The sequence below is a fragment of the Lonchura striata genome, chromosome 6 (assembly GCF_046129695.1).
Source record: "Lonchura striata isolate bLonStr1 chromosome 6, bLonStr1.mat, whole genome shotgun sequence".
In the NCBI taxonomy this organism is placed as follows: domain Eukaryota; kingdom Metazoa; phylum Chordata; class Aves; order Passeriformes; family Estrildidae; genus Lonchura; species Lonchura striata.
The window spans coordinates 15,442,590-15,513,975 of NC_134608.1; the positions used below are offsets into that span (position 1 = coordinate 15,442,590).

General features: G+C 42.5%; 1 protein-coding gene across 3 annotated transcripts; it reads left to right on the forward strand.

Annotated features, from left to right (window-relative positions):
- Positions 1-12,062: 12,062 nt before the first annotated feature.
- PRIMA1 (proline rich membrane anchor 1) lies at positions 12,063-60,741 on the forward strand. Of its 3 annotated transcripts, XR_002466406.2 has the most exons (5): positions 12,063-12,155; positions 18,260-18,410; positions 39,002-39,131; positions 53,359-53,577; positions 56,336-56,378. XR_002466406.2 is itself a non-coding variant. In XM_021541306.3 (4 exons), exons 1-4 carry the CDS (start codon positions 12,063-12,065, stop codon positions 56,433-56,435), a joined length of 474 nt encoding a protein of 157 aa, XP_021396981.1. In that variant the 3' UTR covers positions 56,436-60,741. The 3 variants fall into 3 exon arrangements, 2 of the variants coding, with proteins under 2 accessions (XP_021396981.1, XP_077640104.1); XM_021541306.3 differs by lacking the exon at positions 53,359-53,577 and having other exon boundaries at positions 56,336-60,741; XM_077783978.1 differs by lacking the exon at positions 56,336-56,378 and having other exon boundaries at positions 53,359-56,070.
- The last annotated feature ends 10,645 nt before the right edge of the window (positions 60,742-71,386 follow it).

The window sequence follows — 71,386 nt, forward strand, 5'->3', positions numbered from 1 at the left end:
ATCACATTAAAAATATATTACATTATATTACATTAAAATACACTGTTATATAGCTTTGTAAATAAATATATAAATTACTTTATTCTATTTAAGAGAGAGCTGTGGGCATGTTATATTTGTCTCCACTGACCACTGAATAAAAGCTTAAGAGCCTGTGGAAAGAAGTAAGGGTTGAGTACTTCTGAAAGGTGGAAGCAGGCATTTCCTGTCCTGTGTGCTGCTTACTATTGTTGTACTGCTCAGTCATAGTTCCACAGGCCTTAACCCCAGACAGAGATTAAATGGCAACTTCTAATGAGTTTAGACAAACTTACTGAGCCGACTGCATGCAAGAGGACAATCTTTTTCTAAGGTGATTTATCTCCTCTATGTGGCTGGAGCAATAAATACTCTGAAAATTAACGCCATGCTCGCTTGTAAAATAAAATCCACATTAATCTCAACTATCAGAGACAACTATAAATCAAATGAAAGAGAAACAGGGTAAAGAGGGGTTGGAAACAAAGCCCCATCCCTGGCAACACAGTCCTAGGCAGATATTATAGCAGTGTTGGCTGAGACCAGCTGTCAAGAGACCCCAGAGCACTGGCTCTTGGGGCACCTGCCACAACATTAAATATGAATCTTCAGGTCTCTCTGAGCCACATGCAGGTCCTGGAGACCACTGTGGGGAATAATCACCTCTGCTCCAGGAAGGAGACCAGTAGGAAAGCTGAATCTTTTGTCAACAGGAGAAGGAATGAGTAACTGGAGAGCAGAAATACAGAATGTAAAATGCAGCAGTCTTTACATTTTAACGCAAGGTACCATTGGTCCTCATGGGTCAACAGAACTGAGCAACTTCACCTTGTCCAGATGATGTGTCTGAGTCACGTGTGTGTTCCCAATGTGTGAGTTATCTTGGCTCTGTCTTCTGCAGCCTGTCTTCTGGATGAATTACTGAACTCTTCTATAAAAATTGCTTCTAAATTATCTTTCTTGGGTTAAAATCCAATGCTGTTCTTTTTGAGCTAGCTCTGAAAAACCTCCCCCATAACTAAACATACAGGATTCCCTACAAGCAGTACCTCTAGCTGATGTCAATTGAGGGAGCAGGAGTTGTTTCATATTTGAAAGATAAAGGTAAGGAGATGAAGGAAAGAAGGATACATAGCCATTTCACAATGTGTGGGCAGTTATTTCTACTGGATTCTGAAATATAGTGAATTCCTATAGTTTTCTTAACCTGCATAAACACAGTCATCAGGGCACCCTTTCATCAAAGAATGCAGATGTATGCAGATATCTGTAGGTACATAGACACTACATCCCATAGATGATATACAGATTCATTGTTAAATATACACGTATAAAGCCTCCTGATCTGCAATCTAAACAAGCATCATTTGCTATCAGATTTGCAGCACTCTGATATTCTGTGCTCTGAATTAGTCCTGGGTGAATTCCATCCCTGCAGCTCACCCATTTTTCTATTACAGCTAATCCAATTACTTCAGACTCTTGTCTTCCAGTGTGCATATCTGCCATCTTCCTCATGGAAGTCACTCTGTAGAAAAGTTAATAAGCATATTTATGTTAGAGAAGTTATGGACCAAAGAGTTTATGGGCACAGGAATTTATTAACTTTGTGGTAAGTGAAGAAACATATTGATGGACAGGGTGGATGAGCGAATTGAACAAATGAAAAGGAAGCATGAATGGATAACTGAAAAGGGCTACACCTCACCCCCAGTTCATTGAAATGGCACAAAGAGAAATGTTCTTGAAAGCAGATGGTTGGCACTGTAGAAAGCTTTTGAACACAAATTTTCTCCCTTTCCAAAATTAAGATATGCAGTGTGCCCATTGCTGATGGAGTTTCCCACTCTGTGGATGCCAGTAGGGTCTGAAAGTCAAACAAGTCAGAGCTAAAATTTTACTTTGTTCTAACTAAAACTTGTTGTAAAGAGAGGAATCAGTGTCTTCTTGCACTTGAAGTTTCTAGTTTGCTAGTTACAGAAATAAGTTTGAGCTGTAAGAGACAGATGTTACCAGAGTCGAAAATGCCTAGAGGCCTCTGCACACAGAGGACCCCACTGAATCCTGGGTGTGAAAATGCACCCACAGAGTTCATAAGCTTACCCCAAGTAATTCCAGCAAAATCCTTCCAGTGCAATTATTCTCTTTCTGCATCTGTATGGTGACATATTTTCCAAACTGCCAGTGGTGAGCTCAGCTTCCAGATTCAAACACCAAAATGGGATCCAAAAAGTGCTTACCTGTGCTGCCTGGGAAGAAGCCTGATGACTCAGGCACATTTTGAAAGATGAAGGGGCAAGACCTCTACTAGCTAAGAGCTAATCCTGCTCCAGCACCACAAATTTGGAGAGAAGAAGTCTAATGCACACCCTGAACAGTGCTGCCATCCTCACCAAGGGGGCTAGGAGTAAATGTCCTGGGACCCTGAAGTTGCACCTCAGAGAGTTCTTCTGTCCTGTCCACCCCTCCCCAACCAACAGGGCTGGGAAGAAGGGGTGATCAGCACCAGGTTAACCTGTAGAAGGAAAAAGGAGAGAAAAAGGGGAAAGGGAGCCAGACTGTTTGCTCTGGGACTCAAATCATCCTTTAGCTGTTCTAATTATCTTGTGAGGGTCTGTCAGCATAGGAGATGCTGGATTATTACAGCAAAAATAAGCATTATGAAAATATATTCAAGTGCAGGAGAGATATGGGGCAAACCAGTATCTGGTAAAACAGCTTTGTTGTGAGGCAATTCTTTATCCCAAGAGTAAACATTTAATCCCCCAGGCAAGAAATCATCACTGTTAAAATCCTCCATAATTAAAGGAAGATTATATTATACATAATATATATATAGGATCCTATATTATATATAGGATATACCATCTTCAGGACCTATTTCCTCTCCTGGTGGGAGGAGACACTGCAAAAACATTCAAACATTCAAACATTCAAAAGGACAGTAGGGGATTGTTGTCGAAAGCAGCGTGGCTGGCCCAGGGAGTTCCTAACTCCAGCTCTTCCTGAAGACAGCAAAGACAATGGGCTTCTGCCTTCAATATCCAGTATACAGTGGCAGAATTACACTTCTAGATGTCTAGGACAAGTGTATGGAGCTGTACTGTGGATTTCCAGTTCACTGGACACTGCTTTACAGACATGGTACACATAGGCTGCTGCAGGCATGTCAGCTTCTCTCCCACAGCTGGGACTTAGCAGCACTGCTGCTGTCACCTGGCCAATTTTTGTAGAGGACACCAGAAAAAGGCAGCTAAGAAAGTGATTGGATAAACAGCAGGGTGTTCACAAGAAATATTAAGCCACCCTTTGCAAACAAAATAATGCTTGCATTTTATACTTCTCACTGTTCTTCTCTTTAAGACTGTAAGTGCACTGGGGTATCCCTGCCTATTCCTCAGAATTTGACTAGGGCCTTATTAAGTGAAGGCCTAATATTAGCTTGTCCCTTGGCACTGCAGCAATAAGCAGAAGAAAATAATATCCACATTAGACAGCCACTATAGCTTTGGATGCAAAGAGAGTAAAATGGATGCACCTGTTCATAAATAGAGAAATGTTTCCTTTGATTATAGGTTTCCTCCTTGCTCATTATAAAAATTTGTCAATTATTCCTGCCTATAGGTACAGCAAGATTACTCATCACCAAGTTAACAGCAATGCACTCCAAAATTGCTTCTGTAATTCAGGTTTAAAGTCACTAGAGCAGCACAAGTCAGAAGGATCAAATGAGAAGGAGGGGATGCTGAATATAGGAAAATACTGTATGCAAATTGTGATAATTCATGACTGAGTCACAAAAAATATGAATTCAAAATCTGTCATGATTTAAGCATTTAAGAATACAATGCTATGCATTTATGTAATGACTTTCATCAGAGGATCTCAAAATGCTTAGGAGGCACTGAGATGAATGCATGATGATGTCAGTCTTGAAGGATGGCTCTAGGTGCATTTCTTTTCAAATCAGTAGCTAGTGGCTCCCAGGGATTTCCAACTCAACAGACTAATACTTGATGGTCTGGGAGAAGAGAAAGGGCTGACAAAGATGAATCTGATAACTCCTTTAGTCCTCAGATGGGTTCAGGCTCTGTTGATCCTTACAGATGCATTTTTAATATCCTTTAAAATATCCAGTGATAGAGCAATTAAAAATATATCTAGCCTCTTTCTTCTCTCTGATTATACCACAGTGTCTTCATGTAAGCAGCAAACAAATATATTGCAATAAGCAACAGGAAAATACATTGCATACAATAATTCCCCAAATTTTCTCACTAGCCAAGAATTCTTCGTACCAGCAAAACCATGATGTGGCTCATCACTCATCACAATAAAGAAAGCACTGGAATTTTTTTAGCACATTCCTTCATCTGTTTTCAGTAGGCTGAGCAGAATGGAAATTTGAAGTGAGAGAGAGCACACCTCAGGCTGTGTGGAACAAAGTGTGGGCACTCATGTTAGGAGCCATAGAGATGGAAACCTAAATCAGTCTCTTCCTGGGACCTCCTGAGAGCTCTCTCACTGTTTGGTGAGTCAAAGAAGACTGCAAGATAAAGAATACTCCAAGGTGTAAGTGCTTCAGCTGGAGGAACTATGGACTGCCAGACCCTACTGAGAGTTCTCTTCCTAGTGCATATATTTGTTAAGATGAAAAGGGAAAGGAAGAGATCAAGGATTTGGATGTTTCCAAAAAGACAGAACACTAATTTTAGAAACATGAAGATAATAATTGGGATTTTATTATTAGGATATATTTTCTTTTTTAGAATGCAATAAGATCTAAATCCACTGACTGATTTAATGCAAAAAAGGAGTGTTGAAACTGCTGATACTTGCCTGCTGATGTTGGTGGCCTTAGTAAGAGACGTCCCCACATTTTGCATAAGATTCTGCCAGGGAAGCAATTTGGCATTTCAGTGACAACTTGTGACATAAAAGAAGTTACAAGCAGGGTAATCTCTGTTTGATTTCATCAAAACATCCATAGCACAGGCTCAAGGTAAAGTATTTCAGAATTTATACCTTTTTCTTAGAATTGTTGCCTAAACATGTTGTTGCCCGTCTCTTATGTCTAGCTGAGAAAATTCTTTGCACTGTGTACATCTCCAGGTCTACCCCTGCAGAGTGCTGCTGATGCCTTCTGACCCTACAAAATACTTAGAGGGACAGCAGAACCCCACAGGCACAGCCTGGTAGGACTGCTTTAGGAACACATGGTTGCTGCAAGAGATATGAAAACATACTTCGCCGTACCTCAGTGTTGGAAATGTTTTATGATGCAGATTTATGAACTTTCACAGCAGCATTTATCTATGTTCTCCAAAGGCTAAGCCAGGATTAGTGCAGTTGTCAGTGCTGTTAGACCCCTGTGGCTGTCTTCTGCACAGGGAAGGTAACGTGGTCTGTCAGGCAGTCCCTCTGGCACCCAGTCTAAGCCACAAGGAGCCAAGCTCCCAGCTACTGCCCTAATCTAACAAAATCCTAGCAATATCTCACTGAACATTAACCTACAACCTACTGTCAGCAGGCAGATCCCAGGGTATCTTCTGCATACCAGAAAGCATAGCCATCACTTCAGGTATTTTTCTTCTCCTTCTTCAGATATTACAGAGCACACAGGATCTAAGAAATTGCAGCAGTGGCCAACTGGATTGGTGTACCTCAAGATGACTTCAGACACAGGTAATGCAAAAGATTTAGAAGGATTTAACAAGCTGTAAAAGTCTAGAAACCACTGACAAATCACTGACAAATTTTCCTTTCCATCTGCAAATAGAACCACAGTTTACTGACAGAAGGCTACAAACGTGTTGGACAGTTCTGAATTAATATATAAAACAAACTCCTGTATTACATATTGCTGGAAGAACTGGGACCTTCTACCAGTAACACCACTGGGGCCTGCCAGTGTTTGTCCCAGAGCAGGGTTTGGTGCCCAGCACCCAGGCTGCTGAAGGAAAGTCTCCCCACTGACCCCAGTGCTCTACGACAGCAGCGGAGGTCGGTGGTGAGCTGGTGTTGTCTTTGTGATAGTCCCCCACTAGCTGGGACTGACAAGCGATCAATAGCTCTTGTTGTGAGACAGATGGATCCATTATAATCCGACCTGCTCAGTCTGGCTCTTAACCCTTGACCTTAGCTGATGTAAAATATTCACCAAAAATCTCTGCGAGACATCGGCACAACCTCATATTTCTTTCCCTGCCATTAACAAATGTCACATATTTGTCAGCAGCACAGATTATCTCATCCACCTCGCCCCAGTGTATGCCACATTTGTTGAATGTGTTGTTAAAGAAACAATAGAATGGCTTTTTACCAAAATCCACTGCTGTGGAATTTATGAGTAAGTGAAGAAAAACAAAAATAAAGTTGGGGTGTGTTTCTACTAGTATTTTCTTACAACACTTAATAACACATTTGTGATTTCCTCCCAGCACCCCCCACATCTTGGAACCCAGATATGAACCCAGATGGTCTGTGTGCTTGCAGTTACACAGACAGGCTGGACAGCCCACACCTGAGATCTGCAGACTGACAGCTTTCTAAAATCTAGTTCCTAATTTTTCAGACTAGGTATCATATCAACTAAAGGAGATAAAAAGTGATAGAGAGGGGAAAGAAAGAGAAAACAGTGTTCTGTGAAACTGATCATTTTTCATGCATTTTTTAATGGAACATTGTCAAATATCCAGACCTGCACACAGTAGTTTTAGTCACATATTTTCACTAGGCATAGCAACTCTCAGACTTGTAGTTAGTTTAAAGCAGTATTCTGATGCTTGGGATTGATTAAACTGGCAACCAAAATTAGATCAGTCGGACCAAATATGTGCAGGTTTCTCCTTGAAGGGTGAGTTAAAAAAAAAGAAGCAATACTGACAATTTTGTATTAGAAGCAGTGACTCTCCATCCTTGCCCTTCATCTGGAACTACTTAGACTCTCATACATTTACTCAGCCCTGTCCTTGCCAAAGAGTCCTAGAGTAAATGTGAAGGAAATGCTTTCTTACCATCTTTAACACATTCAAATAACAATTACTTAATCTTTGAGACCAGAGCAGCAATATATAATGAGTGAAAAAGTGATATAGCACTTAAGTGATTGCTGCAACCTGCAGTTCACTCAGCATGTAGAGATTTCATTCTAAAGTCACAAGTGATTGAAAATGTAATATATGCAAAGAGTAAGTAATGTGTTGTGTGAACAATTGATAAAGCTGAAAAAAGGACATTATTTGGGGCATACAATCTCTTCCTTACATCTCGAATTTTTTCTGAACAGTTTAATAACTAATCCCATACATTTTACCTTTATATTTATAAACAAAGAGCAAGGATACTGCTGACAAAATGTATTTTTGAAGAGAACAAAATGTGAGAAACTACTGCAAGTTAGTAAGCAGGAGGCCTGTTTATTACTGAAAGCAGCATCTCAGAGCCAGAAAACTGAAAATACAAGAACAGGCTTGTATGAGGTATAGCCACACCTTTTTTGACCATGAATAAAAATCTACCATGTCCTGTAATTTCAGGTGAGGGAACACAAGCTAAAGGTTGCATAAAACTTTCCATGTTGGTCCTATTCACTCCTCACCTAAACTGACATGGAAATATTGATTTTGTTTACAGTATTCCTGACCTATAGCAAGGAAAAGGAGGCACACTGCCATTGTTTTCCAGATGCAGTGCAATAGCCTGAATTTATCCGAGAGAAAACTTTAAGAGCACTTATTGAAATTTAGTTACTTATGAAACTTAAAACTCATTTCCAAAATGATAATATCATGAAAATCAAAGAATTATTTGTTATCCAAATGTATTCTACATATCCTCAAAGTTCAGAATCTTTTCCCACAAGCTGGAAATATTGAACAATAGAATAATTGAATCTTCCAAAAATCAAATCTGTTATTTGTATGGTTCTCAGTTTTATTAAATAATTGGGATCATCAAGAAGAATTCTCTCCCCTCCCTGGGAAGAGATTATGGTATTTGAAGAAATGCAATTTCCTTCACTGTTTCTGTTGCTGTGACCTTTATTAATCCCTGATCTTCTAAAAATATCCCAATAAATTGTGAATTGCTAGGTAGAAACTTGAAATCCAAAACGAGTAAATTTTCTTTCCATGTGTTGAAAGCACTGATTTAGATATATGGAGTAATAAAAATATCTTTTTAAAATAGCAGCAAAAATATTTTCAGTGCAAGCAAAAGGGATGCTGCACATTTACCTGCTTGCTGATGTTTTATTAGACTCAAACCCAAAAATTAATCTGGGACAGACCATGCCAGGCTAAAGAAGACTTTAAAAAGTCAGTGCTAAAATGTTTTCTAGCATATTTATGTTTTCTAGCATTTCACCAGGTTGCACACTCGAGTTGACTTGCATCCAGAAATGTCATTAGTGAAACAAAGCTTAAGTGGATTCTTTCTAGGCCTGACTGACCACAGAGTCTGAGGAGAGGTTGCCTTTGCTTCCTCTGCTACTGTCTTCAGCTAAAACCCCTCTGATGTCTTCAAAGACATAGGGATAAAATTTGCCTAAAGTCAGACTGGGGAATATCTATTGATTTTAATAAAGTTTTGATAAGTCAACATCAAAGAGAACCTTCTCCTGTCCTCTCTGAACATTTTAATTTATGTTGTAAACTCCACCAATATTGACAAAATAAATAGCCTCTTAAAGGCTATTATGGCTACTTAGATTAAAGAAATACAATAATATTTTTTAGTACAGCTAATCAGTGTTGCAATCCTTACTAATGTTTCTGGAGTAGTTGCTGCATCGGAGTGTTAATCACGATTTCTCTTGTTTAAAAAATAAAAACATGAAGCAAACAAGATATTCTTCCTTGGTAATCAGATCAAAGATGAAAGGCAAAATGATCAATGGTCATCATTCCATTGAGTATTAATATTTGACTTAGATTTTTCAAGAAACCACTTGAATCACTTGAATGATGTTGTTTGTGTAGTCTTTTTTCTGGAAACAAAAAAAAAAAAAAAAAAAAAAAAAGAGAGAGAAGACCCTTTTAAAATAGTTTAAGTTATTATTTTGAGCTGTAACACTTATAAATCACTTTTCATCTCCAGAGCCCTGAACCAGAGCATGGACCTTTGTTGACCACACCAGCAAAGGATCTGGTACTGTTCCATGTTTCTGTGATGAGCTAAACATTTTGGAGGACAGAACCTTGTTACTGTCTTTCCCACCAAACAACAGCAAGAATTTCAGGTAGCTGGATCTCATTGTGCTGCTTTGACAGGCAGGGAATCTGGTACAGGTAATTTTTAAACATGTCCAAGGTAGCAGAGGAAGTTGGCAGTAGTGGGATTATACCCCAGGAAATCCTGTTTCTGGTTCTGGGATGGTAGCCCTAGCCATTATCCTTCTCCACACTTCAGTAGTGTGACTGCTGCAGACGAATCATCGTGTTCTTCCACCTACCAGTCCTGGTGCTACAAAACACTTCATGCGTTATTAAGCAAAACATATTCCAAGCCTGTCATTGATTCAGGGCCTACAGTCTTGCAAGCATTATATCATTTATCTTCCTTATAAGTGGAAAAAGTTTCCGTACTCTATTTTCTCTCCACAGGAACTACAGAGAAGCTGAAGTAATTAATGAAAAGTACTGGTGTCATGTGGACAAGAGCAGGGCACACATTCAGCCCTTTCTGCAGCCATTCAGACTAATGGGAAATAAGCTTCTGTGTGGACCATATGACTGGGTCCAGAGGCTGGATTTAATATATTTGCAGCCCAATCATTTTCCCAAGTGAACTGTCAATTACCAGTGTGAGACAGAAAAGATGCTGATTACCTGGGCCAAACTCTGCTCTTGTTTGTGTCAGAACAATATCCCTGATTGCGCTTGCTTCCGTGCAACTGTGGGTTGAGTTTGGCTCTGTCTCCTCAGTTCCCTGGGTTGTCTGTGAACCACAGGAACAGCACTTTGAGACAGTTACTTGGGCAATCGCTAATGGCAGGAAAATCCACAGTTCTTCAGACATTAAGGCATTGTAAATACTGAAAGAAAATAAATCTGTGTTGTATTTTTTTGGCATACAATGCCTAAAGCCTTATCTCTCATTCTGTCAGGAACCAAGAACTCTGTATACAGATGGTGCAATTTATTATGTTCTGTACTGTGACCAAGTGCTGAAATACCTTCAGGAAATCACCAGAAAGCCTGAAAAGCTTTGCTTGTCTCTTGTGACTCCAGCTCACTAAAACTATAATTGAATGAGCACAATATATTAAGCCCTGCGTATTACACAGTAGGCTTACAGAAAAGGACGCCATCTTTTTCATCATCATTACAGAAGATATCTTTGCTATACAATTACTGTTTATACCCAAGATCATAACATCCCTGCCTCTCTGAATTCTCCTCTTATAAAACCACAAGACAGGGATTTACAAATAGATGCCTAGGTTCAACAACTCCACCTCAAATCAGGTGTAACACCATTAAATTCCAGTGTGATGTTCTCATTTGTAAAATGCTGCCGGGCCTGATAGTCCTGACATTTAAAACAGTGCCTGTCGGGGCTGAAATGAATGGACATGAAATGAACGTAACGGTGGTATGAAAAAAGAATTTTATCTGTGTATCAGTTCAGAGGTTAATGTATTTCCATTCCTGCTTCTCTGAGCAGATTTTTATGAAACTGATGATTAAACTTGACTCAGTGAGAGCAAGAAATACAAAGAGAAACTAAAGTCAATATCCTCAAACTCATTCATCTCTTAGTATGAAATGTAAACCTTCAAACTGGCATTTTGTTCATACCCATGTGCTTTACTGCATTTAAAACATTGAAAACAAGATCCCTGTGCCATGGACCCAACAACAAAGGCTTTATGGTCATCTTGATACCCGCAAGACCCAACTTTCAGCAATAGCCACCATTCTCAAAACAGCTGCTTTGCTTTTAGTGCTTCAGTGGAAGCAAAACCATCTTCATCCTTGATTTTCTACTGTTTCCTTCCCGTGGGGAAGCCGGACTGTGGTGCTTTGATATTGGGGGGTGGTCTATCCACTTCCCCTCCTGCGCTGTTACACATTTCCGCGTGTTTTGTTGGAACACAGAACCACAAATGCCATGAAGCGCCTTCCCTATTACATCCCAGAGACACCGGGCCGACCCACCCCATGTCCCGCCCGTCACAGGACAAACCCTTGCATCACTCATGAGAGAAGGGGTGAACACCGACAGCCACCGACCCCAAAGCCTCCTGGCCGCAGTGGGGATGGGCTCCTGCAGGGCGGGGGTGCCGCTGCATCCGCGCTTGGGGCCGGTGCCGCTGGCGGCTGCGGGGCGGGCGCGGCGCTGCCGCTCCGCGGCTCCCGAGCCGCCCGGGCCGCCCCGCCGGGCTCAGCGCAGGGCGGCTGCCGCCGGGAGGGGCCCGGGCGGGGAGGGAGAGACGAGGGGAGCCGTGCGCGGAAGGGACTGCCTCGATGGGCTTGAAAAATCACTGCAGCGGCGGCGGCGGGCTGGTGGGAGATGCAATGCCCGGGCTGCGCGGCCGCGCCGCTCTCCCCGCCTCGCCCCTCCGGCTCCGGCCCCGGCCCCGGCCCTGTCTCTTTTTTTCCGCGCCTGGCTCCAAACTTTTCCCGCTCCCCTCCCGTGTGTGCGGGAGCCCCGAGCTCAGCGGTGAGCGCCGGCTGGGAAGCCCCCGGCACGGAGAGGCTGCCGGCGGCGACAGCCGGAGCATCCCAGGGAGGGGAAGCCGGCGGGGCGGAGAGGGAGGCGGGGGGTGGAGGCGCGTCTCCCTGCTGAAGGAGCCGGGACTTGCAGGGTTCTGGGTTTTCCCGACCACTCTTTCCCCTCCCCACCCGCCCATCTCCCTGCCTCCCTCCCCCCCCCCCCCCTCCTCCTTCCCTCCCGCCTTCCCTCCCTCCCCTCCAGAATTAAAGTTGGGACAGTCGCGCTCCGGGGATGGGTGCGAGCCAACGCCTCTGCTGCCGGCTCGCTCTGCTCCCTCCCCAGGTCGCCCGGAGCCCGCGCCCCCGCCCGCCCGCCCAGGAGGGATGCTGCTCCGGCAGCTGCTGGGGCTGCTCCGCTGCTGCTGGCCCTCCCTGCTGCTGCACTGTGCCCTCCACCCGCTCTGGGGGTCCCTCCAGGTAGGGCCGGCCGAGCCCGCTCGCAGCCGCGGGGCGCGGCGGGGCCGGGGCGGGGGAAAGCGGGGGCGCGGGCAGAGCCCCTCGGGCACCCCCGGCTCTGCGGGGAGGGAAGGAGGCCGTGGCGGGGCGGTGGTCGCGCAGGCGGCCCCGAAGCCGGGAGAGCTGCCGCTGTGGCCGGCGAGGGCCCCCCTGGCCGGGTGTGCGGGACGGGCGGCCGGTGCCCGCTCGGAGCGCTGAACTCGGCCCGAGTGCTCGCTCCCGGCAGGATGGAGTTGACTTTCTTCGGCGCGCCGGCGGTCGGAGGGCTGGGAGGCGCGTTTCGCTGTAGGTGGCAAGATGCACGGGAAGAGGCAGCGGCGGAGCGGAGCCCCGGCGGTCGTGCCTTGCCGTGGGTTTTCGGGATTGCTTGCGAATGAATTGGGGGTTCTCTGGGTAAAAGGCTGAATCAGCTTTTACCAACTACGACGCCGTGGTGTTGCATGACCTTGATTGTAATGTGGGTGGGCAGCAAGAGAGACTGGGAGACATTGGTGTACAGTGAGGGAGAGCGCCCATCCAGTTTGGAGAATCAGAACGGCAGCAAAGCTCATCTCAAATGCGTCACTTCGATATTTTAAAGTTTATTTATAATATAAGTCTTCAGAGAAGTGATTGATGAGCCAGCCAAGTGCCGTTCAAGAACAAACTAATTACACTTTCTTTCTTGGAAAAACAAAGTGGAGACTCCACATCTTTTACTCCCTGATCTAAACTTAGTGACTCCCAAGAGATTAGAGAGATGTTGTTTGTTTTAGCATCTTGTCTCTTGCCATGAATGACAAAGAGGATTTGTGCTCCTTGTGGATTAAAATTAACAGAAATAAAACAAAAACAACATTTAAACCAATGTCCTGTCATAAATATTTCTGCCAGAGCTACCTTCCTGCTGTCCTACTCAAGTATTTAGGTAGCCAATCTTAAACTATAACTGAATTTCTCACGGAAACATAGTTGGGTGAAAAGAGATGCCTCCTGCAACCTCTCCCCTATCAGTCAATTGAGCAGAGGAAAAAAACCTCATATAAACATCCTTCTGGGAAATTACTCACATGATCTGAAGCAATTTTTTTAAAAACAATTACATTTATAAAAATTGAAACAGGCTCTGAGAAATAAAAAAGCCAAGGAGCTCACCAGCCTTTCCTTGCAATAATTTGGAATTTGGATTAATGACCCATTCATCAACTGTGCTTGTGCTATTGCTTGCTGTTCTATGGAAGAACAGTCAGCCTACTCATACTCAAGCTTTTTTTCCCGTTTTCCCAAAACTGGGCTCCCATCAGCAGGTTCCAATAGGAAGGGCAGGTATGGAATGCTCACTGGCATGCCAGCCTTCCATCCTTCCTGTGACTGAAATTCCTTCATGGTTGAACCCGTCCCATGATTCTCTTCCCCATGTTGAGTCATAATCCTTGCTCTTATCTTCAGTCTCACAAGCCATTCTCTCCTTGACTAATTCTGTAATGTTGCTCCCCTGCCCCTGCTCCATCTATAGCAGCAGGCATGTTTTCTCACATCCCCCAGCCCCTCTGCACGCATTTGTCCCCTCAATGACTTAGTGTGCCATAGCCTTCCCTCCCACCTCAGCAATTCCTCCTAAGGCCCTGCCTTGAGATACTTAACAGATTCAGTCAGATGCTAATCAAAGGAGAAACATTTATCTTACTAAAAACAAAACCAAAACAAAACCCACAATATTTTCTTATTAGCATGGTTGCCAGTTCCGTGACACAAGGGAAGGGATGATTCTGTCAGAGGCTTTTGACATAATTTGAAAAAGAGCAAAAAGGGTCAAGATAAATAGCAGGGACTCGTTTTATTTTCTGGTTTTGTAAACATGTATCTGGATTAACTGATGTGAATTGCACAGAGCTGTCCTGGGATTTATGCAGCAGTGTTGAGATCTCATCTCATCTCTGTAGACTGCTTCCAAGAGACAAAGCTGTTGCTACATCAGCAGGCTTTTAGAGGTCTCTGTGCCTTCAGTCAACTGCACTTCTCTGTTAAAGCTTTCCTCCTTTTACCTGATTAAAAAAAGTCACAAGAAGGCCACCCTCCAGGGACTGTATTAATCCTCTTTTCCCATCCCACTCTGTAGAACATGCTTGTGAACTGCTGCAACCCCATGGGACTCTACTGAAATACTAAACAGTTCTGACCACATGCAGATTTATTCTTCCATGGTATGCAAAACAGGACTAGGATCACTGTTTCTAAAAGAAATCTTGGATTAAAAAGAAAGATTCCACAGGCACAAACTTCAGAGACAGAGGCTGCAAAAGGAAACCACCAGTTACCACTTTCTTTTTGTTCTTCTCTGGACATTTGTGGATCAGATTTTCATTTCCATGAGTATTTTAAAACATTTGTCCTTTTTGCAAAACATGTTCGCATCAAATGCACAAATCCATAAAGTCAACTCTACATATTTACAGAGCTAGGAAAAAAATGCATCAGCTTGAAGTCCAGGCAGCATATGCCTGGACTGGCCAACTGCTCAGTGTGTTAAGCAAGCCTCGTGCCAAACAAGCAACCAAGTTTCAGATAGGCCAAGAAAATGTGTTCATGGCACCTCCAGCAGCTGGAGGAATGGCTGGAAGAGCCCTGTGGATCTGTCTCCGAAGGTGATCCCTCATCAAGGTAACCTCTGTGCCACAAACTGCCTGGCAGCCTGGTGGGCTTACAGTTACCCCTCCCAAAGGTCTTCCAAAGCCATTCTGGGGCTATGGAAGAGTCTGCCAGAGCAAATAAGCAGTGAAGTTTGAGGCCAGATTCATTTAGGTGACCTGGCCATAGAAAGGTGTGGCTCTTTCAAAATGCTTTTCGTTTCCTGCCACATACTCTAAAGGCAGCTTACCTTGAATTGCAGGCAGTAAGAAAGAAACAATGGAGTATTATTTCATCATCTCCTGCCAGAGCAAGATTGTTCCCTAAAGCATATTTTCTAGTGATTTTTTTCTGCTTACCTTTAGAAGACGCAAGTAATAGCCTTCATTTCTTTCATAAGAAGACTAATAGACATCAACAAGGGGATTTTTTTTCCTTGAAAAGGAGCCAAATGCTTTCCTTTTTTTCCTGATTCTGTCTTGCTACTGTTATCTGCTGCTTTATATTACTGTTACTGTTCTGTCCTCTTGCTGCAGTCCTTGGCTATTTCTCTCCTCCCCGAGGCCTTCAACTTCAATTTGGGTCTTTCCTTTTCTTGGCGGATTTCAGCTAACTTAAAATATCTTTGTTTTTAAAACAAAGCCTTTAAGATAAACCCATCAAACCCATCAAGGTAATATTTATGTTCCTACTTCTATCTTCTAACAACCACACATTTCACTCAGTGACAGGAGAAGGGAAACAAATAGGTGATAAAGCCCATGCTTTTAAATGTCAGTTCTTTCCCGACTATTTAAAAATGATCATGGGAAATTGTTATAGAGTTTCAGGCTAAAGTATTGAGATGCAAAGTAACTTTTCGGTTTTTTTTTTACTTTCCTTTTTTTTTTATTTTCCTGAAATAATATTTTTAAAGTAGACAGGAGCAGGAGCAGCAAGTGACTGGCCATGATAGTGTTACTCTTGTCTGCAAAGTAATTGAGAAAAATTATCTACTATTTTCTGAGAACACTCTTATTACCAGCCTAAGGGAGAAGAGCCTCCAGGGATTTAAAAGCAGGCAATAACTCTAAAAAAAGACAGAGCAATCCTTTGGTTCTGGTTGATATTAAGTTAGAGCAATAAGTCAATGTAGCTTTGCCATACCAGCACTATCTTCATATGCAAAGCTGTTTCTGATCTGCAAGGGAAGATGGCTCCAAGTCTGTTCAATGTTATTTTTCCCTGTGTCCATCTTCTCCCATCACACTGCCCCCTGCAAGACCATAGTGAGCTCTCAGGATCCAATAATGGAGGGCCCAGGATGTAGCTAGGAGTTAATAGCTGCTTCCTAGTTAGCTGCCAACGCCACTGGAGAGGTGTGGGCCCAGCTCCTTCTGTCAGCAAGGTAAATCTTGTCACACCTGTTGAACAAGGAGGTACCCCAGGTATGCCCCCAACACTTCTCTCACAGGGCTCATCTTGGGAGCGTGCCTGGAACCCCAAGCCCTGATGTGAGCGGTGTTGGAAGAGCAGCATGGAGGATATTCAGCTGCCTGGGATCACTTACTTTAAAAACAAATAAACCTTCTTAGCAGACAGATTTATTACTAGTCATGAGGGATTACGCAGCCAAGTCACTTTGATTCATTAGAGTGTTCAGGGAGTTTGTGTAAGTTCCTGGAAGCTGTCTGGGATGATCTTTAACCATCCTCTTACTGTTACCTGATGGTGAAGGGGAAAGTTGGAAAGCGCTTGTGCTGAATTTGTTTTTCCCTATGTTTGGTAATAGATTTAGACAAGCTGTTTAAAAAACTGAGCCTTATGCTGTGCTGAGCCGTCCTTCCAACTTAGCTACACGTAGCCTTTTCTTTTCTTTCCTTCCTCCCTATAATATTTAATCAACAAAGCCCTACCTCCATTTCCCCGAGGCCAGAGCAATGCGTCTTTCTGCATTTAGAAACCGCCTACGCATGTGAACACGTCCTTTGTGCAGTGATGTTGTTTTAATTAGCCACATCTCTCTTTTTGGCCAGAAATATAGAAAACGACTGTGTGCAGCTTTCCTGCAGGGCAGTGCAGCCCCGTGGTGCTCAGCTGTGGGTAGTGGAAGAGGCACACTGGCCATGCTGGAAGACAGGGTTGAAAGGGGAGAGGAGACAGACTGTGTGTCTGGAGCTGGCAGGGGGAGGGAAGAAAACTTGGGCAGGAGAGAGAAGTGGGGAGAAGCCAACCCTGGGTGACCCTGCCAGAGAGGCAGAAGAAGCCTGCCTAAAACAGATCAGAAAGCATGGCATGAGACAGCTTCCTTGTAATGACTGACGTGTTTGCTGATTAAAGAAGATGATGCTAATTAAAGTAGATGATGTTAAAGTCACAACTATTAGGACAATAACCTGCCTGAGACCAAACTTTACAAGAAAATATGTTAGCATAACTGTCCTAGCTTCAGCAGGACACAAGTCTGTCCCAGGTGGTTTCCTAATACTTACATTCAAAGTACTTGTTAGATAACATGCTTATTAATCTTTTAGGCTTTGCTTTGTCTCTTCGAAATTGTATCCTGTATAAGTCATTCAAAAAGAGCTGGCTTAGAGACTTCTGAAGTTAACACCTCTCAGAAGCTTCTGTGATGCTCAGCAAATTTCCTTTTCATTGATGACTGACTCCATTTTGTAGCATTATTTTTTACTGAATTTTACTGAATATACCTTGAATCCCTAGTTATGTAAATAAGACTATGATAAGAAAAATATGCTGTTAATAAACAGTGTTTGTTGTGACTGAATATATAGTATACCAGTACTGGTTCAATCACTGCCCATGGCCAAGTGGTGCTTATGCTTGGGTTCTGCAATGCCTCATATTCACCTTTATTATTAACCAACATTGCATCTCACAGGAGGCTACACTGTGGCATTTCTGCTTAAACCATATTATTGCTGTGGTCCACAGATGATTAAATTCTGGTAGCCTCCCCTCTTTGCAGGAATTGAGACACCCTGAGAAATGCTCTCTGAACTTCCAAGTGAGGCTGGCAAAGCAGAGAAGGGATGTCCTCTGGCTCTCAGTTCTGCCATAAGGAAAAGGAACATAATCCTGACCCTAACTGTCTTGTAATTTTTATTAGCTCTCTTTGGCTTGCAGCAATGACCCTGTGAATAATGCATGCTGCTAGATGGCTCTCCTAAGGAAAGAAGGCTTATGCAATCGTATTGTCTGCCACTGCCTGCCTTCTCCTTACCCCATAATAACTCAGAAACCAGCTGCCAAATTTGACAGAGGGAAAGAATTCTTGAATATACTGTGTTAAATAAAAAAATACTAAAAATGGGGACCATGTAGGGAAGGGACATCTTAGGAACTTTAGCTCAGTTCTCACTACAGGTCTGAGGTGCCACTCAGGTACTCAAGTCTAAAAACCACATTCATAAGTTTTCATTGTTCTGCTGCTCATGCAATGACTTGTTTCTTCACAGGTCACTCAGGGTGAGCCCCAGAAGTCATGCTCCAAGCCTGTAGCAGAGAAATTTTCAGAGAGCTGCCAGGAAATTTGCCAGTGCAGGCCACCTCCACTGTTACCACCGCCTCCTCCACCTCCGCCACCCCCGAGGTTGCTAGCAGTGCCAAGTAAGTAGCTCCTGATACTGTTGTGGTGTGCTGCAGGAGGGCAAAGAGATGGGGACCCCTGGACAGACAGGAGAAAGGGCACAGCTAGCTCATTTGTCATTTTCCACTTAGCAAATGGAAGAAGAAATATTTTCAGTAGAGATGGAGATCTGTTTTCTGATCTAATGAATAATGCTTGGCTTTTGGAGGAAAGCCAGAGAAATTCCCTCCTTTTATTGTGTTCTATATGATTCCCCAGTTTTAAATGATTCCCTAATCCCCTAGCCCTGGGAAATGCTTTCCTACAGAGACATAGTGCTGTGCTGCCCCTTGAGTGGCATGACCCCCTTTTTTGCCAGGTGTGCAGCTTGAAGGTCTGGGTGCCCCAAGGCAAATTAATTTATAAGCAGACAAAAATCCAAACACTCTGTCTAGACCATTCAGTACGTTTGACTGTTGTCAAGACACTGGAGCACTACAGTTTACCATAGCAGTGACTCAGGCTCACTGGTTTTAAATTGCTTACAACTGTTACAAAAATAGGAGGCATGTCAGGAGTCAATGGCAAGGGAGCAGTTTTCCCACTAATGCACATACAGCGTAAGACTCATCTCTTTCTCTTCATACAAAGCAGAGCTCCCAAGCCTTACCCAGTGCACCCAAGCTCCTCCTTATTTCCAGCCATACATCCCCATGCCCAGCACACCTGGTGTCTTCAGCTCCTGCTGACTAGCTCTGCAGCTGCTTTCCACATCAGTGGTCCTGTGATCCCTGACATACAGATAATTTCCAGAGAGTGATCTCTGTCCCCATGGTCCCTGCACTGTGGGAGAGACCTTCCTGCTTCTATTGCACCCAGTGTGTTCAGGGACACAGACTGGGTCCCAGGAGTTTGGTATTCCAGTAAATCTCCTTAACGCTCATGCATTTTCATAAATTCTTCTCTCCCTGCACGGCTGCCTATTAATTCTTCTCCCTGCTTATATAAACTCTCCTGGGAGCAGTGTTGCAAAGTGTATCCTGTATCCTCAGCATTTCCCCCAAGGAAAAATAAATCATTAGGTATCATCATCTGGCTGTTTGTCTTTATCAGCACCATCTCCAGATGTGCAGAAGACATGAAGAAGGTTTCTGCCTAGCTTTTAGTCAGGCAGAGGACAGGCAGAATCTTTCAGTGTCTTTTCTGCCAGGAGCATGCTTTGTACTTGTGCTACACTGCAGAAAATTAAGGCAAAGGCAGAGAAAAACCAAGACTGAAACACTTGGAAAAGGAAGTACAAAGACAGCTGGGAAAGAAGAGAGGGATAATTTTTATAGCAGGAAAAATCTCTTTCAATGCTCAGGAAAATGTCATGGGCAGTAATATGGAAAATTACCTTGATCTTTGTATCACAGCCAGAAAATAAAGTACTTTGTCACTCTCTTTTCTTGTGCCTGGGGTACCCTGTTACCCTGAGGGGGATGAGATGTGGCAGTGTTGGCACAGGGACCAGCCCTGCTGACCAGCTGTACTGGGAAGGGAGCACCACTGCCAGGCTGTTTCCCCTCCATCAGGCAGCTGCTCTGAGTGCATGGATTTGTCCCCTGTCAAGTGGGAAGTAAATCATGTTAGGAAAAGAGAAGTCTGTCACACATTGCAGAAAGAAGAACAAGAAATCTAATGGGCCTGTGACTGGGATAGCCTGATGCTTTGTCATGCTGGATTGCCAGGTGCTAACACAGTTCTAAAAATGAGCTATATAAATCCAGATGACTAATATTTAAGCAAGTGACTTCATTTCAAATACAATGAAAAAAGAGGTTACACATTTCTTTCACTGGTAAGCTTTAGAGTAGCAATCAAGTGTCTCATCTTGAATGGTGCTTTCATTATCATCAGCTGTCTAGGCACTGTGATTTAGTCCATGTGTACAGCAATCCACTTCCTTGGGAGAAACAACAAGCCTTGTGGTTAAATATTGATGGTATAGACACTGCTTTTAAATGGTATTCAGAGGAGAGGGAAGTAAAGAGCAAAGTGGCTGATGCTAGATTTGCACTTTGAATTTACTAAATGAATAAAATTTAGTACTGGAAAGACATCTGCAAAAAAAACAGCAGTCCAGGACCTGCAAGATTTTTACCTTTACAAGGTATAGTCATGAGGTACTACATAAAGATGCTGGAATTGCTTTCAGAGCTTTGTGAGCCACAAAAGGCTGCAGTCTGCTAGGCACTGTCCTTAAAAGCTCTATCTGCAATCAAACTGAATGTTGCTGGAGATTTAGATCAACTCTAAAGCAGCTACCATGGTTTGGGCTGGGTGGTTAAAGCCAATGGATGCAAAAATCCTGTCTCTCCAATCACAGACACTGACAGTTCCGTTGTCTGCTATAGGAAGCATCTAGTGCTCTTTGATGTGGCCTCAAGCTGCTGTTGTGGAAAATCAGAGAACCCTCTGATGTACCTTTTCTGTTAATCCCACTTGATTGTTTTACAAACCCTACTTGGTTGTATGGGATGGCACTGCATAACTTTGTGAGCAGCTGAATAGCTCCCTGAAAGACTTTTATTGTGCTTGGAGGACTTTTAGGAACAATTATAGTACATATCTCTTTAGACACTTCAATATTGACAGGCTGATCCAGCAACAAATCTTTAGCTCTTCTTCCTGCAGATGGATTTATACAAAATCTATTAAATGCAGAGAATCCTCGAATTCACATATAATAGCTGGAAAATGCTGTGTTTACTCTGAGGGGAAATAACCTAATTCCCTCTGGAGAAAATGAGTAGAATCACACAGCTTAGCAGGCAGTCTAAAACCACAAGCAGCATGAGGAGCACCAGCTTTCCCTGATTTAGGAGACACATCCCTGTTAGAGTTGGGTACTTACATTAAGAATGTGTGGGGAGTGTTTCAGCACATCCTGAGGAGGCACTGAATAAATGAAGCTTTATGAATATGGGAAATTAAACAGACTGCTTTTGTCCTCTTTCAGGGATGAGCCCAGGTCTCCTTTCCCCACATTTCTAACTCCTTCACATGGACCACTTGCTTTTATGGTGCCCCATCCAACCCCTGATCTTGCCTTCACTGCCTCTGCCCTGCAGCCAATTCCCTCATGGCACCATAACCCTGTGCCTCCTCCTGGGGGCCCATCAGCCTTGCAGCATCTAAATGAAAGCTGCCACGCTGCTCCCTGTGCATGCTGCTCTCTCAGAATTGCTGGTTCACCTGTACCTTCTTCTGCAAAGTGGGACACATGGGCTACCTGAGCTTTGACTTTCCTGAGCTTCATTTCAGCTGCAGTTCTTTGCTGTCTGATTTGATACAGATGTGTACCTTACCAAGGGGCTCTGAGGAGAGGGACCCCAGCCCATGTTAGAGTCCCTGGCATGGTGGGGACTGTGTGATGCTGAGGGCTGTCCGGAGAATGGTCCCTGAGCCCGTGGCAGCTCCTCCAGACGGTTTGGCACATCGATGTTTCCGGAGTGACTCCCCTTATGCAAGCAGCAGCCTGCTCTTTAACCCATGCCTAGAAAACCACTCACTGATGGAGTGAAGGGAAAGCTCAGGAGGCTCTAAGGGGCCTAAGGCCAACTAAACTTAGATGCTGACAGCAAAGGAAGAAGGAACTTTCAATGAAATTGAGTGTGTTCCCTAGATATGTCTGTAATGACCTCAAGGCAGTAGAGAGGCTCAGAACCTGGCCTTTAATTAACTGTGTCTTTTTCTCTCCATCTGCTTTCCTCCTTGTCTCTGGATTTCAGCCAAGACTAAGACAAGGTGGATGGAATACTTGTTTAGGCAGCATTTCTAACCCAGCTTCACAGACCCATGAGATTGAGCTAGTTCAAGTGATGTTGACCCCTAAAAATCTGAAAAACTGCTGTTGCCAGCCCCTAAATACTCTGTGAGCATGCAGGTTTCTCCAGGGGCATTGCAAAGAAGAAAGGACTTTGTCTGGAAGTAAAAGTCAGGCTTTCAAAACAGGAAAGGGGGAAGAGGTTAGAGCTAGATATACACTGTAGTCAGTATTAGTTTAAACCTGTGTAAGGTCTTACAAAAAAATATCAGAAGTGATTTCTTTAAAATGGCACAAGGAAGAGCAAAGACGTTCTAACCTGCACACCTCACGTGTTGGTGAGCAACATTTGCTGTCTCTGCTCTACCCTTGGGTAGAGGAGTCCATAGTTTTGGGTGAGGAGACCCTGGTATTGCCGTCTGCTCTCTGGACGAAGGAAGTGTTCATTCAAACATTGCTTCAAGTCAAAATTCAGAGGAGGAGACATAAGCTGAGTCTGGATACATGAACCAGTCTCTGGTGTTTGGATGCTCACACATAGGTACACAGTGAAGTCTTTACAGCTCCTGACCTTAGTGGAAGTTTGCCCTGAGCTGTCAGCTGAGATCAAGCACAATCCTGTCAGTGCAAAGCCACGGTGAATGACATCACTGCAGAGGACTCTAATCTCCATGCAGTAATTGTATCATTTTGTTTTTCAGAGTGAAATCTTTATCTCTGGAGACAGAGCATCTAATTAACTAATTATTTAGACTGGTGAAAATGCCAATATAAAAATGACCAGCTATAAGAAGGGTGAAACCTTTTGGCAGCTATATAAGCTCAGATGTACAGCTTAATTTCAGAAAGCACACAGGGTCCCTTCAGTGCAAGTAGGAAAGCTAAGGACATCCAGATCTTTTAGGACAGATCACAGATTCATGGAATGGTTCAGGTTAAAAGGGACCATGAAGATCATCTAGTTTCACCCCCCTGCCATGGATGTTGATACCTTCCCCTAGACCAGGTTCCTAGAAGCCCCATCCAAAATGGCCTTGAACACTTCCAGGGAAGACACAGTTTCTCTGGACAATCTGTTCCAGTGCCTTACTACCCACACAGTAAAGAATTTCTTCCTAACATCTAATCTAAATTTATGTTCTTTCTGTTTAAATCCATTACCCCTTGTCCTTAGCCATACATGCCCTTGTAAAATGTTTTTTTTATAGGCTCCCTTCAGGTACTGAATGCTTCTATAAGGTCTCCCTGGAGTTTCTCCAGCTCTCTCAGCCTGTGTCATAGAAAAGGTGCTCCAGCCACCTGATCATCTTTGTGCCCCCCTCTTGGAGTGAGTCCACATCCTCCTTATATTGAGCCCAGAGCTGATCATGGTACTGAAGATGGGGTCTTATGAGAGTGGAGTAGAGGGAAGAATCCCCTACTTTGACCTGATGGTCACACTTGTGTTGATGCACCCAGGACACACTTGGCTTTCTGGGCTGTGAACACACATTGCCAGGTCATGTAAAACTTCTTGTCCATCAGCACCCCTCAGTCTTTCACCTCAGGGCTGCTCTTAATCTATTCTTGTCACAGATTTTGTTTGTACTTGGAATGGCCCCGACATGGGTGCAGGACCTTGTTGAACTTCACAATGTCTGCACAGGCCCACTGCTCAAGCCTGTCAAGGTCCCTCTGGACAGCATCTGCTCTTCTGTGGTGGCATCCGCCCCCTCCAGTGTGTTGAGTGCACAACACATCTTGGTGTCATCAGCAAACTTGCTGAGGATGTGCTCAATCCCCCTGTCTGTGTTGCTGACACAGATGTTAAACTGCACCAGTCCCAATACCATCCCCTGAGGAATGCCACTCATCTCTGGACTGTCTCAATGTGTGTATATTAGGCAGGAATCTGAAGAACAGGAATAGTATGGAACTTCTTAAACTTTGGTTCAAGTAACCAAAGTTTTCAGATATATTGCTAATTGTTAAAATAGCCTTTCAGAGCAAGAACTTGTTACAGAAATAAACATTGTATGGCTCTAGTACGTAAAAGAATAAGAAATGGGTTTTCCTTAGGATTTTCTAAATCCTGATGGTAGAAGGCAGAGGTGATCCAGTGTGGGTTCAAAGAATGAGTTTGACCTTATGCTGAATTAGTGTCTCCATGTCGCTATTCCAGCAGGAAAGCTGAGCATGGTCCTGGTGCTCACCACTACATTTCTTGTACTTGGATGCTGATGTGTTTGCCTACTCAGTGCCTGAAGAACTTCTGTCCTTGGCAGAGGTCTGATTATCCCCCAGGAGTGGAGGAGAAGCTGTGACTGCAAAATGAATTGAACTCTTTCTGGAGGCCATGATGATTCAAATATGAGATGCCCAATAATCAGCTCAGCTCAGTCTGATGTAGGCTGCTGCAGCAGGAGTTGAGCACCTCAGAGAGCTTTGAGTTTCAGTTTCCCTTTGGTTATGCATTTCATCTTGTGAGGGCTTTCTGCCCTTTTACAAGCGCCCACTGCAAAGCTGCTGGCCATAAGTGCTCAGCTGGCAGGACCACCCTTCTGCTGCCCTTCTGCCTGAAAGACTTGTTCAGAGTAGTTTTCAGATATTTGGACATATTAGAGGAATCTTGGGTGGATTTCTCCCAAGTGATGCCCAAAGGAATTGTTAACAAACATGGAGAGCTGGGTTTGTTTTATAATATGGGGAAGACATTTCCCTCCATCCTGCATACAACATAGTGACTACCAAAACTGAACAGCAGAGAATTACAGTAGCCCCAAAATGGCAGGGGACACATTGTCTCCTGCATGAAGACATTTACAGTAGTGACTGCTACTGTGAGTGCAAGTCTGGTCTAGACAGTGACTTTTTTTAAATGCAAACAAATGCTGAAAGAGGGAAGCTCTTCCAGTTTTGGTAACACAGCTGTCATACTGTGGATTGCAGTCTTGTGTGAGAGCATTGTTCTTAATTTACAAAGCAAAACCAAAATTCAATTCTTGTCGTCTCCCACATACACTTTTGTGTTACTGGAGGAATGTGACTCTCAGAACTGGCTATAGGATTTGGAGACTTTCAAATCTAAATTGAACTCCGACCCCACAGCCTGGAGCCATGGATGATGATGGCAGAAGTAGAGTCTGGTCCCACGTCCCCATCATGTTGTTTTCACATCACAGACACTACCTTCACTCTTAGCACAGTGAACCAAATCATTAAGCATCCAAGACTGAATTAAGCAGAATTCATCCATCTAAATCAGAAATGCAGTGATTGGATTTTCTGCCTCAAATTGCAGGCACTCTGATTTTGTCACCAAATATATAAAGAATTCTACTGCCGGTTTTTTTCTGTTAAGCACAGTTATTTCTGGTGTAGGAATAGAAGTTACAAGTCCTTATCTCTCAGTGAAAATGAAAAAAAATTTATGGTGAGGAGATTTCTTAAGCAGCAATCAAATACATTTGAAATAGTTTGAGCATCTAAGATGTAATATTAAGTCTGAAGAGCAGGATTAGTGATTAGAAAGCAGGTAAGACTGGAAAGGTTCATACAAATACTTTCATTATAGGATTCTGTTGTCACTCCTTCACCTAACATCTCCTCATACTGAGCTGTTGTAAATTCACTTTCTGTTTAGAACACTGGTAAGACCAGATGGTCAGTCACAGCTTTCCCATTTCAGAGTTTTTCATCACAATAAATTTTGAAATGTTTTGCCAAGTCTACTTGCTGTTTAGGCAAGTGACGAATATCTCCCCTGCTCTGGGACCTTGCATATTTGTTTTGAATTTTTCATACAGTAATAAATTGATATAATGGAAAAGTCCTTCTGTTGAAAATGCATTTTGAAGTATGTAGAAGTAAGAGCCTCAGGCCAGATTTTGCAGGGCACGATTCAGTGGGAGTTCTGTTGTCTATAGATTAAAAGCATTGTCTAATTTTTAAAAAGAACCACCACATATTAAACAGGTTCTGCAGTAGAACAGTTCTTTCTACTCTGACATGCATACTCCAACATCTTGATTTTTTTTTTTTAAGCAGAAGGAGTTGGCTAAGCTGAAGACATTAATTCCTTCTGTGGATGGCAGTCCATTTGTACATGCCTACCATTTCACTGATTAGGAAGATAACAAATCTTCAGTGAAGTTACTGATGAGTCAGAGGCTGCTGATTTACAAGTGATTGTAGGTTCACCTGCTCCTGGCAGAAGGAGTTGTGCCTCATCTTGACAAGTCAGAAGTAAATGCTTAATTGGCACAAGCTGTTCCAGCAGGAAGGGTTGAGCAGCTGACCTCGGTAAAGCAGACCGACAGAAATATGTTCTTGTAAGGGTTTTGTGCATTGCATTGTTCTGAACATGATATAAAGGTGTTGCCCTGCTTGTGTAATTGCAACTCAAGGGTAATATTTAAGTCAATGTAGCAGGTCAAGGAAGCAGTAGTCTGGAAATTCGGGATGTTATCCCAAAGTGAGGACACAGTGTCCATTAATATAATATGAATATCAGCTAATAACTGATGCTGCTGCCAAAATCTGTCATTAATAATTATGCAAGTTAATTTAACCCTTCCACTAGTAAATCATATTGCATTATAACTACATAAATATAGCAGCAAATTGTGGATCCCTAATGGCTGTTTAAATGAATTATTTTATTATTTTGAAGTGTCTTTTAAATGGAGCTGGTATTTCATTAGTTCATTGGTTAGAAATAATTTTAGACAAAGATCTGTTCCTTGACAAATGCTGCTATTAAACTGGACTTTTACCAATGGAGCAGATTCTCTTGAATCATCCCTGGACCCTTTCCTTCTGAAAGTGATGCATATTTTTATTTCATAGCCATTATCAAAGGAAATGACTATCAGTGAAGCACGGGGAGGGTTTGGTTTAACTCTTGTTTCAATTTGGCCAGGTGCAGGTGCTCTGCCTCAGCTTTTCAGGGCATCTCTGTACATGGGGGCTGTCCACTGCTGTAGGTTCAGTATGGAGTCATGGTCTGTGTAAAGCCTGGGGGCAGTGCAGTAGCAACCTGTAAACAATTTTTTTGCCTTTGTGACTCTAAAGAAACCTGTGCTTTGTTTGTCTAATCTTTGCTATTACCTAGAGGTTCTCAAGATCTTAAAAAAGCTGTTAAGGATCTACAAGATAATGAATTAATACCAGTAACACTGAATTTTGTTCACTTTGTGTAGCTTGTGACTGATGGCACCACTCATGGGAATACTGTTGAACTCCAAGTAGATGTGCAAATCTGGACTTTAATTCAATCTGTATATAAAACATTGTAACAAGAAAATCTGTCATCTTTCTGTGAGATTGAATCTGCCAGCCCTGAGGTATCTCATTTATCATTTGCTGGTGAAGGACTGGTCATCACTGTAAGAGTGTAGACTCCTGAAATCACATCTCAGCTTGAATTTCAGCCTCTATCATCCCTCCTTGAAAGATCTGTTCACTGTGAGAGCTGAAAGGCTGATAAGCTTTCAGAAGGCTTGAGGGTGACATACTGTGACTCCCACAAAGGAGATATCTTGCCCACCCTCCAGGGAATGGTGGAAAGAGCATCCAGGGCACTGCTTCTCCCTCTGCCACCAGCCTGCTGGGAGATCTCAACAGAGTCAACTACAATATCAGACACCCAGAGTTACCATATCTGAAACAGAGATATGTTTTCATCCTTGTAAACTTTGTATTTGAGATTAGTAGGTGTCAAGCACTGAAGATTATTATTATTAGGCTCAAAAGTAATGGTAATTGTTATAGAACTGATCAGCTGTGTCCTGTCCCAAGGAATAGGAGGCTGTACCATCACACAGTGGGGACTGTGCCTGGGCTGAGATGCAGCACCTGCAGCCACAGCATCACCATGCAGTAATGAATTAAAGGAGGCAGCCTGAGGGGCTGGACACAAACCCACACTAAAAACCAGCACTGTGGCTTGTCTTATTACTTCTCTGCCAGGGATAATACAGCTTCAGCAAAATCCTGGTAGTAAAGGAGAGTATATTGGCAGATAAGGGAACTAACATGGGAAGGCTCACTCTATGAGCTTACTGTGTCCATACAACTGCCACTACCACAGAACCTGCCTTCATGGCACCTTTTGGGGCATGGATTTCATCCAATGGTACCTGAGGGACAGTGGAAACAAGGGCTAGTTTTTTAAGAGCTTTTATCACCTTAAAATGCAGATAGATGCTGAATAAGCTCTCCAAGCCACTTAGTTCTCAGCAAGTGTCCCACCTTATTTTGGACTGGACAGATCTTTACTAATGTGTACTGTTTACTAATCTGTTTACTGTTTACTTCCTCACTGTTGATTTGAGGTGAGTGGTGGCCATCAGGTCACAAGGGAGGATGAGGCAAGTTTTCTACTTAGTGTCCTTGCTCTTCAGCAGTTGCTTCCCCATGAGCTGCCCTCTGCAGTTGCACTGCACCACAAAGGAGCCTATTTCACCAAAAATTTCCTGGTGCTGATGGTGAGCCCATCTTCTGCCCTAAAACAGCCTCTGAAACAGCCTGAAAGCAAGACAGGTTGATTGGGGGAGAAACTGTCCAGAAGACTCATTTCTTTTTATACTTATTTTACTGCAGTGGACCTGGGAGGTGATATTGGCCATGGGACTGAGGTGGGAAAATGCATATCCTGTACCTACTGAGTTCCAGTTTGGAAGCAACCCTTTATTTCTTTCACTGGTTCATACTTTTGTTTGATGTTAAATGGCTCAAGGCACAGTGCCATTAGCCTGCAAGCAAAGACAGTCCTCTTCCCTGGCAGCTTGAACGAGTCCCCACATATCTGATTCCCAGAAGCAAACTTCTTTCTGCCCGTGTTGAAGTTATTCAGAGTCACAGAATAATTTAGATTGAAAAGACCTCTGAGATCATCAAGTCCAACCTATGACCAAACACTACCTTGTCAAACAGGCCGTGGCACTAAGGGCCACATCCAGTCATTCCTTAAACATCTGCAGGGATGGTGACTCCATCACCTTTCTGGGCAGGCCACTCCGATGTCCAATCACACTTTTTTAAAATAAGTTCTTCCTAATGTGCAACCTAAACATCCCCTTGTTCAGCTTAAGACTGTCCTCTTGTCCTGTTGCTGGTTGCCTGAGAGAAGAGACTGACCCTCAGCTGGATACAGCTCCTCTCATGCAGTTGTAGAGAGTAGTGAGGTCTCCCCTGAGCCTCCTTTGCTCTAGGCTAAACAACCCCAGATATCTGTGTGCATGTGTGTGCGTGCTTGTTAATGGAAATAAGCCCAAATGTGCTGAAATGGCAGACTTAGCATGAAATTCCAGTGTTTTCAGGCCTCTTTTCTTCTGGATGCTTTTTCACTTTCATCACTGTAAGGTCACAGAGTTTGGCAGGGCAAGCAGATTGTGTTCAGCACTGATTTTTCCCCAATGAAGATTAGGAAGTGCTCATAAGATGCCTGTGCACATCAGTTGCCACTGAAGCCTGCATGTTTGTGCAATGAAGTGGATGGTACTGGCACATCTCAGTGTCTCTCAGTGGTGCCTCTGTTCAAAAGAACTGAGAATTACTGTCTCCAGGTCAGTGCTGTGCTCTACTGCTGTGGCCTTGCTGCTGTGTTTCCTTGAATTGGTGGTTGACAGGAAGGTCAGGTAATTACAGCTAGTTCTTGTAGAAATATAGATGGAGTACTTCTAAATGGGCCTGTCTATCCTATTAAAGAATTGGGAAGGAAATAGAAACAGTGCTGACATGCAGCCTTATGTTGCACATTTTATCTCTACACCTTGCAACCATTTAGAAAGCTGGAGCTACTGTTCCCATCCTGAAGAAGGAGAAATAAGTCTGTAGAGGAAATTGTCCCAAAATCACCCAGTGAGCAAGGAGGAGAACTGAGCCTGGAACCCACCTCCAGAGGAGAATTTCTGTTTTCTGTGGTGACATGCTGCCTAAGTACAGAGAGGTTAAAGCCTGTATCATGAAAGGCAGAAGATTGCACTTAAGGTTGTATATCTTTATACCCAATTAAAGCATCCTGGTTCTCAGAGTGCTAAGAACCTCTGGAAAGCAGGTTACCTTCTAAAATAAATGCCAGGGTGCTAATTTAAAACCAAATGCTTTGGCACTTGTGACCTGTTTCTTAGAAGCACCAGATACCCACTAATCTGATTGACATCTGCATTTCAGAAAACAGAAAACAGGCCACCAAGTCTGGCAGGGCTCCCATGGAGAGGCAGCACTTAGGACTACCTGGGGGTGTCATGAAGACTTTCTTGGTGCTGCCCAACCTGGCAGTGCCCCAGGCTGTGGAGAGCAGGCAGTGTGGCAGTGCCTGTGAGGCTCTCCCAGGTGCTTGTGTTGCTGCAAGGAGGAGGTTGCCTTGCGAGGCTTCAGCTCTCATTGCTCGGGACAGGAGCGACAGGGTGTGATTCCATCGGGGTAAAAACAATTCAGCCCTTTATGTTGAGGGAGAATCAGATGGGGAGGGAAAGGCAGTGTCTCATGGGGAGACTGCTGGTTAGAAAAACACTGGACAAAGTCAGATCAGAGGGCAGTGGCTGATGTGAGCATGCATTGTAAAGATAAGTTCCAGAGCTGAGTATTAACACAGAAGCTAGCTATGATGTAATCTCCTTAAAAGCCTTTTTACCACAAGGTCTATAAATGCTACTGCTTCTCTAGATCATACTTTAGACAACAGATTCTCCCTCTGTGCTCTCTAACCCTGTTCTCCTCCAAAAGACCTCAGCAGCTGAAAGCATGTTTTGCCCCTGTTTGAGGGGTACCTCAGTTCTGGTGGGTCCCATCAGCTTCACCCACCTAATAGGATTAAGGCAGGCAGGTCTGGCCCTCAGCCTGTTAATCATTTGGAGCACAGACTTTCCCTTTCTGCTTTGTTTGACAATCTCTTGACTGCTCTGCTCTATGCATTGCCATATTTCCATATGTATGTGGAGCCCTGAACTGTTCTCTAGTTTCCCTCTGCAATTGTACAAAACCAAGACAGGTTATCCCACAAGTTTAGTGTCAGCCACTCCAGGGCATCCTGTTTCTGACCATAGGGCTTGGCTCCACTGAGCTGCTGGGCATGGTGTCACTGTGCTAGCTTGGGGCAAAGATCTGGTGCCTGCCTGGGAAGTCAGAAAGGGAGTTTTCTGTTTCCACCCTGTAATGTAGTTTTAGCCAAATCAGTTGTTTGTGTTTCCTCCCAAATAAGAGGAAATACAATCCAGAGGGGAGGACTGGCCAGGAGTCAAAAGACATTTTGTTTTTCTGGCTGTCTCACTGAAGTGCAGTGAGTTTGCACAAGCCACTTCCCCACAATGTGCTTTACTTATGTCTGGCCATCCGATATTTTTACCTATTATTATTTTATTTTGGTCCTAACAATATGTTCTATAAGAACATGTTCTATTTTCTATAAGAATCCCAAATCTACCAAGGAAAAGCATTTGCATGGCACCTACCAAGAAAGCACAGTAACATGGAGCTTTAGTGAAATCTATTGCTAAACCCAAACCTAAACGTGTGCAGGTTCAATAACTCCTGAAGCTTAGATCCTGAGCATTGCACTTAACCTCCCCCACCCTGCTGCTCTCTTCCTTACTGACTATCCATGCTCAGGTTTTTTCACCTGCAGTTCCAGTTCTGTTTCTTGCAATGAGCCATGCACTCCTCTAGTGCCTGTGACCTTCAGAAAATTCCTGCAGAACAACCCCTTCACCTCCTGAACACTCCAGTCTCCAAAACTAAGCGCAAAACTGAGTGTGTTTCTTGTTTCAGAAGACAAGTGTTTTTAGAAAGGAGGAGAAAACTAAGAAGATGAGGCAACCGAGAGTGTAGAATAACAGTGTCTCCAGTGTAAGAGCTGCGGGGGAGGGAATTTCTCCAGCATCATTCCCACACATGTTTTTATTATAGCAGAAGTTCCCGCTGTGTAGTGATTGCAGTATCCCCCTTAGAAGTGTAGTAGGAACATATGCACAGAGCAGCTGCATGATATAAACTTGTCTGCAACAAAGTGTGATAAACAGAAGTATCATCTGCTACAGGAATAGCTGATTTCTGTGTTATTTAACCTAGCTACTCCAGGGAGGCTATAAATCAGGACGGGCGTTCTGCCGAGCACACCGCTACTGCCTGGTTGTTTACCCAAGTGGCTCATGGCACTCTGAAATGGCCCTAAGCTTACAGGCAACAGGAAGGGCAGAAATCTGTAAGGGAGTTAAAGAAAAAACACAGCATGAGGAAACCTGACAGGGCCAGACAAGCCGCTTCTCCATCAATCTGGAGAATGCCAGTCGTTCCTTTGGCAAGCCTGTCTGTCCCTGATCACCAGCCCGAGGGGTGCCTTCTCTGCAGGCACATGAAGGCGAGCTCAGGGTTCCCTCTGGCCAAGCACAGCCCCAGGGCCTGTGCACTGGGGTGCCCTGAGGATGCAGGTCATGTCTGCAGTGTGGCTTTCTGCCCCAGGAACAGACACCAAGGTCAGCCATTTCTTGGTCAGCCTCCTCTCCTCTATCCTCACAGGAAATTTTCCACTTAAATCCAAGAGTGTGGAAGGGAACACTTTGCCTGTTCTCACTATGCCTTTTAGAATAACAGCTGAAGATCTATATTTGTATCAAGTCTAGCAGCACCACAAACTCCACTAGCAAGCTCTTTTAAAGGATTTGTTTTTCCCTTGCTGGCTGCCTCTGACTGTGAGCAGCCCTGGGTGCACGCAGCACGTTCCTACTGCGTGCATTATCCAAACACATCTGTAGCAGTCCCTACGTGACGAAATACAGCAAACACAGGGGATGCTTCAGCTGCCACTGACTCACAGATCTCTCCCCAAGGCCCTGGGTTAGGTAACCAATCTTGTTCCCAGGGAGCCCACAGCCTCCAGGGCTCTGGAGACTGATCTTGACCTTCAGCTACATTTCACTTCTGAGCATCATCGTGCAGATGCTGGGACAAGGTCCTCAGCTGGCACCAGTCTCACAGCTGGCTGGACTTCTGCTAGTTTACATCCCTTGAGCCCTCGGGCCTTTTTTATTAGCTGCCTAAGGCTTCATTCTATCAAACAATGAAATTAATCAGCATTAAATTAATCAGAACTCACTTTAGGGTGAATCTACACTGCTGGGGGGAATGAAGGGCCTTATGCAAAAGTAGACAAGAGGCCTCAGGCTCAGGACTGAAATCAGCTTTCTCAAAAAAGATATGAGCATGTGATGGAGACTCTCCTTTTTTCTTGTGTGTTAGACAGAGCAATGCCTAGAGTAAATTTCCGAGCCTTGGTGTTTTTGTAACTTCCTCTGCAGGGTTTTTCATCACAGAACCCAAGTTATTTCATACTAAGCAGGAGATTCATTGAACTTCTCTATTCCACAGGAGCTTGGATGAGATACCTTGATGGGAAGACACCCAAACTGTAACACATTCAAAATCCTTCTCAACATTTAACTGGGAGTTTGGATTGGACACTGGAGTGTCCTGGGAGTTTCTTCATATACCTTGACATTTGAAATCACATTTAAACTTCTCCAAGTTTTCTGGGCTTGTCCCTATATCCCAGTGTGATAATGGCTGCAGGAACTAGTGTCTTCTCTGTCTTGCAAATGGGACGTCAGCATACAATTTATGTGAATATCAAAATAATAAATAAGAGTGAAGATGAGACTAGGACCCAAACCCTGTTTTATCCAGAAGATTAACAGGTCTCTAGAATATGTGACATACGTAGAGATTGCTGAACACATCTTCCTTTTAATTTCTAACCAAGACTGATAAAACACTTGAGGCCCTTGGAATATGAGCCTGCCTTCAAAATAAAATCCTATCCTGCTTCCTAGCATGCTAATTAAAAGTGCATGGCCGATTCAGGCAGCCTTACAATAACAAGAGAAATGCTGCAGGCATAGAGATGGCAGGGTTTATCCTGTTGTGAGTATACAATATTAAAAACAGTCCAATATCTCATAAGGATGATTACAACAGCACTCTTGACCTTTCTGCAAGAATAAGAATAAAAGCAAAAGAAAAACAATAATCAGTTTTGATTTGTCTTGAAAGTGCTCTTCCTTTTTTTAGGCATGAAGTTGCTGTTGCAGAGAGGTGATGGGGGTCACTGTCACCCTTCCCCATCACATCAGTGGACACTGACCAGTTGCTTGGGTCTCAGTCTGTGAGCAAATTGACAGACTCCACTGGAGACACCTCCCCTGGGATTACATGTGGGAGCACGGGTCACTGCCTCCCTTAGCTATTTGCCGGGTCAGCCCTGTGTTTGGTTTTGTTTTGTTCTGGGTTTTTTTTTTTTTTTTGGCTTTGTTTTGCTTTATTCTGTTTTGTTTTTCTTTGCTTTGCAGAGCTGGCTGCTGTGGGATTGGCAGTGGGAAGGGGTGCCCTGGTGCAGGCTCCCTGCCTCAGCATCACTGCCAAGAGCTGCTCAGGGGCTCCAGCTCAGCATGGTCCCCTCTGAGAGCACTTTCTGTCTCCTGACAGACTTGCTTGTGTGACTTGTTCATGTCTCAGCATGCCCATGCAAAGAGCAATTAGCCTAAAACCCATCAGTAATGGAAAGTAATAACACTAATCAAAATAAATTATGGGAGCACTAGATTTTGAAATGATGAGCTTTATAAACTACAGCCATGACCATTGAAGATAACCTGATGGTGTATCAAAGATTCCAAGTCCTGTTTCTAGATTCTGTCTCAGGCAGTACATGTATTGCTTTAACAACATACACAAAACTATTTAATTCTTAACCCAGAAGATTTAAACAGCTTCATCACAGTCTTTTATTAGAAGCTCAGAGCAATTTTGAGAATGACCACTGAGATCTGATCAAAAAATATCAGAGAACTTCTTGGGAATTTTATGGAAACATTCTTTTCAGTGATAGAACTTTTATTTTTGTGCTTAGACACTGAGGGAAACCCTCAATAGCTGAGCTAATCTTTTCTGGTATGCACAATTCTGCCTAGAGCCAGCTGTGTACAGATACATTCTAACATTAGAATCAGAGCTGTGTCTTTATGCTGAGTCTTCAAAACAAATTTAGTCAAAAAAAGCAGGTGTAAGATTTTTGTGATGCTGAACAGTTTGATCTGAAAGCACTTTTTCATTAATTTATTTTGAATAAGTTGGATCTATCTACCCACCACAGGGCTGAAATGGGTTTATTTGATAATTGTATTTATTTAGGCCTGGTGCCATTGGGAATAGGAGAAGGTGAAAGCCCTCTAAAAGTAAACCTAACCAACATTTGTACTTCATAAATTTTAAGGCCAAGAGATAAAAGGCATTGTACTCATGTGGACTTTCCAGAACCAGAGCATTTTCTTTACTTATTCAAGTCTTATACCGAGTCCAATCTCTTTAGCTGAATTTAGACCTCTTAAAGTAAAAATAAAAAGGCTACCTTAAACTAAGTATTTTGTTTAAATACTCAAACAGAAATTATAGACTATGGTAATGACTAATTATCCTTAATTATTATAATCACCCTATTTCTAATCTAAATATGTTTGTCTCCATTTGTAGTTGAATACATTCCCAAAGTCATTAGCCATTTGTATCAGTATTCATCACCCTATTTTGGGGGGGGTTAAGAAGGTGGTCACTGTTAAAAACCACATTCTTCCAGCAGTGACTTTCCATTTATAGTTAGATTTTGAGACATACCAGTTCTCTGGCTTTTAACTCAGTTTATGTGTGCCACACTTACTCTGTGTGTAGCTTTATAGTTTCATAACCCCAGCATCACAGAGCACCCTCTGTGGCCAGCCCGGCCAGCCCTCAGCTCTCAGTAGCCCAGCAGGGATGACAAAGGGACTTCTGGCACCCAGGGGTGTCATCCCTGTCCAGATACAGCTCTGTGAGAGACAGCTGCCTGTGGCAGGGAAAGGGCACAATTTGGGTCTGAAGTATACAGCTTTTGGGGTTTTAGAATGTGTTGAAAGAGGAGGCACAAACAAGGAGGCAACCACGAGAATTGCTTTCCTGCACTTCATCAAAGGTGAAGACGATGAAACAACCGGACACTGACATTGTTGTAGGTAGTGTGGGACATCTTCTGCTTGGTGTGTTTTGTAGTGATGTCAGGATCTCCCTGAGGGGTGTTTGGGACCCACATGTGTGCCCTTTCAGGGACTGCCTGTGGAATGCACTGCTGCTCCATGCAACGTGCCAGAGGGTGCTGCAGGTGCCCTCACCCAGGGTCATTTCTCATCACTGAGAGCTCAGTGACACCTGTGGGCTCAGCCCTTCTCAGGTGTGAGTGATAAGCTGGGGTCTGGCAGTCAAGCACACGATGGGGAGCCTCCCCAGCCCCAGCCCAAGGGAGCTGGCACATCAATACCCCCCCAGCACCAAGAGCTCAGTGTGGCACTCACGAGGAGGCTCCTCTCTGAAGATGTGGCTCTTCCCAGCCATGGTGCTGGCTCTTTGGGAAGATCCCTTCTCAGCTGGCGTTTCTAGCTGCACACAGAGGAGTCATCCATGCAGGCCAGGCTCAGCCTTCCCATCATCATAAGGGGATTAAGTGCAGTTCTCATCAGAGGATAATTGTGAGGAGCAATGCATTAAGGACATAGAAATGCAAGGGTATGAGGGCTTTGTGAACATATATTGAGAGGAAGAAAAGCACATGTAACTATGAGCTTATTGAAAAAGAAGTGGACATTTCAAAGGAAAACAAGATTAGCACTGCATTAATAAGGAGTAAGAAATATAAAGTAATTTTTATATTTGTATGAAAACATAAGCCACTAAGAAACAGCTTGGTAGCTTCCAGCATGATTTCTTGTGCTTCTTTTTGAGTGACCAGTGGGGAAAGGAACTGAGCCAGGTGGATTAGGCATCACTTTCACATTAGCAATTCTTAATTTTTCTGTCATTAATGACTGCATCTAGGAGTAATGTTTACTATTCAATCCCACATATATTTGTTTATTCTCTGTGGAAAAATACTGTGATAAGCCATCAAGGACTACATGGTGTACAGACATGAGACAAGCCTGGCTTTATATCCTGCCTCTGCCACTTGTCAGTCTCATTTTTTGTGCTGAGGAGCAGCCCAGTCTCACCACCATTTTGCTTTCTGACTGGTTTGGTTGATCCTGCCTTTGAAGAAGGACAAGGGCTAGAGAAAGATAGCCCCACTTCTCCCACTTTCTGTGGGCTCATCAAATTTTACATGGCACCTGCTGATCTATGTTTTTCCTTTTACTTCACTGCTCCCTTTTGTATTTTTCAGGACACACCAGGAAGGTAGAGTTAATCTTGACACTGGTGACTCGTTCATGCAAATATTTTGTCATCTTTGAAATGTATTCTATTGTGGAATCTAACAACATTGAAAACTTTCAGAGAATATTAAAATCATTAGCTTTATCAAAACACAACATTTCCATCACCCACTGAAAACAGACTTCTGCAACTAACATAATAATAAAGCAGAAATTCAGTTGCTGGGGCACTCTAGAAGTGAACATAGTCAAAGAGGAAACTCGGAACCACTAGGTAGGTGTCAAGCTGTTGGGTTTATTAGTTTAATTGCTTCTTATAATTCTTTACCTAGTCTTTTCCTAAGGTGCTGCTGTAGATTCCTTGGGGTAAATGTTGCAAACTACTCTATACATCTTGCAATTGGAAGAAATAGGTTTTCTCAGGAATTGTGTAATTCATTATTTAATCTGTTGAGTGATAATATATGGGTAAGTGTATCTTTTCCTAATCAAACACAGGAGACAGAGAAGATGTCAGATCACAATAAATTATACTGGACTGATGACATATTTTAAGGTGTGCAGCTATTTGTGATTTGTATAACTGGACATCCAGAATATCAAATTAAACAATGAGACTCATAAAAGAGCCTTTTGCTATATTTCATTCTCTCACCTACTTAGCTGAGTATATAGATAAAGACGGTCCCATCAACTGATTCATTATTAAATGTCACTTAAGGTGACCAAAGTTCTCTTGGAATTTATGTGGTTGCAGAGGCAGTGTTAAGGCTCTCTCCTCCCTCTGCAATACACTGATACTGCTCATGGCATTGGCTGTTACCATCCTTCAGGAAATGTGTCCCCTCAAAGCATGAGAAATAGAAATATAGCCCTGAAGGAAAAATATTTTAACTAAATGTCACCAGATACAGAATATTTCTTGTTTTGAGTGGTACTTAAATAGACAATTCTAGCCCTAAATGTTATAAGAAAAGTATAATAATAATAGCCTATATTTTCACAAGCTAACTTTTCTTAATGTTAACATATCTTGACTACTTGGATTAGAATTCAAAGGTAGTGTAAAGGAAAGTATGATTGTCAACTATAATACTCTGAAAACAATTAGTAAATGTAATAGAACCCATATTCTTTTAAAACAAATCCTCCTTCCTCACTCCAAGGTTACAGTAATATTAGTTACTATACAGATTGGTAGGCACTCCTTTGGCTCCCAACTCACCTCCCCTAATGGTGTTTGAGAACGTGCTCTTAACAGCATAATATCCCTCTCTAAAATTAAACCTGATACAGCTGGAGATGGTGAATGCTGAGGAAGAATATGTTTTCCACAGGTAGCAGAGCTGAGCCTTTCTCCTTCGTGCTGAGTACCAGGTTGTAATAACACTGACACAAAGAACTTGATCTGGGGATTGTTACAAGAAATATTTAGTACCAATAAGAGAAATTGATTGCTTGGGGAAAAGAAATAAATGAGTCCTAAATGTGAAATAACATCTTTGCATGTATCTGTGATCCTGATGTAGTGCTACTGCGTGAGTGACTGAAGCATATCTGATAATACCCTATTGGTTTGGGAGAATTAATGTATTTTTCCACTCTCTTTTTACAGCTCCCAAGTCTACCTTTTGTCCCACTGAAGAGACCTGGTGGCCAGGCCTGGTTATTATCATTGCAGTATGCTGCACCACACTAGTGTTTCTCTTTGTAGTTGTCATCATTTGCTACAAAGCCATAAAAAGGTAAGACTCCAGAAGCTTTTACTGTGCTTAGGGCAATGCAGCCCCACAGAGGCTGACCCAAGACTTGTCTCATGATATCATGTTTAGTTTAAAGGCATCCAAAAAGCAAAATGCATCCTGTATGTGTGTTTTCATTGGAAAGTCACTTCATGTACCATACCCTGCCTGTGTAAAGGGTGTAGTTCGATGCAGTCATGGGCATAAGAGAAAACATAAAAACAGGATAGAACTACATTGTTCAGATTAGTAAGAACTTGCCCAAAGTGAAATTGCTTCAGGTTGCTGGTGAATGTGGAGAGCTTTGGCTTGGCCAAGTGTAGAGGTAGGAAACACTGCACTACTTGTATTTGAACACTACTTAGGGTAACGTTCAAAATTTACATGTGGGATGTGAGATTCTTGGCCCAGGTCCATTTCTAATTTTAGCATTTCAAATTAGTGCAAACTCTTGTAACTCAAAGTCTAGCAATATGTGTAGTTTTTCATTTGGAGACCATACTTCTAATTTATTATTGCTTCAAAATTATAACCTCCAGATGAAATTCAAAACCTTTCTCTCTTAATGTAAAAGCCTTTGTGAAGCCTATGTACAAGAGTGTGTAATAACCATTTCAGCTCACTGTCTGCAATAGCTGCACTTGCCTAGGCCTTGAGTATTTAGGAAGTATTGATTTCAGTTGCACAGAAAAATATGAGCAAAAATAATTTCTTCAATTAAATAAATTTTTATATTTCTGGTGGAAAACGTCAAAACTTTAACATTTCCATTGTAAGATTCCAAATGCAAGTCCAAAGGGTTGATTTAGAAGATAAAGTAATTTATGGGAATTGTAGGCCAAAAGGATGAAGGTTCATTTCTCCTCTACTGTTTTTAGTATGGCTCTGACAAAACCCCACAGCTGAGTGTTTGTGGTGTCACCGTTTCATTCTGTGAGGGTCTTGGCTGGGAGCTATTAGTATATCCAGGTGACCCAGCCTGCAGCAGAGAATGCAGGATTCCCACCCATAGCTCTCATGAGACACTGCAGTGACATCTGAATCTCAGTTTGGAATATGTGACTATTTTTATCAACTTCATGTTTTCTGAGTGATAATATTTTGGAGTGAGGAAAAAAGGAAAATAAATGAAAACACTTTTCATGAAAAATGTTATGTGCATGCAGTATGATTGCAAGACTTTTGTTGAGCCTTAGTGGGGAAATCACAATGGTGAAGCATTGGATATGTTTTGTGGTTGTTGAAAAATTTATTCAGGATTTGAAAGAGTATCAAAAAGGGAGAATTCCATCAAGAAAAGAAAGCCTTTATTTTAGTTCTTATTAAATTTACATTAAGTATTTTTGCTATTCTGGTTTAACTAAAATGAATGTTTATTATTTTGGGGGAGCTGGAAAGCTTTCACTCTAGCAACTGCACTTCAAAAAATTATCTTTGGAGGACTGAGATTGGCATCCAATTGAATTGGTAGCACAGTGCAAAGTCTCACACTTGTAGTTGCTAGTCTACCATTGCTGCTCATTTGTGTTTGTCAACTCACTGCCAAATTGTGAATGATTTGTGTCAAGGCTGCAAAATATTTGTATGAGAGCAGTAACTCTCCAGAGCAACTTGTACCTCATGTGGAATTGCTTTTCAAATCTGCTATTATGCTGGTAGATGGGAGCCATAGATGGGAGGAACAAAAATTAAATTTAAAGAGACAAATTTAGAGCCGCCTTGCAAAGTTTTGGGGAATTCACATACAATCTCATGGTTCGTTTCAGTGCAAAATAATATTGATACTTGATGAAGATACCCATTATTTGTCAACTGTATGAATATCAACCTATAAGTCAGCTGTTTGAACAGGCATTAGGCTGAGTGAAGAGTGAAAATTCCTCTTAGATCTTCTTATTTTTGACATTCACACTGCTGACAAATGCTAAGCTGAAAACTGCTCAGATGTGGAATGGACAGCTATGAAAGAAAATCGTATTAATTATGATTTTACAGGGTAACTAGAGCATTTCCTTTCATCAATGAGTCCTTGCTAAAACAGTTCAGCTAAAAGAATGCCCTGAAGGGCCTGGCAGCACTCCCCAGTAGTTCAGGTTTCTTGATCCACTGTAAAAGATATCTCTCAATAAATGCTGGGATACAAGATTAGATGTTTCACAAGAAAAGCATCTCTGGCTTCAACACAGTATTATTACATATCATTGAGCTGAATTTGCTTTAGCTAATGTAAGAAATCCTTCACTCTGTTTCTTGCTGGGAGATAGAAGTGACTAGAAAAAGAGTAAGGAGATTAATCTGGGTGATGCTAAAGCCAAGAGTTCCTCCAGTGTGTTCCCAGCTTTGGGCTCCATAACCATGCTCTGCCCTGTCCTTTCTCATACCCTCATCCCACCACCTCTCCTCTGCACTCCTCCTCCTGGGCCCTCCTTCCTGCACATCTCCTGGAACTGGGACTTCTGTCACTGCAGCACCTCTGACAACTCTGTCTCCTACCTCCACTGAAGAGGTGCTGAAGAGTGAAGTTACAGCAGTCCTCTGGTTGTAGGGTGTGACAGGGGTTAAATGCTTTAGTAGGGAGTGCAGGCAGGGATTTATTTGCATTTAGTCTGGCTCTGTTGTATTAATCCCTCACTTTCATAAGAATCAAATTTGGAGTAAAAAGTAAAAGAAAAATCCTATTGAGCTTAAGTTGAAATCTCATTTACTGGTTTCAAAGGGCCAGACCCAGTCAAACTCTCTTATGTCTGCTTTTCTGTAGCAGGAAGAGAGGTAGTGACCTCGAGGTATGATAACTCAACTGTGTTTTTATTCAATCTATATATAAACTGTGTCTTCTGGGGTAGTTTCTTTTCCCTCATAAAAGCTAAAACTTCAGTGTATCACCAACTTTAGGCACTAAGGCAATATGTAATAAAATACAGCCTAGTGGATTGGTGCTTCTTTGTATACCATGACTACCAGAACCAAACAAGTATGCTATTACCTCCATCCCTGCATCTACTGTGGAAATACTCAGGTTCTTCCATATGAAATGGTCATAAGAAATGCTGGAATCAATCCCAGTGAATGGATTTGACTTCTCTGGGCCATGAGGGAACTTCCACCAGGTTGCATCCATCAACTTTAATACTCGGATGGGTTGAACTTTTGGGAAGATACATATGGAGTGATAGTTCAAAAGTGCTTCAAGCAACTTCTAAATTTCCTCTGTGTGCTGCTGGTGACTGCAGCATTGGACACTACATGACTGGCACACCAGGTACAGATGTGTGCTGCTGCCCAGGTCAAGCACCAGAGGAGACCACACATGATACTATGTTGTGCTGCAGCATGGTTACATGATAAAACCACCCTCAGTTTGGCTGTGGAGAAATAGCTATTCTTCTGTGGTCTTGGTGTTAGAGGGGTATTTCCACTTTAAAAAAAAAATGTTGTTTTTCTTTTAAAAATCTTTTCCATAGCACATCAGAAAAAAAGTAGCCATAGTCAACACCATCTGTGACATTTGTAGATTTCTAGGACAGGCTTAATCACTGGCTGGGGCTCAGCCTCAGTGTAAGCAGTGAGACTTTTCTATACATTTCATGGATTAAAAAAGTGATCTCACAACCAGTGATTTCTGTAACACATAGAAAGAGCAGATGAATAACTGCTTAAAAATCTAGAATACTTCCAAGTAATTCTCTACCATGTCTTTGTCTGTGAAAACCTGCCATTCTCACTCTTTCCTTAAAAGACTGTAATCAAGAAGTAAAAGCAGGAGGTCTAAAGACGATCCATAAACTAACACAGGGTGGAGAAAACAGATTATTTCAGTATTATGTGATTTTTGGGTTTGGCAAGTGCACCATGAATGCCAGCAGCTCTAACAAACCTTCCTCTGGTGTAAATCAATGCAGATTCAAAATCAATCAGTGGAATTCAATTCATTTTAATCAGCTCTGGAGGTGACTGTCCCTTAAGCTTTTTTTAACATCTGCAAGTACCTCAATAATAGTAAGACACTAAGACTAGAGAGAAGAGAGAAGTAAACACAGTAAAGAGGATTAACGAGAGTTGTTTGGTAAATAAGCAACTGAGATGGGGGAGAGCAGGACATGCAGTGTGTAATCCTATTTCTGCAGCTCACTGTGTGTCAGTGTCTGTGCGGGGAGTAAGATATTTACATAAAAGGGAAAAATAAGTCCTTGGCTCCCTGTATAAAATTAAGATAACAGAGCCATCTGTCAAACCTTGAAGGAGAAAGCAAAGCTGAGCATCCTGGTCTTTATGACAAGTGATGTGCCAGCTATTCAACCTGTCAGGGAGTGTTTCAGATGGTTTTCAAACATGTGAAAAATATATGCTCAGTATCTCTGGAACATCCCTATAGTTTGAGATGACCCATGAGCAGGTCACTGTGCCTGGTGATGTGGCTCCTTGGTTCTGCTGGATTTCAGGTAGGATGGATCCATCTGTTCTCAGATGTCCTGCAGGGTTTGCTGCCAAAGAGCCCTCCTGCTAGATCAGCAGGGAAAGTGGGCTGATGATAGCCAAGCTTTACATTATATATCTTTTATTCACTGTTCTAACTTTGTGAAACCACTGTTCTATATGTGTCTCATAGCCTGAGAAAAAGGTACCATAAATGCCTACATAGGCACTTCCTTCAGTAGGTGCTGAGTTCACCTTCAAATAATAATTAAATGGAAGAAAATATTGTACTGAAATAAAATGACAGGTCATATTTAAACTGTCTTAAAATTCATTGCTCAGGTATTTTTAGGGTTCTTAGCATATGTGTATGATTTATGGCCCCTGCAAAGTCTAGTTTCAGAAGCAGGAGCAAGGTTCTGAAATTTGACGTTGTTTAACAAGAGACTTGCAAGGGGAAGACACTGAGATTTTGTTAAGGAGGCCAAGAACTGGCAGTGGGGGCTGTGGTGAGGGTGCCCCATGGTGCAGGGATTTATGTCCCACTAAAAAGGTCGCAGCCCTGCCCTTTTTCCCCAGCCAGTTTTGTACCACTCACTCCCTCAAAGAGCAAGAACTGTCCTCTACATGGTCCTCTCCTATGAGCCACTGAGATTAAGCATGATCTAGTCCAAAATCAGTATTAATTGTAACAAAACAGTGCTGTTTAGCCTGAGCAGAGGAGACAGAATCCTAAAAGTACTTAACTGCTTTGAAGAGCAATTTGCAGCATGACTGATGACAGACAGGTCAAGGTAAATTGAAATTGTTAATCTCTCCGATTCTCCCTGACACATTAGAGGAGTTTGTACTGAAATGGTGCCTTAATTCCGAGCAGGTGAAGGGAAAGACATTAATGACTTCAGAAGATAGAGTGAGATAGTTGGTGGAAAAGATAGGTTTAGAACTACTGTTTGAGTGGGAGATACCCTAAAGGAAGAAGAAGGTCTGTGGGGGCAGATCTCTGTGCCTTTGATGCAATTCATTGATGCCAGACCAGATCAGCTCTGCAAAAGGGATCAGCCCCTACGAAGTGATCGCTAAGAATCATAGAAAGACCCTGGAAATGTTACTGAGGGCATCTGAGGAAAAGGTAGACTTTAATATTTTGGAAAAGTAAGGAAAAGATCTTTGCACTGTGGCCTGATTCCACTGTCTGAATGTTGATGTTTATCAACAACAGGATTAGTTTGTACCACTGAACACCACTGTCCAGGTCTTCTGTCACCTCACCCAAAGCCCAACATCCTCATGTGTTGCTTACCCAGTATGCCTAATCATCTCCCAGTGGTGAATTGACTCCCATCCTTGGAATGAGGCTGTAGATAATTTACTAAAGACAATTTAAATACCCTGAGCAACCAATCTTTCTGCAGGAGATCCCATTTTTTAATTACCAAGAAATGAGTTCATAAAATCACAGGATGATAGAGGTTGGCAGGGACAGCTTAAAAGCATCTAATCCAAACTTCTGCCCTAATAGAGTCAGCTAGAGCAGCTTGCTTATGTCTGTGTCCTGCTGGGTTTTGAATATCTCCATGGATGGAGAGGGTTTTTTTTGTTTCCTTGTGTTCTTTCAAATTTATCACTATTTACTAAACTAAATGTAGCCCTGCTTGATGAAAACTGAGTGCTAATACAAGGAAAATCAATTGTTCTACCAAACAGTATTGAACTCTGGATGTTGGTTGTGCAACAATGTCGAGGGTGGTATTTATGAGTCAAGCTGTTGAAGAGCTTTACAGCTTGACCCAAACTCAGTGGAGATGCCAGAGATCTGCTGTATTTATTCTGCTGATTCAGTGGCATCAATGGGGATTTTGGACAGGGGACTGGTAGTGTGTGCTGCCCGATGTTTTTTGGGTGCATCAAGACGAAGAAGGATTAGTGTAGTTTTTTAAGCAGAATAGCAAAATATTGCAACTACTTGTTAGGCTCTTTTGACAGTTCAAGGGCTGATGAGTGAAGTGGATAAAATAGCCTTTTACTTGGAGAGATGGCTCAGCCAAGTTACATGGGCACTGCTGTGCAGAGCAGTTTGTTTTGCTCTTGTCTGTGCAGAATGTGTTGGTCAGAAAAGCAGAAGGATTTGCTCTCCAGTGCTGTCAGTCTAGGATTTTTATAAGTACTCAATGTTTTTGTAACTGTTTAGGGCAGGATTGCTCTGTCTCTTCTAAGTTATGCAAACTCACAAGTTCTGCTAGGGAGAAAGTTTGTGGTCATAAATGGATAAAATGCTCCACAGTTTCTCATAGCCAGGAACACTGAAAGCCTCCAAGAGGCTTTAGTCCTTAGCATAAAACAAGTGGTCCACTTTCACAGAAAAGTCTCTTATGGGTCATTTTGCACTTGTTTACTCCTAATTTGTGATATATTGACAAAGGTACCAACAGAAATCTGTAGACAATTATGGTCTGTCCTGTGACAAATTAATTTTTCAGTGTGACCAGAAACAAACTTGCCATTTTTTCTGTTTCTACTGCAGATGAGGGTGCCACATTGAATGGGCAGAAGTCTACCCATACAACCAAGTATTGCTGAGAGTTACTGCCTCAGTGCAACTCTGATAGCCATGGGTGGATTTTACACACTTGTGACAGAATATAATGCTCATGCTGGTCTAATTGGTTGCAGCATTCTTGATTTACCCCAACACAAATAGAAGATACAAGTTAATACTAGAGCTTTGAAACATATAGGAGAGATGCAAGACTCACCATGATGTTTTTATTACATTTTTTCCTAATGACAAAGAAATCAATTTTTCTTAGGCATTCTTTTAATTTTTTAGCCAGTCATACTTTTTGCAAGCTGATGTGAGGGTACTTGTGGCTGACCATGTGGGTGAAAAGCCAAACTATGGCTGTGGCATACCCAGCACAGTGTGCAGACACATTTGAATAAACTTTCTGTCTTGATTATCTGGAGTATCTGATTAGGGCCTGCAAGAACCCAGCAGCAGCAGCAGCCTGCAGTCCCTGGGTCAATATTTTTATGACTCAGAGAAAATTGTACCCATTGTAGTAGGGTGGGGGTGTAGATCCATATTCCCACTCCTTATCGCCCAGAAATTCCCTCTGCACAAAAATTAATCCCATGGAAACCTCCTTGCTGGCCTTATTTCCCCCTTTTGCTTTCTGCAAAGGATTTGCAGTTCATTTTGAGTAAAAGCAATAAAGCCTAATTTCTCCACTGGCTGAACAACTGCAGCTCCTGGTGAGTTGGTTTTGAGGGTCCGAGCTGAAGAGAGATCACATCTCACACTCCCTCACCTTGTTCTGCTGTTTGCTGCCTACAGCTGCATTGTCCAGAGGGAAAAAGCACAGACAGGGTCCCCCTCTGCACATTTGTGACACTCATGGGGTGCACATCAATCACAGCCACACCTGAGCCCCTTGGACCCGTGCTGCCACTGCTCGAGGGGCTGCAGGGTCTGATTTCTGCTACCTCTGTCCTCCTTTCTCCCCAGCCCCTGCACTTAGTGCTCAGTATTTATGGTGCTGCAGGGTTGCTAAGCAGCACACAGCTCCCTGCTCAGAGAGCCTTGCGGCGCAGGTGAGACACACAGTAGGTCAGTGTGGGCAGAGCTGGATGGGAGAAGATGGTATCTGCTGGGGCAGTCCCTCTCCACAGCACACCTGCCTCACTCTCGCTCCAGAGTCCCCTCCATCAGCAGGCACATGTCCACTCTCAGGTGTGGCTGGGCTGGAGAACAATATTGCTGGTTTGTCCATTTTGGAGAGCCATTGGCTAATTAGACATGTCGGAGAACATTTGTGGGGATGAGCATCATGACATCCGTTCCCCAAGCTAATGCCAGGTGATGGAGTGAACAGAAGGTTATGATGTGTGTAAACAGGTGTATGTAAAGAGTCTGATCCCAGCTGTGTGCTAGGTAGGAGTGAGAAAACAGTGGAAATAGTTCTTCATTCCAGTCTTTGAAAGAGGCCATGGAAAGAGGACCTACGTGGAGAAACTGTGCTGCTTTTAATGTCTGCTTTTTGAGGCAGTGGCATGAAACTTTTTTGAAAGATGTTAATACTCCCAAGCAGCTGGAACTGTAGTTTCTTCCCTTCACTTGCTCTAAGCCCTAAGAAGTGGAGAGTGGCTAAACTCAAATTTTTCCTCAGAAATTGTCCCCAGTTACAATTTTCTAAAGCTGCATAAAACCAAATCTTTGCATAGACATCAAAGTGAGCAGGACTTGCAGGTTTCTCTGCCTCTTCATGGACTTGCCCCATTGCACACCTGGAGCATGAGAAGGCTGGGACCATCCTGTGCAGTCCATGGACATTGTGTTTGCATTTATCCTGCAAAGAGTAGGGTCTGGCTGTGAAGACTCTTCACTGTGAGTGGAGAAAGCCAGAAGCAGTTGCATGAAAAATCAGTGGTCTCAGTCTGGTTGAAGGCAGAGACAGATTGCCTCAAATGCAAAGTGATCTAGATAGCTGCAAAGGTCAGTTGATTTTATGAGTTTTAATTTTCTTCTCAGTTCCTTGCATTTATTTGCGTTGCAGACACTCTTCTTTCAAAGATATTTCTGTAACAGAAGATCTGCAGAGAACTTTTGTTCATCTTGACAGAGATTTATCATACAGTTAAATAATGTTGTGAAATTGTATTTAAATGATTTTGTGAAACAGCAGTAGCTTCATTCTTCATTCTTCCATCATTCAAGTTGTTGCCTATGTTCGACAGTGATGAAGTGGCAAGGTAGTTATCTGCATTCAGCAAAAAATCTGGACACAAAGTACCTTGATTTGGGGGATGGAAAAGTCAATTGCCTAAAATGCCAGTATCTACAGTCACTTGACCAGTGAGGGGCATACTGTCCTTGAGAGAGAGCAAGAGAGCAGAGAAGAGCAGCCCTTGCTCATCTCCTCTCTCTGTCCCTTATTATTTCAACCCCACATTTTTCTAGTACTGATGCCCATCCTGAGCACAGGCATCAATAGCCATTCATTTTGCAAATATGGTAGGGAATTCCTGTTCTTTTTTCTGTCCCACTTTCTCGTCCAATGGGGACATGTTTTTGTAAGGACACAAATATTTCTGATATTTCTCCAGTTTTCTTAGTTAATGTTTGTTAAGCACTTTGAGTATAGCAAGCTTTGAATAGTTGTTCAATCCATTCTGGAAAGCCTAGAGAATTTTAAAGAACTAAGAGAGAGATATAAGTTTGGGCTTCCAATGGTTTTACTGTATTACAGAGTGGCAGATAAGTTTGTTGCCCTCATGCCAGCACCTGTGAGAACATGTATGTCTCAGTTTGGTGGGGCAGATCATACCTAATGCAGTAGAGTTACAAATAATCCCATTTTTGTGGGTGAAGCATACATATTTCCAATCCCAGGCTGGTTCTGCAATGCTTAGCAGAGCATGGAGCATCATGAACTGAGCTCCATGACTGTGCCTTAGCTGCCTGCACTACTCTGCAACAGGGCAGATCCTTGAGGAGCAGGAGTGTGCCCAGCTCATCCCCAAAGGGCACTGAGAGTGCACAGTCCACTGCCAGGCATGGCCATGGCTGTGACCATCCTCCAGACATATTTTGTCTTTGTTCAAAGTGCCTTCATTTCATGCATTTGATGTCTTTTTAATTTTTTAAATTTTTTTTAATCGTGTTTAGTAGCTTTTTGCTGGTATAGACAGCCAGCATTATGAGTTAATTTTTTTACATTAGTCCCATTCATTTTTCTCCTTTTATGATCAAAACATATTGACAGTGTATTCTACACTGAAAAAACCCAATGGATAATGTCATCTGTAATATCCCTCCAGTCAATAAAACCTTTTAAAGATCATTAGAGGGAATGCAAAGAAAGGGTTATTATGTGAGGGGTCACTGAAAGTACTTTTATCAATTATGTCTGTTCATTCTCCAGCATCATAATAATAAAGCTGTTTCTCTTCCTTAATATTGGTTTCATGTAGGAGCATAATTCTGAAGTTAGCTTAATTGAAGAGACTTAGTAGGAAATGGGATTGTATCCATCACCTTTGTCTCCCAGGGACAGATCCTCTTCCTGTGTAACATCAGAACAAATCTTCTTCGAGTCCAACAAAGTCTGTGGAATTACTCTGACTTTGCACTGGTGAAAATAAATGGAGACTAAATTCCAGTTCTTAAATTTCACATGTGGCTCAGCAATCTGCTGTAATTACTTGCAACCTGAACAGTCCAAATCCTCCCTTTAGACATACCCAGAGTGACTGCAGCAGGCTGAGAGAGGTGCACTTCTGCAGAAAGAGATCTGCCCCATGCTTTGCAGCCTGAATGCACCAGCTCAGGGAGCCTCTGAAGTGCTGATGAATGGCTGCCGAGCAGTATGGATTTTTTTTTCCATGAGAGAAACACTCAGCAAAGGCTCAATCCATGTACAGAGAAGGGAATTTGAGTGTGAACCATCCCAAAACAGAAATCGCCCACATGCCAGCAGGGTTTAAATATACTCCAGAAACTGCTCAGCTAAAATTGGCTGTGAGACAGAACCAAGTTAGCTGTAAGACACAGCAAACGAATCAAAATGCTCACGTGAACAGTCAGAAAAGAAGCTCTTCTTGAGAGTTAATATCTTGGAACTATGTTAAGCTGTCCTGCAACAAGATTTGCAGAGCTGTGCAAGAAACTTTCTCCTTTTGCATAATTGTCCCAGCACTATGCAGAGAACTTGCACAGATCTTCTCCCCCTCTCTACACAAGACAGACAGAAAAGGTCTGAAGATGTCAAAAATTGTATGATTACTTGCTCTTGTAAATATTTATCATCTGACCACTGGTTCAGTTTGACTAAGATTGAAGTACTCAAGGGTCTCTAGGGAAAGAATGGCCTTTTCTGATTCATAAAAGACTTATTTGTTTTCATAAGGATCAATGCAGCTTGAGGAAGGAGAACTCCATCAAATGTCTAAAACTGAAAAAAACCCAATATACATAGTCCTTTCAAATGCTGCAGGTAATATCATCCAAGATACCTATAACACTTTCTAGTTTGGAAGAGTAAGTAAAAAAATCATATATTGTGATAAAAAGTAATAAACACTGGGACGAGACAGTTTGTTGGTCTTTTAGAGGCTGGACTATTTAGCTAACCTGAGTGGAGATGGAAATATGGGGAATACATGTAAAAGCCTGGGGAGACAAACACTGAGCTGTAATGAGTGTGTTGCTAAAAGTTGTCCAGATGGAGCTGCTTTTTATTATAACTGTAAAACATTTGCTTTGTATGTGGGAGGCAGTAGAGCCAGTAACCTCTTCCTACGAGTAATGAATAGTGTACTGCCTGTTTTCTGGACAGATAGATGGTCCACATATGGCCATTGGCTAATTTAATAGAGAAAAACCAAGGTTCCAGAGAATTTTCATCATTAGGGTTTCTTCTTTGACTTCTGTCTTTACATTGTCAAATAAAATATATCCATACTGATTTTTTTCCTGTGTCTCTGAGACAGTGAAAGGTAGAAGTCAGAATGTGACTCCTTCCATGATTCTGAAGATTTTCAGAGAAGTGTCCTCCTCCAACATTCATTTAAGCCATAGCACCAGGCTGGCCAGCAAGGCTGGTTGTATGTGGCTGCACGCAAATTTAATGGCTGTATTCCTGAAAGCAACTGTTGTCAATGCACTGAGCTCCTCTAGCAGGAGTCCTAGTCACAAACCAGTCTTAGAAAGCAACCTCTCTTGTCCCACCACTTGCTCTCATGGAAAGCGATTCACCTCTGATGACTGATGGCCAGCATGAATCAAACAGTGGTTTGATGAACAAACAGCCTCCATTCATGTTCTTTATGTTCTTATAAACATTCAGATTCTGCAGAGTGATGGTCTAGAAATTGAATAACATGACAAAATATATTCTTCTATTCCTATCTGCTAAATAAGGATGTATTTGAAGTGTGACTGTAGCCCACACATCATCATGTCTGGGCTTCCAGCAGTGATGTCTAGCCTGGAGCTCTCAGCAGAGCTGCCAAAGGTACTGCTAGCATCCTAGCCCTGGAGATGAAGCTGAGTGAAAATAAACTACCCTGAAAATAAAATACCCTGAATCTTGGACAACTTTTTGTAACCCAGAAAGGTGCCACTGCAGCTGATCTCTACTGGTATAGAGGTGGCTTAGATATATCTGGGTATTTCTATGTCCCCTGAGGATAGACCAATCCTTATGAAGCAAAGGGGTGTGTTGTATGAGACTCAATTTTATTGAAAGTTGTTATCTTTTGTGTGTTGATAGCTAATGAAATATGGTTATGGAGAAGAGCTTTGAGACCACTGCACATATAAGTGAAATAACTCTCTCATTGCCTTCCCCCTTCAGCCACTTTGCCCCAGGGATCAGCAGGCACACACTCAACCCAGCACATGCAGCACCAGAAAAGGGGCTGCCAAATGGAGCTGCCCAGAGAACTTTGTTCAGAAGTGAAACAGCAATGAGGAGAGAGACAAGCTCTTTATATGTTACTGAAGGCACCTTCCTGAGAGAAACTGAAAACACAAAGGGATTTTTGGCATGGGCACCCCTTACACTGGCACAGATACAATTGTGCAAAGACAGTACAGAGATGCCTCATAGCTTTCACCTTTGGTAGAATCTGTCAGTACTGATACCCATACAGTGCAATCTTTCATGTATATACATATATAGAGAGAGACTATTGCAGTTGGCTTTTAGAATTTACAATTTTATACCACTGCTCAGCAAAAAGTGAAATTTCACTTTGAACTTCTGAGTACTGGTCATCCCCTCCAACAATGCATGCCAAAAACCCAATCTTTCCTCCTCTAACTATACCTCAAAATAAGAATGACCCTCTATTCCTGTTTGGGAAGAAATAGGATCTGTATTTCCCCAGAGAATAATCCAGGGCAGCAAATCCCCAATTGGAGACAGGTATCTCCTGGCAGTGCTGAGTCAGGTATGGGAACCCCAGAAGGAGGTGAATTTGAGATCCTGTCATGTCTCTGCTGCCAGCCCAAGGTCACTGCTAGCTTAATTGGATTTCCTTGGAACCCAGCCTTCCCAGATGCTGGACTGGATGCACTGACACTCAACAAAGACATTGCTATGGAGATAGTTAGTAGAAACAGGTTTGCAACACTCAGGCTGTCTTATGAAATCAGGTTTCATTCTAAACTCTATCCCTTTTAGGCATGAAGCACCCAGAAGTGTATGAAATGTGGATTGCACTGGGAGTTTTAAACTCTCTTGCAGCTTACTGTTCTGGACAAAACTTCTGTTCCCATGTCAAAGTGATCTTATTCTTCTCAAAGCTTTATTAAGCCTATAATGAGGTGTGATAAAGTCATGATTAAATGTATAGTCTACTCTGGTTTTACTTGATTTTGTCTGAGTAGTCATAGACAGAGATTTTCTGAAGTGTGTACAAATGGGACAGGAGGTGAAGCCCTCTCCTAGTACTCTATCACATAATTGCCTTACAAACAGTAGGTCTATGCCAAATTAACACAATAGCTAAAGCTGGCAAAGAGAGTTTTGTCAAATACACAAAGTTTTGTGACTAGGCATAATAAATGGTCAAAAACTATGTTTCCTCTAAAATTTTTTTCTAAACGTAGAATGTAAAAACTGTGAATGTGCATCAGTACATTGACCTTTATCCAGGACTCTGCAGAGGATTGATACAAGCCAATGTGACAAGCCAGTATGAAATTCTTTGATAAATAAGTTATATAATGTGATCAGAACCACATTTGAAATTGTAGCTTGACATGTGAAATACACTATTAAACAGTTGTTTGATGCTTTCTTGATTTTAGGAGTCGCACAAGTTAATGCATGCATGGTGGAGAGGTCTTATGGACTCTGAGGCATCATTTCAGGCGTGTGCTAAGCTGTACAGAGTTGCATGGCCAGAGTTTCATTCACAGATGTTTGGCATGAAGACCCAATTTGTTTGCTAAACAATGTATAGCAAATTATACTGTAAAACAATGCAAACCACTTATTAGTGAAAAGCCTGTTTCGCCTGCCACCAAGTGAGTATGTCACAGATATGAATAGTTCCCTGCTCATTTCCTCACTAATTTGAAACATCCCTTTAACCAGTAAAGAGCAACCCTGGAAAGGAAATGCATAAATGCATGTCCATAGCTTATCATCTGAAAGGGGGCTTAGAGTATTACACTTTGGAAGATCATGCACGATTTTACTTATTAGGCAAAAAATAGGATAAAAGGGTTCCCCTTGGTGTGGAAGAAACTTTGCATACTTGGATCTCAACAGTCAACAAAAATTGGAGTAAAAAGAGTTAGTGGCACAGAGCTAGTGGCACACAGAGAGCCAATGCCCTAATGTAAGAGGGAACTTGAAAAATCACAACAAGCCAAAATGACCTTGTATATCTAAATACATGGGCCAATTTAATCACAGTGACAAGTGCATACGAGTGTGCCAAGCCAGTGATTTAAGTGGTGTAACTGGGGCAAGTCTTACCCCAAATCCCTGCCTGTTGGGCATTTGAAGACAAATTGAGAGAAGGAGTTAAACAGAGCAGTCTCCAAGCCTGAACTTTTGCATTGAACAATAGTCTTTTCATTGAGACTCAAGAAAATAAATGCTCTGTTTTGCTAGCACTAACCCTGAGCAATTGATAAGGCAGAAGCAGAATTTTGATAAAATCTCCATTCCCCTATTTGCAGGATCTGAAAAAATAATTTTCCATTGCATGCAAGTGCCAGTGGTGTGATAACCCTGGCAACCTGTCTAGCAGGATCTGCAGAGTGCTCCCACCATCAGAGGAGAGCCTCCAATCCACCCAGGTCTATGCTGGGACACCAGCCTGGGGAGGGGAAAGTGTAAATTTCAGGACAACTGAAGCAGTGCATCTTAAAGTCACTATTATAAAACAAAAAAATGTAGATTAAAATGAGAGGAAGACATTTTTTAACATAAAGAAAGACAAGGCAGTCTAGACAATGAAAGAAAATGGAACTGGAGAGGTGCAGAAACATAGGAGACCAAAGAAAGGAGTAAATAGGAGGAAAAAAAGCAAGTAAAAGTGGCCAAAATGTCTTAGTTTTTAAAATATTGATAGGTTTGGAACTGGGAGAAAAGAAAAACAAAAGAATTTTTGCAAGCAGCAAAGATGTTTAGACAGCCACACCATTTATCTGCCCTGAAAAAAAAAAAAAAAGCACTGCCATCAGATTCTCCATTTTTCCTGTCAGGGATGTGGTGTAGTGGATGTGTGCTTTCAGTGTCACAGAAGAAAGACCCACATGACCTCATTTCAGATGCAGACAGGCACTGCATGTTGAGCACTGAAAAACAGTTCATCAAACTCCTTAGTCTCCTTAACTCTTTCATTTCCATTCTCTAATAGCTGCAATCATGACTAATATTAACAAGCTTTAACTCTTACCAGCTAAACAGACATAAAATATCACAATCAGAAGTATTTTCTTTGAGATTGCAAGCAAATAAATTTACCTACCTGTAATCATTCTCCAAAGTATTAATCTTTCATTAATAGTCTGCTGAAATTAAATATCATTAACAATTTTTTGTTAATTTCTGTTTGTTTTATTAAACATAGACAAGAACAATAGCACAAACTGACTGTTGTAAACCATGTATTTGGTCCTCTTTTTGCCCTCAACAGCACCTTAAACTCAAGACACTCATGTCCGTCTAGGTGGAAAGTACAAAGTTTTTTTCCTCCTACTATGTTTAAAGCATTTAGTCAAGCCACTTTTGGGAAGGGAAGTTGTAGGGGGCGGTTACAAGATAGAACATGGTCTGTTACAGGACTTAAGCTCAGGTCTCCCTTTTCAGAGTAACTATGAAATCCTAAATAAATTGCTTTGCTCTATAATGTACAGATGCTTGATAGCTTTTTGCACTTGTTCAGAATTTATTGTATTTTCTCACAATTAACACATGATCCTGGACCTGTTAGCAAATAGTAGGAGTGGCCACTAAACAAAACAAGAAGGCAATGGTGCTGGAAGTCTGGTAGGTCACAGCAGGCACCATGTTTCAGTCACTAGCTCAGACACTAGAACACAGACAACTGTATCTGGGCTAGCAGAATAGCCTGCCTTTACTGACAGTGCAGGGAAACACAAATGCCTTGGGCACAGAGCATCTGACATATTTGGGGTATCCACTTTAAGCTGTTCTGAATAATGTTTTATAAGTACCTGTGGTTTTCCACTGGCTGTGAAGATTGTCTGGGTTTGGTCACCACAGGTGTGCATATCTGCACTGGTCAGATGAGTCCACTCCTAATTACTGCACACAGTAGTGTTCTGATGATGAGTGATGGACTTGGGTCCTTGGTGGACATGACTGGTCATCATCCCATTTTGAATGATATGACACTTGAAGAAGAGAAAAATCATGACTGCCCCAAGGCAGAGCCCAACCCAGCACCCAGCCCAGCACCCCAGCCTGTGTTCCAGAGATGAAGGTGGCAGTGGAGGACATTCCTTCCAGCAGCCTTCACCTCATGCAATAGGGACACCTGTGTCCATTAACAGATTAGCATGGGGACACCAAAAGGCGCATCATGACACCTTAGGATCAGACCTGCTACCTTCCAGGTGGGCTATGGTGCTTGACAAAATTAGCTGCTCCTTTGGCCTGTGGTCAGAAAGGGAAAAATAGAAGTTCAGTGTTATTATGTACCTTACATGTCCTCACTTTCAATCTGTATTGACAAAGAAGATGTTGATCTCTGTTCTTTCTTCTCTCCCTTCTGCCTGTACATCACCAAACCTGGGATCACCCAAGGAAACCAATGAGAAAAGAGGAGAACGGAACCAGTCGGTCGGAATATGCAATGACCTCCTCCCAAAACAACAAAACAGTTGATAACAATGCGGTCGTATAATCCCCGAAACCCCACCAAGGGCAGGAGGTGGTGAACTTTCAAAGCACACACACAGAGTATGCAAGGTGGGTGAAATGAGGCAACGAAGGGAGCTCTGTGGCCAAGGACTTCATTTCAGAAACAGCGCACGCATCAGTGATCCAGAAGAGGAAAACAGGCTGCTCCCCAGGCTTGCTGCTACTCCGAGGGAGGATAAACTCACCCACCTGGGCTGCCCAGAGAAAAGGCCTCACAAAGGCATAAGCACTGCATGCTGCATCCCATGAAAGTGATGTTACGATGCCTCCCGCTTCTTCCTCTTCTTCCTCTCTTTCCCTACTTTTGTGTTTGAATTGAGTGTCAGAAGAATCTTCTGAGGAGAGGGTGATCTGCCAGAGTGGCAGTAGTTTATCACAGATGGGTCAGAGGGAGGTATCTCCCTCTAAATGGGAGGTGTCTCCCTCTAAATGGTAAGAGGTGTCTTCTACAGCCTATGCGGTTTCATACACCGATGCTTCATTCTTTTCATTCTTACTGTTTTGTTATTAAAAAGGGAACAAAGTTTTCGGTTAAGCAATCAAGCAAAATGGGCCTGAAATTGTGACTTATCCCAGGATATTTATCTGTGGTCTGGTGACTATGCAGTTTTCATGGCTGAAGGCTTTTCAGGCAGAAGAAATCAAAGTATAAGATTTTAGCAATTAGCATTGCTATTGGAAGAGATGGTATTAAGATGTGCTTTAAACATTATTAATTCATAATCAACCTCCTTTTTTGCACCACTCTTTTATTTTATCTTTAAAAATGTTCCTTTGTTAAATTCCATGTTTCTCTATGTTTGCATCACACTGATTTCCCAGGGAAACTCCTACAGGAAAGATACTGTTTACACCTTGGTGTGAGTGTTTGGGCAGGATTGTGTTGAAAGGACTAGCAGCCCTTTGAAATTCTCTTCATTCACTGGTTAGTCTTCTTCCCTCAAAGTGTTGAGTCTCCTGAACTGATGCACTTAGGATATTGCAGGACTGGCTTGTAGGACCACTTTGAGGGTCTGGCAGCTGGTTGTGCCCACACTACCTCGGTCTCCGCCTCTCCTTAGCTGAGGCTGACGGTGGTGCCAAGTTCAGCATACAGTTCAGTATACTTTCCATGACATGGATTGCAGACTATTTAAAGTAAAGCTGAATCTACCCAAATGCATTTCACATAGGATCTCAGGTCAGACTCAGTAAGTAGCCCTTAGGAAAAAGGTGATGAGACTAGTTGAGATGCTGGTCTTTCCCTACCTCCTGAAAACTTTCCTTTGTGTCGTATCTCCACATTTATGTCTCCATTTACCTCTGTGCTGAACGTAGTGATGCAGTCAAAGACAAATTTACACCCTGGAATCTTATCTAGAAATAAAACTTTGGTACCACTCGGTCTCCGTGTCTGTGGGTAACTCCCAGGCACCGATGCAGTCTCGCTCCAGGACCTGTCTGCTGCCCAGCTGTGTTGTTCCTCAGTACTGCAACACACCAATACTTTCAGTTTTGTATAAGGATGTGCCTGAACTGCAGAAATCAGACCTGGATTTTGAGCACATTCTGGCCTGTGGGCATTCTGTTCCTGGGATGCAGAATTTGTTGTGATGATAGAGGAAGACTATGTTCTGCAGATCTTCCCAAAAAAAAGCTCTGGAATGTTCAAATCAGCAGTCTCAGCTCAGGCCCGTCTGCAGTTTTCTATTACCTATCAAACAATAGGGTGTATGTAAATATAAGTACCTTTTCAATTATAAAATGAAATGCTGCTATATATTGCTCTTGAGAAATTTATGTAGTTATTCATTTAGCTTTTTAGTCTGTCATCACTATGTAGAAGTTTAACTGCATAAAATGATTTTTTAAAGTTAGACTTTCTTGGGAAGTGAATGCAATTGCAAAAGTGAAAAGAGGCAAGTAACCCTTTGCACATAAGTATAATCATTCCCAGCCACATTAATGTTGTGTGCTTGTGCAAGACACAGTGATATATTCTTAGATCCAAAGTGGGATTAAAATTATGGAATTTACAATTTGAGTCTAATATCCCAAATGTTGATTGCCTAAAGCCCCTAAATACTGTAATAAATATATTGGAAGTATATTTCTAGAATATTTTTAAGCTATAGCATTTATTTTGATGTAGTTACCTATGTTTGCCCTTTTTTTTTTTTACTCCAGTTGTTTCAGCCTAAATGTGGAAACATGGCATAGTTTGAGACTGGTTGCATGTTTATCTGAGAATATAAAGTATGAATTCAGATAAGTTTAGCATAATATGGGCTCAGGAGTAGCACTTTTTCCTACAGGTTGTCAATTTTATTTGTTTCCTAATACAGCTTTAAAGGCATGTTCTGTAAGGTCAAAATCACAGAAAGGATTTGTAGGTCCTTCAAAATATGTCTGTTTTTGCAAAAAAGAGATGGTCACTAAACTGTCTGATTTTCAATCATATCAGCAGTAAAATGTCCTCACTAGAGAAGACCCTGGTGCATGACACAACCTACAAGCAAACCCAGCCCAAGCCCCATGAAGACTCTTCAGGAGAACAAAAACTTTAAAAACTTCCTGGAGAGTGGAGAGGCATTGCAAGACACAGCACATGCCACCTAGGATCTATTTCCAACTCTGCCACTGATCTGCTGTTTACTAGCAAGTGATTTTGCCTCTCTGTGCCTCAGTTTACCCATCTGTATAATCACAATAAAAGCAGGTACCAGCTCTGCAGCAGTATTTTGAGAGAAGTACACGCAGCTTATTTGCTAGGCGGATATACACTATCGTTGTATGCAACATGCTGATAAATGTATCGGGCACATCATTCCATCATAGTTCTTGAGCAAACATTCCTCATGTGCTTTTGTAATGCATTGGCCACAGAAAAGCAGCAGCTGAAGGGATGAGAGCTGCTCCTCTGCTTGCCCAGACCCTTTGCTCTCAGCCCTCACATTGCAGCATGGCAGGGAGACGTGGGAAATGTTGCATGGGATAGTTTTGCCTTTAGATTCCTGGCCAAACACAGTTGGCTACATTGCACCAAAGCGATCTTGAGAAAGACGCTTGGAAAAGTATACTGGAATCAGACATAAATCTTCAGAAAAGGGAGGCTAGACAGGGGATGTCACTGAGGAGTGATTTCTGAGGCTTGCTGATGGGGTTTAAGGTTGTGTTTAATACTCTACAGACTACTTGCAAAGCTTATATAAGAGAGGCTTCTGTGCTTCCTAATTGTACCATAATTAAATGTGAAGGGGAAGGAATAGGCCAGATACATAAGCACTTTGCTCAGCAGTGATCCTGGATCTGGGGAACTGGCAACCCAAAATGCAGCTTTAAAAGCATTTTGAGTTCCTTTTTAGCCACGAAAATATCAGGAGTAAAGAACCTGCCTAGCTCCATTCACAAAATAATCAGATCCCCAGCAGGTGTGAAGGTGGCCTGTTTCTGCACAGAAGGTACTTGCTGTACTCTGACCACCGCCAGACAAACTCAGCAAACTGCTGCCCTCAGTCTGAGGGAGAACAGCAGCTCCAAATCTCTTCTCAAGGATCACCACTAGCAGGGAATGAACCTTAAGGCCCTGAGCTGCAAAGTGTTGAGTTTCCTCGTTCCTCATAAGACAGGAAGGTGGAGCTGAAGCCCTGGCCCTGCTCCCCTCCTGTCCCGCACCTGGCACAGTGGTGTGCCCAGGGAAGCATTTCTGCCTTGGACAGATGCTGCCAAAACAGACGTGGAAAGAAAGGGGAAAGTTCTACGAAGTATAAAATATAAATATATTGATATATATCTATACAGAGACCTGATTGTCCAGTCTTGCATGCCTTATGGTCACAGCATGTGGAGAAAGTGTGAGCACCCTGCTCCAACCAGGTCATGGCCATAGATGCTGCCAAGCAATGGAGAATCAGGCCTGTGGTAGATATGTATTTACAATACTCCCTGCACCTGTACAAACAAAAATATATTATTTTAAATTGAAAAATAGTGTGTTTAAATCAATGCATGAATGTAAATATTCTAAGATCTGCCTTCTTGACTGTGTACCACATGTACAGATGAAAACAAATATTGTTTATAGGAAATCTGTATCAGTGGTTAAATGACTAAAGAGAAAAAAAATATCAGACTTAATGTTGTCATGTTTCTCAAACAAGCCATTAATGTATATTTAGTATTTAAGGATATTGCTCAATAAGTATGTTCTGTACCAAAAACTGTGTTGCATATACAGATTGTGCAGTACCCTATTTTAAAAAGGCACCATAATTAATTTTTATTTTAAATAAAAATGTACTTGTAAAAACTTAGCTGTGTCCTGTTGATTATGTAGCTGAGAGCATTGAATGAGGGAATGGCTCCAGTGCCTCTTCAGGCACTTCTCTAGTTACCCAAATTTACCAGACATGCTTGAGCACTTTCTGTTGTGGTTCTGGAGAAGCTCATGGCTGCTGCTTGTGTGTGTTTCTGGATGGGTCCTGGTTCTGTCTCACCTAACCCTGCAGTTCTTGTCCCAGGTATGTGCACTGCTGGTGGTGCATAAACAAAATTATTGCAATCATGCATTCCTGCAGTCCCCACAAAGCTCATTAAACCCTTTCTCTAATGCTGAGGGGCTGGAAGTTTCATAGTCTAATTTTACAGTGATTTCTTCACCTTTCACGTAATACTACATATCTTTATTTATTTTGGTGCAAGAGATAATGTTCATAATATTCAAGAGATAATGTTAATTTATATTCTAACTCCCTGGATGGGTTTTACCCTCCTTTTCCACTCAAGAACAAAAGCAGCTTATGGACCAGTCCTTGACCAGATGGACACTGACACTCTAGCCAAACCTGGGAGCTTTGGCTGGGATTCCCCCCAGTTCTGTGCCTTTACAGGTGAAGAGCACAGCCTCTTTGAAGCCCTCTGAAGCCAAGGGGCTGCCACAGCCTGCTCTCCTCCTTCCCCAGCCACAGCGGGAGGCTGAAGTAATTCCCCAGGGACTGCCGGGTACCTGCTGAGGTCAGCTAACACCTGCCATGGGAGGGGAGGATTTTATATAAATAGGGAAGCATTTTGGTTGCCTTTAGTTCCCAACACATTATTCCCTAACAGTTTTTGCTGGTAGCTTAGGAATTATTTATTGTCCCAGTTTGGAAAAAAAAAATCTTAAATAAGACAGAGCAACAGTAATCATCTAGCATGGTGGGAACATGAAGGGTCTGAAGCACAAGTCTTACAAGGAGCAGCTGAAGGAGCTAGGAATGTTTAGTTTGGAGAAAGAGAGGCTCAGGGAAAACCTTATCTCTCTCTACAAGTACCTGAAAGGAGGTTCTAGCAAGATGGAAGTCTTGCTATCTACTGATAACAAGTGATAGGACAAAGGAGATGGCCTCAAGTTGCACTAGGGGGAATTCTAGATCAGATGTTAGGAAAAACTTCTACCTTTAAAGAGTTGTCAAGCATTGGAAGAGGCTGCCCAGGGAAGTGATAGAGTCAGTCAACCTGGACTTACTTAAAAGACACATAGATGTGGCACCTGGGGACATGGTTTAGTGGTCAATGTGATGGTGCTGGATAAGTGTTTGGACTTGATGATCCTAGAGGTCTTTTCCAACCTAAACAATTTTATGATTCTATGATGCAAAGTGGTTGGGGGTCAGTTTAATGGATTACAGCAATAACCATTATGCCATAGATTATTGTGTCCATCAGGTTTAAATATTAGACAAGTTTTGCAGAAGAAAACTTCCATGTTAAAGTCTCCATGTGACCACTTAAAAAGGAAATGCCTCTGGAAGGCATTGACCCCTGCTTCAGGCACCAAAACTCTTGGATCAACATCCTTACCTCCAGTCTGCAGAGGAAGAAAAATGTCACTTTGGAGAGCAGGGCACACCCTGGTGTGGTCCCTCAAGTCCTACTAACACTATCAGCCCCAGATTCACTGCTGTTTGGCTGAGCTCTTGTCCTGCTTAAGTGATCATGAGATGGTCACAACAAGCAAAGGGAGGATTGGTTACAAATCTGATTAGACTAGAGTACAGTAAAAGAGCTCCAAACCTGAAACCAGGGTTATGTCTTGAGTACAGCTGAAAACCTTGCTAAATAATATGGGGTGCAGCAGCTTTGCTGTGCTGAAGAGCCTGATCTTGCCTGATGTTCTTCCTTCACCATCCCATCACTGTGAACCAGTGTTATGATAGCCAGAGAGAAATTAGATTACTGGGGTTTAATATAATTTGGAGAGGGAGCAAGAAATTATAATGAGAGAGATGTGTATTCTGTGATTCTGGTAATATAAAATCATAAAGTGCTTTTCACTGGTTTCATCTGGGCACGTGTTGCCAAGGTTTACATCTTTTTAAAAGATGCCCAGTACAATTAGTTCCAAATCAGAACTTTCTCCAGTTCTGAAAGATGCTTTTATTTGGGCATGCTTGATTCGTGCAGGTATAATCTTTGCTCACAAAGCAATCAAATGTTTTTTAAAAAAAGAAAACAACAAGAAACAACTGGCAACTGATATTACAGTATGTATTAGTCTTCAATTACTGGAGTGTTAACATTTTTAATATTAATATAAGTTTCTTTCTTATAAAAAATATCCCTTCAGTGCTGATCTTCCATTAATAAAGATTTTATCTAAGCCATTTCTTTAAGGTTATTTCATAATTGCAATGTCTTCAACCATATTTATAGCACAGAAACAGTTGTCTAATTATGAGTTTACAGAGAAGTTGTCCTTGAAAGTGGCCTGGAACTAAGTGTTTTAGTATTCAGAAAAAAATATGGAGAACATTTATACCAAGATAGCTGGCATGTTCTGAACAAAGGCACTCACTGCAACATTTAAACACTTGTCCTGTTGCCTCTCTCTTGCACCACGGCACAGTTTGATACACCCATGGGGATGGGCAGTTCTGATCAGGCTAAGTCCTGCCATCCCAGCCCGTGTGGGTGTGAGCATCCAGGTGTGAGCCCTGGCACAGGCTCCTTACCTGAGCAGCAAACACAGAGCCCGTGGGATGTCCTGGGAGCCCCAGGGGAGGGGCCAATGCCTTGATGAAGTGTGCAGTCCCTCAAGGGCTGTTTTCTGGGGAGAGGAGGGATGGTGCAGGTGCTGTGCAGTGTGCAGCACCAGCACCCACTCTGAGCCCTTGTTTCAGGCAGTCATTGGACAAGTTAAGGTTCAGTAACAAAATGATTGAGGCTGGATGTAAGTACATAAACCCTCTGTATCATGTATTTATAAAATTCTACAAAAAGTATTAAGTCCATGAAAGAAGCATTATTGCACTGAGAAGAGTCCTGATTAGCCTCCAGGGGTGCTGGGGAGGGCACAGGACAGGGAAGACATGAGCATGGAGACCCAGCTCTGTCTCCCCTAAGAACTTAGGGAAGAAAATCCTACCGGTTTAAATTTCTCCCTTGTTGTATTATGGCAAGGCTTGAGGAAGCTGATTTTATCATGCGTACTGGCTAGATATATCAAATCTTTTTCATGGCGGTTGTTGTCCTTAATCTGTGAGCTCTCATAAAAAAATAGCTAAATGGTATTTATATATCTCTGCCTGAAAGTATTTTATATGATATATCACTGTGGCTGAAAGAGAAAGGAAGTTTCTTTGTAAATAGCAGCTGGCTGTTTTCCTTTCCTATGCCTTGATATAAATTTCATGAATATATTTCTGTGCAGCACAAAAAGAACTCAGGGCTGGAATGTGAATAAATTTCCCTTTACGTTCGGCATCACTTCCCCCTGCACACGCAAACAGAAATGCTTTCACTATTTAAGTTTCATTTAACACAGGCCTAGTCGGAAGCAGAAAAGAAAATATAAAGAAAAGCAGCAGCATGGCAGACACATCCCAGTGAATGAGCCTGTGAGCCAGAGACAGCCTCCCCTGTTTTGATTTGTAATTTGAGGATAATTCAATTAGACATTTCAGGCAATTTAAACATTCATGCATTGTCCAGCACCAAAGCATGAACTGTTCAGCAGCAAACGAGACCTGACAGCCTTAGCAGGCCGAGTGAAAATCCCAATGTTTAAAAGGAAAAGCTCTCACCTAATTGATATGCCTACCGGAAAATTAAAAAACATAAAGCGGGGGAGAGGCGGCGGCTGTGCGGGAGGTACCACGAGGGTGAGAGAAGTGCAAAGGGCAGAGCGAGGGGCATATTCTGGCTGTGGGCTTCACACCTTATTTGCAGCCATTTGCTTAAAACAGAATATTTCCAAGCCTGTATTTTCCTTTTAACAAGGGATTAAAACATAAATGCACCTGATCACCCATCTGCTCACCTCTCCAGAGGTGGCTGAAAGGCAGGCAGGCATTCAGGAGCAAAATGGGAGCATTTTCATGAGCAGCTGCTTCTGAAAGCTGGGTGCCCCTGCCCACTCTCAGCCACACTGAGGTGGCTGAAATCATCGCCCTGTGCCAAGGTCTGGCTCTGAACCCGCACAGCAGAAGAAATTCCTGTCTGGAGCCATGGCCCACTCAGTGACAGGGAGAGCTGGAGAGCTGAAAGCCCCTCTTTGTGCCTGTTCCATGCACAGCAAGGCATTGCACAGTCCCTTGCCCTGCATCCTGACCCTGCTCACCCTGCCCACCCTGGCCACCAGCAGCCAAATCCCTGCAGGATAACACGAGGGGCACGGCCCTGTGTCCACAAATGGGGATATTGTCTGCTCAGCTGCTTGGGCAATAGCTTAGTGATGTTGAACACTGGGTATAATAATAATAACAACAATAACACAAGAATTCCAGGTGGAATTTCAAACAAGGATGTCTCAGAGCCTTGCTTAGTTTAAATGCATTGTCTCTTGTGACCTCTGGCTCCAGGGGAAGAAGTGCTATTTGTCTTGTCCCCAGGAAATTGCCCTGGAAGCAGCAGGTCGCCCTCACCTATCGACCATCTGGCTGGCAGACAAAACAGCTTTGACAGACACGGGTCTGGATTGTTCAAAGTCATTCCTTTGGTAACTTTTAGAGGCAGGTGATGAAAGCATCAGGAATTATCAAGTAAAATCTTCTGGCAGGCTATGTGCCTCCGGTGTTCCTGCAGTGCTCCCTCAGAAAATCTCTGGAGCCTGTAAAACTTCTCAGGAAGTATCACACCTACCCCATCTTCACTTTAAGTATTATGCAGAACCATGTTTGGATAGTAAAATCTCAAAAAGTACATACAGTACATGTGGATGCCAGATAAAGTGGTAATTTTCCTTGAGTCATTCTATTTGCAGACCCAGCATTTATTGTGCCTATAATCTACAAAGGTGTGAACAGTTTGTGCTGAAATTTCCCATGCTAACGCTCTGCTTTAAGCTGACCTTTGCATTTGTCCAGGAGTTGCAGAACTGTCCTGTTGCTTCCAAGAATTATAATGGGGGAAGAAAATATTAAAACAAAACCTAGAAGTAATTTCTGACTGTTTTACTGAGAATCTCTAATTCCTTGGGTATTTGGAGTTGGGATCAAATTTGAAAAGAAGATCAATGCTTTCATCACCAGTTACAAGCTTCTGGAAACTTTTGGTTTCCTTTCTTCAGAGGTCATTTATCCTAGATGAAAAGTCCACTGAAAAGCCTCTCTGAGGTGAGGTTGCTCCACCTCTACCATTCCAACTAAAATTAAGATAATAAATATCAGTCAATTCTTGTCCAAGAACCATTCAATACATGTGAATAAAGTCAGTGTTAAATAAAAGCAATTCAGCTCATTAATTTTTTAAAACTATACTTTTGGAAGATCAAAACCCTTGTACATTTAGATTAAAATTACTGGTGCTCAGCAAGGAAGTTTGCTGCCCTCATCTTTGGGCATCTTGGTAGAAACAGACCTTAGCAGAAAAGAAAAACCACTTAGCAGAAATAAAAGAGGCACTTTCCACTCATGGTATTATGAAACAGGTGACGTTGGTCATACATGCAGGTAGAGACCCTCAGCATGAGAAATCCCTCAGATGAATGACCACATGCATCTGCTCTGCTCTCCTCTTTCCTAATACTTTGGGCACTGCATGGACAAAGGGACAATCCTACAGCTCCCTGCACAGAGTCACACACACACTGCCTGTCTAGAAATGAGCAGCAAGGATCTGCAATTTTCCATGACAATGCAGCATAAACTGTTCAAAACATCTTCCAAAGAAACCTTTTCTCCCTTCCCAATCACTGAGACAAAATTGTTATACTTTGATTGTTTTTTGGAAAATTACGGAGTGAGGGTAGGAAGGGAGTGGGAAATATCTCTGGGTTTATCATTTTCCCCAATTTTTATAATGTACTGAAGGGGCATATCTGAAGTTACTGAGGCTGTATGAGAATGTAGGAATGGGACCAAATTGAGCAATTACTGACTTGGCTGCTATGTTTTTTGGTTCAGGGATTTTTTTTCCTCATGCCTCATCACTTGAATTATGAATTCAGGTCCTCTAACTCAGTGTTCAGGTGCAATTAAGAGACTCATTGGTTTCAAGTTATGATTTTTTGGAGCCAAAGCTGTATTCAAGGAAGAAAAGAAAAAAAAAAAAAAAAGGAAAATTTAACAAGCAGTTCCTTAGCTCAAGCATCAGACTGTGTGGTGTCCACAAGGTCACATGCTATCTTTAATGGCCCTACTAAAAGCAGTAGAACTACTCCATACCAACAGGCATGGGGAAAAGTACCAGAAGTTTATTTTTGTAACTGTAATGTTGTGTTGGAATTATGTTGATAAGATACCAGATGGAGCCAAGGAATTTTAGAATTAAAACTTATAATTTCTGAAGGGAAAAAAAAAAGTCTTTTCTGAAATGCTATTTAGTGTACAAACAGGAAACTAATCAATCATAAATTTGAACGATGATCTAAATTCAACACTCCCTTAGAGAGTCTAAAGAGTTTTGACTTACCAAGATGAGTCTTGTGATGAATTCCCATTTGGTATTTCTACTGTGCTGGCTGATGTCTAAACATGGTGACAGATTCTCTGTGCAGTACCATGTGATGTGAATTGGTTCCACTTCTGCTGTCAGTACCTTGAGGAGTATCAATAATAGTGCACTGTCGGTTGTTATAGGGGAGAAGAGCTTTTATTTTCAACACCTGTGACTTACAAGCCTAAGAACGTGAGGCAGGACTCCTCTCATCTAATTTTAACCAAACTAAAAAATGTAGTGTTTAATATATCTCAGCTTTCCAAAACCTTGTTTTCAATGGAGAAAGATAGCAACTCCAGATGGCAACTCATCTTACCCTGAAATAAGCACCTGTGCCTGGGGGGCTGAACAACCCCATTCTCTTTGGTCACACAGGGACAACTGCTGTAACACAGTACAAGGCTGACAGAGTCTGAATTTACTGACGCTGAGGGCAGATGCTGCTGCACTCAGGCAGTTTGGCAGGGTAGGTGGTGTCCAGTCCAATGATGTCCGATACCCATCTTAGTGGAAAATAATGTAAAATCAGGTAATTATAATCAATAATCAGTGTACAAAAAATGCATCAAAAATTGGGCATATTCATACAAATTTGTAAGGAAAATGCAACTTTTTTCTGGAAAACACAGTTGATTAATTAATACAAAACCATGTGTGTTTATACAAATTTAGGAAGTATACAATTTAGGAAATTTGATGAAAACACCTTGTGTGTGAGTGTGTGTGTGTATGTATGTGTGTGTGTGCATGGATACAATTTAGTTCAGCCTGCCTAGATGAATGCTATTCTGAAAATAATAATTCTTGGGCAGACAATTCCTTTGAGGTCACTTGCACACTCTGGTGAGGCACCCACTGCAGGGGACAACCAAAGAGCCCACGGTGCTTCCCCTCACTCCCAGCCAGCAGCAACACACACAGCACAAGTTTTCCCAGCAGCTGTGGGCTCGTGGCTGCTCAGAGGCTCAGCTACTCTGTCTGGAGACAGAAACCCAAAGTGGGACCTCAGGGGGGTCTGGAGAGCACAGGAGAGGAGCCTAAAGCCCCAGCCCGGCTCGCTGGCAAGGCCAGTACTTCATTACTGACGTGAGCATGGAAATGCAGGTTGCAAATATATTAGAGCATGAAGCCCCTCTCTCTACAATCCTTATTCTTTTTTAGGGTAGCGCAGCAGCCATAGGACACCCCCTTTAAATCGGTTTTTCCTGCTTTTTGGAGCAGTTTCTGGTGTGAGAGGAAGGCACTCAGCAGCGTAGCGAGGAAGGAGCGCCCTTGGAGCCGGCTGGCCTCAGGGCGTGGGGCTGCTGGGCACACGCTGTCAGCAGAAATGACCAGGCTGCCCCAAAGGCAGCTCACCCTTCGGAGCATCTGTCCGCGGCACCCGAACGGACGCGCCCGTTCTCCCAGGGAACCCAGCAGCTGAAAACAGCATGACACTCCATCAGCCTCGGAAAGCTCAAAAACAACCAGAGCTCAGTTTGGTCTTGTGTTTTCAGGGATTTTCTGCCTTGACTTGCATTTGATCAGCAGAAATTAAAAAAAAAAAAAAAAAGAAAATTAAAAAAAAATAAAATCTAAAATACACTAGCTACCAACACACTTTTTCCCAAACATTTCAAACTCTCAAGCATATTTACACCATGAAAATACACCTTTATTCCAGGAATGTTCTTGTCGATGCTATTTGTAGCACAAACAGATTTTGTTTTTTAATAGCTGTTTCACAATTATTTTTCCAACCTGTTAACTGGGCTCCTGCTTACACAAACTTGTCTATAATGGTGAGATCTGCTTCAGGATACTTTGTCAGATTATGGATCAGCCTCCAGAGTGTGTCTGGAAAACAATCATTATGTAAAATCTTGCTTTGACCTGTATTAATTTTCAACTGTAACTGAATTAAGGCAATGGGCTGCAAATAGTGTGTGTGAATGAAATAGATCACCAGCTGAGGCTGAAAACCCTTGGTATTAGATCAGAGAGGGGAATTCTAACTATGAAAGGTGTTGCAGAAAGTGCAGCCCCCAGCTGATGATTGTGGCTGCTAATGATTAAGGATCTGCTGAAGCTGCCAGACCTGGAGAGGTGAGGAGGGGAAGCAGAGTTCTGTGGTTCGTGGGTTTACAGGCTGGTGCACTAAGTGCAATTATTTGAGTGCCTGGTTTTCCATGGACCTGGCTGTTGTAATACTTTGACTGCTGGTGGGTTCATATTCAGGCTTTCCAGACTAAAGAGAGTGAGTGCTGTTTCACACAGAGTTCTGGGGCTTGGAGTAGGGAATATAATGTTTGTTGGAAGCAAAGTATAAAATAGTTGTCTATAATATCCTTTTGCATAAAGGAATATATTTTAAAACTGTACTGGAGATGAAAACAGTTAATCCATATTAGGTTCTGTACATTTTATTCCATATTTTATATGGCAGGAAACAGAGGCAGGTGATACACAAGTGGTGAGATTATTATTTGCAGGCTAGAGGGGAAAGCCCTTCAACAACAAAGACAGAATTGGCCCCCTTATCATATGGTAGTGATAACTAAACTAATATACATTAGACATGACATTTGGATGCTGAAGAATAACCTACATTCCACATTTGTTGTGATGATTTACAGCAATGAACTTGACCCAAAAAATGCTACATAAGTGTTCAGTGTTATTAAAAATAATCATTCAGAGAATTCTCAGATGGATTACTTCAACTTACTTTCTGCAACAGTTCTAGTCTCCTTTTTATTCTGCATGTTCATTTTATTCCCTTCTAATTAAATGTGATTTTCTCAGCGGATGCTTATATTTTTTTTATTTGAATATTTGACCCCACAGAGCTGAGTAATGAGCATCCCTCACCACTCTCCCCCTTACTGCTCTGGCTCAGCCTCACAGCCCCTTGTGCTGTGTGGAGCCATCCTTAGAGAAAGTCACAGCTATGGAAAAGCACTGGAGGGAAAATTTTTCATCCTGTTTTGATGAAACCCATGGTGCACATCATGTCTTCCTCTCTGGACTGATGTTGAGTGGTAAGCACTAGGCCAGCCTGTGCTGGTACAACTTTCAGGGCATCAGTTTTACTGAATGAAAGGAATAAAGGAAATAGAAGAAAGGAAATAGTCTACTGGGTCTTTGAAATCTGAAACTAGCCTGGTAAAGGAAGGTGTTCATTTTTTTATTGTCATTCAAAAGGCATTGAATTAATGGAAAATGTTCCTAATTCATCTCTATCATCCAAAATAACCCAACAAAAAGACAGATTTTTAGCTAAGTGTCACAATTTCAGACCAAACTTAAAACCTCCCTCTTCCATGTAAGAGCACCCTGATGGACACCACCTGCATTCACAAACCAACAGTGCCTCAGGAGACATTCCAGCTGTATGGAATTAGGGATTGTGAGAGGAGTTTTTCCCCATGACAGCTAGCAGGCTGTGGGTACCTGTGTGAGGCTGTAGAGATGTGCTCTTCTGCCCTTACCTAGTGGCACAGGAGGCTGTGGACGATGCTGGGCTCTGATGGGTTGCAGGTACCCAGATATTCATCTCCAGACACAGCACTGCAGCTCATGCCACCATTTTGTTTCTTTGCTCATTGCCTACATGGACATCACACAACAGAGGACTTCATTTTGTTTCTTTGTTTTAAGCATAAATATTTCCTGGATTTAGCTCGCATTTTAAGGCTTTGGACAAAGGGAGGGACCTAACTCTAGATATCCTCTGAAATCTGTGGAACATCAAAGCCTTAGTTTCTCCCTGGACCATGTGGGTGAAAGAGGTAACAGACAAACCATCTCCTGTTGATTTTGCACCAGCCCTCATGGGTCACAGAGTATGACTGCTCACTCTCAGCCAGCATCAGTGAATAGAGTCTCCAAGTTGAGATAAACTGAGACAACAAATTTGGAGACATCGATGCAGGGCCCACAAAGAGCATTTACTGGGGTCAGAGGAAATTTTTTCTTCCGGTTCCCCAGGGCATTATTTCCATATGCAGCAGCCACCTCCCTGAAGGCAAATGTGACTGCTCAGACAGAGCCCCTTAG

Excerpts from the sequence above, each read along its gene's own strand:
- PRIMA1 (XM_021541306.3), top strand. The coding sequence starts at position 12,063 with ATGCTGCTCCGGCAGCTGCTGGGGCTGCTCCGCTGCTGCTGGCCCTCC. Across the intron at positions 12,156-18,259 it reads CGCTCTGGGGGTCCCTCCAG|GTCACTCAGGGTGAGCCCCA; the intron begins GTAGGGCCGGCC and ends GTTTCTTCACAG. Across the intron at positions 39,132-56,335 it reads TGCTACAAAGCCATAAAAAG|GAAACCAATGAGAAAAGAGG; the intron begins GTAAGACTCCAG and ends GGATCACCCAAG.